The 62,111-nt window shown below is 43.6% G+C and overlaps 2 protein-coding genes across 4 annotated transcripts; both read right to left on the bottom strand.

Annotated features, from left to right (window-relative positions):
• Window positions 1-4,217: 4,217 nt before the first annotated feature.
• LOC121711329 lies at window positions 4,218-7,269 on the bottom strand. Its single transcript, XM_042094842.1, has 7 exons — window positions 7,190-7,269; window positions 6,447-6,773; window positions 5,957-6,268; window positions 5,747-5,782; window positions 5,207-5,291; window positions 5,072-5,094; window positions 4,218-4,926 (listed from the first exon to the last, which is right to left on the bottom strand). Exons 1-6 carry the CDS (start codon window positions 7,248-7,250, stop codon window positions 5,088-5,090), a joined length of 828 nt encoding a protein of 275 aa, XP_041950776.1. The 5' UTR covers window positions 7,251-7,269; the 3' UTR covers window positions 4,218-4,926; window positions 5,072-5,087.
• Window positions 7,270-12,381: 5,112 nt separating this feature from the next.
• Window positions 12,382-35,241, bottom strand: LOC121711310. 3 transcript variants are annotated; one of them, XM_042094789.1, is made up of 9 exons: window positions 35,173-35,241; window positions 34,430-34,744; window positions 17,139-17,441; window positions 16,830-16,970; window positions 16,485-16,511; window positions 16,070-16,159; window positions 15,960-15,988; window positions 14,154-14,228; window positions 12,382-13,637 (listed from the first exon to the last, which is right to left on the bottom strand). In XM_042094789.1, the coding sequence occupies exons 1-9, from the start codon at window positions 35,231-35,233 to the stop codon at window positions 13,506-13,508; spliced, it is 1,173 nt and encodes a 390-aa protein (XP_041950723.1). In that variant the 5' UTR covers window positions 35,234-35,241; the 3' UTR covers window positions 12,382-13,505. The 3 variants fall into 3 exon arrangements, with proteins under 3 accessions (XP_041950723.1, XP_041950724.1, XP_041950725.1); XM_042094790.1 differs by lacking the exon at window positions 16,485-16,511; XM_042094791.1 differs by lacking the exons at window positions 12,382-13,637; window positions 14,154-14,228 and adding an exon at window positions 14,860-15,812.
• Between the last annotated feature and the right edge of the window lie 26,870 nt (window positions 35,242-62,111).

The following is a 62,111-nucleotide window of genomic DNA, read 5'->3' as shown; positions in this document are numbered from 1 at the left end:
TTAAGTTTAATAAACTTTCTGGTGTGACTCAATTGTGGTCCTCTGGTCGTCTGTCTGAACCGTGACAGTTCTACTCAAACTACTTGTGCACGAAGGCTATGGAAGATTGGTCAAATCTAGCAAGTAGGAAAGTTTAAGTGAATGACGTGAAAGTGAAAGTAAGACATTCGAAAGGCCAAAGAAAGTAAAGGTTGCTTTTGGTAGTACAAATACTTTCACCACAAAAACTGGTGCTCTAAATAGCGATTCTGTTGTCTTTGAAAGGTTATCTTATTGATGCATTGAACTGCCATTTGGATTAACACCTGCTTTTACAAGGCGGAAGTATTTAGGTGCAGAATAGACGTGCACTTTCAGGAGCAGTCTTTGTACATACCGCGGAATACATAACTAGGCGCTCTTTACTCTTCCCCTCCCATCTTTTTACGCTAAACTCCAACTTTCGCCTGGATCCTCCCATGAATGCATATGCATGACATGACAAATGCAATCTGCCACTTTCAGCTCCCACGACAGGCAGTTTGCGCTTTTACATCATTGCGGCCTGTTTGTACATACCTCGCAATGATTTTACACGCACATTGCGAAACAAATACGCCTGAAGTAGGCGCAAAAGCGCCAGTACATCTGGCCCTCAGTCTCTCAGATCTGTTCTTGGCGTTTTCAGGTTTTATCTTCCCATGTCCAAACAATTCTACAGTAGGTCCAGTGCTGCTATAAAGCCATGTAGTAGAGGAGCAGTTTGGATCAAGCACATTAGCACAGGGTAGAGTAGCTGTCCCACCTGCACTGGAGAACACAGTGGGGCTGTTTCCTCCTTGAGCACCTAACGAATAGACAGACAGAGTTGACACTGATAAAGTAGTCATAGATATTCTATCTGTCTGATCTCATTTCTGTGCTTTAGGGACACAGGACTGAGAAATCTACACTTTCAGTCACATGCCTTTTCATTCATACTGTGTGATTCAGAATGACAACACACCATCACTCGTTCTCTCTCCCCACAAAACACACTGGTGTATTCTGACAATGATGCCACATTTTAAAACCACTGCAGAACCATCACTGATCAGTTTCACTGATTGCAGAACAGCTAAGGGGGGTTTTAGGCATTAAGCACAACTTCGCTGTTCTATAATCAGTGCAACCTACGGCCTCTTATTGCTTAAGTAACTCACCCATGTGGACCTGACTTGGGCAGATCAGCAACAGCAACAGAGCACAGGGGATGGACGCCATCTTCTTCTCCTTTATCCTCCCTTTTTCTCTCCTCTTCTCTTTCACTTTCCTCTCTTCTCCTTTCCTTTTTGTCTGAGTGTGTGTGTGTGGAGTGCGCCACTGAAGTAAATGCTCATAGTCCATCTCTCTCATTTACGTGCATGCTCTATTGTCCGATTTTAATAAACACGTTATGTCTTTATTTAGAAGAGTCTCTTGTTTGTGTCTTAGTTTCACACCTCTAAGCCAGATATACCAGCGGTGGTCAGTGAGGCTCAAAGGCCCTTATGAAAAGGATATGATATCACAGGATCAATTTGAGGCCAAGTCTTAAAATAACCAACATACAGTCAGAACAGGCCTCTCTCTGTGCACGTCTGACCATTTTAAAAGGCCACACATTGATGATTCCAATTATTGATAGAACATTGATACAGCCATACAACATATTACAGTAAACATAGAAAGGTAGCTCATACTGTATACATAAAAGCAGTCACGTGTATAGCATATTTGTTAACATTGTTGTTTTGTCAAAATTCTATTTGGGCAATGATGGCGAATAGTAACTAGCTCTGGATTTAATTTAGCAGTGTATGTTTTATAGCCTGTCGGGATGCAAATGTTTGAATCAAAATGGTATGAAAGGCTCTGACTGCAGATGCAAATGCAACACCCCTGCAGGCACTGGGCATCTGGACTACAGTTACTAGTGAACACATTTTGTAAAATAATACGTTTGCCTTGTTTAAGACTTTATTAGAGGAGGAGCCTGTGCCAGGGAAGCTGCATGTGTGAAGATCATTTTCTTTGACTTTTCAAGTGCTTTTAACACAATCCAGCCCTTCATACTGCGAGACAAATTAGAAGGCATGGGAGTGGATTGCTCCCTGACAACCTGGATTACACACTATGTCTGACCATTTTAAAGTTCACAAAAAAGGGATGATTCCAGTTATTGATACGACCACACAGCATATTACAGTAAACATAGAAAGGTAGCTTATAAGTACATGAAAGGAGTCATATGTATGTGCTTTAACATTGTTATGTAGCATGGAAATTAACATTATATATATATATATATATATATATATGAACAATGCTACAGACTTTTAAATGCACGCCACACACAACACAATTCCACTCTAATTGACGATGGTGAATAGTAACTCTGGATTTAATTTAGCAGTGTATGTTTTATAGCCTGTCTAGATGCAAATGTTTGACATTTTTAAAACAATTATGAGTAATAGCGTGTTAATGTGTATGTCTGACCATTTTAAAGGTCACTAAAGTGATGATTCCAGTTATTGATGCAGCACTGATACGGCCACACAGCATATTACAGTAAACATAGAAAGCTATTTCATATATAAGTACATGAAAGGAGTCATATGTATGTGCTTTAACATTGTCATCATATGCAGTATGGAAATAAACATATATGCTACAGATGTTTAAATGCACACACAGCACAATTCCACTCGAATTGACAATGGTGAACAGTAACTAGCTCTGGAATTAATTCAGCAGTGTATGTTTTATAGCCTGTCTCTAGATGCAAATGTTTGACATCTTTTTTAAAAAAATGAGTAATAGCGTGTTACATTCAGCACAGCAGATTCTCCTACAAACTACCCGAAAACACACACTCTGCAAAATGGTGTGAAAGCCTCTAACTGCAACTGCAACCGCAAATGCAACACCCATAGGCACTGGACATCTGAAGGGGAGAGGAGGGAGGAGTTTGGACCAACATGTGGCCAGTGGGGTTGGTGACGACAGTCTTGGTCAGTTTCTAATGAACACATTTTTTCACATTTCTAAAGTTTCCCATTTCTAAAAATTTTATAAGACTTTAGTTGAAACAGAGAGAGAGAGAGAGAGAGAGAGAGATGAGGAGAGTGGGTAAGGACAGCAGGCAATGCAGCCTGGATGCACGTTTAGAGGTGATGTAATAGTGAAAATGTAATAGTGACTTCTCCGGTGCTAAAGGTCCTACACATTGCACATACTACCAGCGTGGTTGGAATGAGAACCGTATTTAACTCCATAACATACTCACATTATCACTAGATTTGACACGAGTTGCAGATTTGTAATCTGTGGCATAGAGGACATCCGTAGCACCCTGCCATGCAAAGCCACTGTTAGGAATACACCTCATTGAAGAAAATACAGTGAAATGTTGTTCAGTATATACCTCACCCCAAAACACCTGTGATGTTTGAGTAGATCAGCATTAGTCATTAGTGCTACAGGACAGATAGGAGATTTGTTTACAGTGGAGAAGTGGACAGTATGTTAAGCACCCTCAGTCTGAAGAGTCGTAAAATGTCATAACACACTTCTTACATATGAAATACACATGTTGCATTAACTAGCATTCTTAGAACAAAAGAAGTGTTATACAAATATATCAAATATTGTGGTGGTCGTCATGATCCAATGATGCGCAGAATTACCACAAACTTTGGAGAATTAGATATTATAAAATATCTTAAATGATGTGCATTTGGCATGCCTTCATACTGGCATGTAAAATACTGGCTCAAAATGTCATTTTAATTATTTATATCATCTATTAAAATATATCTTCTCATATCAAATCCACTTCCTGCTCCTGACGCTTCTATGGTCATGGTCCCCATATAAAAAACAGTTCTCACTCCTGATGCTTCATGGTCCAACACGTGACGCGCATCACAACCTTCTGTGCAAGATTACATAAAGAGGTTTTGAGGAGCCATAGGCCACTCTTGTGGTTTATGGACCATTAACATGTGTTTTTTATTTTACAAATCTTTGCTCATCCAAAACCAAATCAGCAGGGTTTTTACTGTACTAAAGTCTTCCCTTGGGAACACACACAACCTCATAGGTTTACAATGTTTGACATTGAGCAGGACAGTGCATGCGTGTTAGAAGAATATGTGAGAGAGAAATAATATAGTTTATTATGAAATGGCTTTATTTCAAAATTGTTTAAAACAGTGAAACACAATGACTAATTGTTTACATGCATTGTATTCATTAGAGATCACGCTGATCTATACAAAAAGGACATCAAACTAGAAAGAGAGTTGAAAAGAGAGTTGAAGATTAAACTGAAAGAAACGTGTCTATGATATGCATGGGCATGGTGATCTACAGCACACATAGGATATGAGATGCAGCACATGAAGGATATGAGATGCAGCACATGGAGGATATTATATAAGTTACATGTAGGTTATTGTTTCAGTTTCATGCAGGATATGATATGCAGCACATACAATATCTTAACATCCTAATATCTTCACACTTGACAATATCACACCGTTAAACGAACATCTGGTAGGTCGTCTGTATATTTAAAGGCATGAATCTGTAAAGAGGAAGCCCTATCAGTGACACTGACACTTTGGGGAGCCCATTTTACCCCCTTAAAAAATGAGTGCTACCCAGAGTATGACCTTTGATACAGATTTCCCATTTCCATGCATATGTGTACACAGATCATTACAAGTAAACCTAAAGAATAGAATAGTATTTTTAATGGCGGACATTATCTAGGCTAACGAGTAATCCAGATGTAACGGCTGCATCCATTCTGTGCCTCAGATGGACATGAGTGATGCCAGTGTGTCATTATCTTACATTAGCTGAGGAGTTTGCTGCTGGAACAAACTGGAAAGCTGCGTCACTGGTCCTGCTTTGACTCTGTGGAAACAATGTGTCAGATTATCCATCACGTAGACCTGTGTCAAACATACAGGTACCTGCACATTTCTCACTGCACATTAAACCCAGTGCCATACAGAAGGACTATTTCTGTGGAACAACAGAATATGCATTGTTCACTCACTAAGGTGTGCTCTCCCTCAGCATCTGAAATAAACAAGATTAAAATGTTAGAGCCTGAGTGACACTACAGTATTCACAGTGGTCACTACAGTGGTAGCAGTGGTTTACAGCAGGCTATTGCCGGTGAAACACTCACTTTCTCTTGTGTATCAGCACAATTATAATCAGTGCTGCAGCCAACAGACTAACAAAGACACCAGCTCTAGTTATCAGCAGAACACCTGGACAGAAAAGCAGATGTGGGTTTAACACCTGTAGGACAAAACAGTGATGATACCACACACATGTTTAATTTACCTGAACCTTCTGTCTGAAGACAGATACAACACAGTTAGCAATTCACAGAGGTCTATTTTGTTATAAGGCACCAGTCAACATCCAGTTAGCCCACCATTTTATTTGTGACATACCATTATAGAAAATACCATACGTAGTGGAATGCTTGGTGCTTAATCGCCTGATTCGACTGGCGACGATTCGTATGATATGCATAATGCATAGGATAAAAATAGTTTTTATAAAAATAATATTTACATATTTACACAATGTTAATAAAGATGCCTTTGCATTGTAAGTATGTAAACGCAATAAAGATGTGCAGTTGCAAATAACAGTCCTAATTAGGCCTATGTGTATAGCCCATGATAACTAGTGTTAGCTGTAAGGCACGTCTTACCTGAGTTTGTGGAAGCAGTAGGCCTAGTGACTGTCTCTGGATTTGGGGACAAATAACAACACGAACACATGTTTTGCTAAGGGATCACCTTACCAATCAGGTTCAGTTCACCACACGCTAACTGCCAGTAGTCAATGTCAAGTTCATAGAGTACAGGATGCATTATTATTTTCTGTTGGGAAAAGAGTGTGTTACGAAAACATCTCTAACCTTTAATTCTGATGGTGTAGATTGCAGTTGTCTGAACCTTCCATTCTGCAGCCAGCTGGCATCTCCACTTCCTCGGTGTGGAAGTGGAGTTATTAACTCTGAGCTCTATCATCAGAGTGATGGAACAGGTAGATGTGGCTCTGATCTGGCGGTGGGTGATGTTGCTCAGCTTACTCTCTGTCTTATCCACCCAGCTGAGACAGACTCCCTTACCTCTCACCGATCCGGTACAGTTGTCGTGTGTGTGCAGGATGCAGTGGAGAGTCACATGACTGCCCGCCTCCATCTCAGTCTCTCTGGAGGAAGCAAAGACTGCAGGAGGAAATGACATCATCAGACTGCATCAGGAGTACTACACAGCAACAACCTACATTTAATCATTTCAGCTAATGGGAGCTTTGGTGATGTTTGACTTAAAAATGAAATCTTCAGAATCTTTCCTTAGATATTGCAACCTGTGCCTGTGTCTATATATTGACAAGAAACCTACCATGGAGAACAGTGAGATAAACTGGAGCACCATATTTAGATTGACGTCCACCCACTTCATACTGCTGACAGATGTAGAGTCCTGCGTCCTCAGTGGTGACATCGGTAATGTGGAGAGAACAGTTCTGGAACAGACTCAGTCTCTCAGCTCTGTTTTTGCCGTTTTCAGGTTTTATCTTCCCATGTCCAAACAATTCATCAGTAGGTCCAGTGCTGCTATAAAGCCATGTAGTAGAGGAGCAGTTTGGATCAAGCACATTAGCACAGGGTAGAGTAGCTGTCCCACCTGCACTGGAGAACACAGTGGGGCTGTTTCCTCCTTGAACACCTAAAGAATAGACAGACAGAGTTGTCAGTGATAAAGTAGTCATAGATATTCTGTCTGATCTCATTTCTGTGCTTTAGGGACACAGGACTGAGAAATCTACACTTTCAGTCACATGCTTTTATGACAACACACCATCACTCTTTCTCTCTCTCCCCACATAACACACTGGTGAATTCTGACGATGATGCCACATTTTAAAACTATTCCACTCAAGTCTTTTTTCTGCCATTTCAAAATGACATTTAATGATCCATTGACATGTTGTACTACTGTATGTCCGTACTACTGCAGAGTCATCACTAAGCAGTTACACTGATTATAGAGCAGTTAAGGGGGGTTTAGGCATAACGCGAAACTTAGCTGTTCTACTGTATAATCAGTGCAACCTACGGCTTCTTATTGCTTAAGTAACTCACCCATGTGGACCTGACTTGGGCAGATCAGCAACAGCAACAGAGCACAGGGGATGGACGCCATCTTCTTCTCCTTTATCCTCCCTTTTTCTCTCCTCTTCTCTTTCACTTTCCTCTCTTCTCCTTTCCTCTTTGTCTGAGTGCGTGTGTGTGGAGTGCGCCACTGAAGTAAATGCTCATAGTCCGTCTGTCTCCTTAGCGTTCGTGCTTTATATTGTCCGATTATAAGAAACGTGTTGCGTCTTTATTTAGAGGAGGTGCTTGTTTGTGAGTTAGTTTCACGCCTCCATGTCCGAGATACCAGCGGTGGTCAGTGAGGTTCAAAGGCCCTCACGAAAAGGATATGACATCACAGGGTCACTTTAACATTGTCATACAGTATCTATTAACCAGGACTGGAGACCAAGTCTTAAAATAACCAACATAGGGTCAGAACAGGCCTCTGTCTCTGTGTATGTCTGACCATTTTAAAGGTCACAAAAGTGATGATTCCAGTTATTGATGCAGCACTGATACGGCCACACAGCATATTACAGTAAACATAGAAAGCTATTTCATAAGTACATGAAAGGAGTCATATGTATGTGCTTTAACATTGTCATCATATGTAGTATGGAAATCCCGGTAAACATATATGCTACAGACGTTTAAATGCTCACACAGCACATTTCCACTCTAATTGACAATGGTGAATAGTAGCTCTGGAATTAATTCAGCAGTGTATGTTTTATAGCCTGTCTCTAGATGCAAATGTTTGACATCATTTAAAAAAAAATAGTAATAGCGTGTTGCATTCAGCATAGCAGATTGTCCTACAAACTCCCCCGAAAACACACACTCTGCAAAATGGTGTGAAAGGCTCTAACTGCAACTGCAAATGCAGCCGCAAATGCAACACCCCTACAGGCGCTGGACGTCAGGAGGGGAGAGGAGGGAAGATGGGGGACCAACATGTGGCCAGTGGGGTTGGTGATGTCTTTCTCTACTTGGTCAGTTTCTAATGAACACATGTTTTCACATTTCTAAAGTTCTATTTTATAAGACTTTGAGAGAGAGAGAAAGAGGGAGAGAGAGAGAGAGAGAGAGAGAGAGAGAGAGTGGGGAATGGGTAAGTATAGTAGTGGCAATGCAGCCTGGATGCACGTTTAGAGGTGATGTACTAGTGAAAATGAACGTGGGAGATTTTGTACTCCAGTGCTAAAGGTCCTACACATTGCACATACTACCAGTGTGGTTGGAATGACAACTGTATTTAACTCCATAACATACTCACATTATCAATAGATTTGACACGAGTTGCAGATTTGTCAGATCACAACCTTCTGTGCAAGATTACATGAAGAGGTTTCAAGGAGCCATAGGTCACTATATGGACTTGAGCCGTAGCCTACAGGCCAATGTAGGCTATTTGCTGTTGAAATTAATAAATGCATAAACTGATAAATTACACACTGTTGTGTCTTCGTTTAATGAAACCTAGTCTAGCGTAAAGTGTTAAATAAGTGTAGCCATATATTTTATGGCTTTGTTTACTTTATATGTTAATGTCAATTTTGTATTTTGTTATGCACCCTTGTGGATGTCTTGGGAATTATGGATATGCTGTTAAGAGATTGGTTCCTGGGAATGTATCTAGGGGGAAGATAATTAGGGGGAATGTTAAGTTCGAGTCAGAGCAGAGTTAGGAATGTGCTGGCTGGTTGTACGTGTCTTGTAAATAAAGCTTCTAAAAGTCAATCTTCACACCTGTAACCCATTTTCCTTCCACGCCTCAACGAGACTGGATAGTTAACCAGGTAGTACTCTAAAAATGAGGGTTACATAAGCAAACATGCCCCATGTCAAACAGTGCTTGGGGTAGCCTATAGGCCTGTATAGCCTAGACTGACGTCGATAGCAAAGCATTCTGCTTTGGGGAATTATTTGCTATGGTATGGCTTGGCCAATGGCCATGGTATTCAAATATACTGTAGATATGTTCAATATAGGCAGAAAGTTTTCCTTAACGTCCCATCTCCCAAAAATCGGCGAAGTTTTATTTATCAATCTCTAAAGTAATGAGTCAAAATCGCAAACAACTTCAGGCGGCGCTCTCGTCCACCATCTAGCCTGGCCCAGCTCATAGTTCAGTCCAACCACAAGCGCAAAAAAGGAAAATTAGAAAATTTTAATTTTTAACTTCTGAACAGAGAACCGTAACTGTGCTCAATTGAAAATCAAAATAAGCATCAATAACCCATTTACTGTGCCGTCCTAAAGAATGGATGGAATAGATTTTTAAGCCTTTTTTTATATTTTTTCATGTGAATTCTGGAAATAGAACACAGCACTGCAAAGCATTACACAGACCGTTCTGTAACGGTCAAATTCCTATCTTAAGTTAAGATAGGATTTTTTTCCTAAAGGCAGTTAGGAAGCATGCTTCTGTAATCAGTTAGGTTAGGACGTTTCTGCAATGAGGCCCGTTGCCTCACCTTGCAGTAGCAGCAGCACAGTCAGCAGTAGTCCCACTGTTGGGTTGTGCAGCTTTGCCATTTCCTCTGATCTCTGAGCTGGTGTGTCTCTGCTCTGAGCCTCACACAAAGGGGGATAAGGATTAATTTACCTGTCACACATACATCACTTCCTGATAAAATGGCTGTGTTCTGACCACTGAAACCAACAAAATGTAATTTTGACCTTCAGAGCATCGCCACGCAGCCTCAGCCGCCACAAGTTCCTTTCCTCACACTGCACTGCTGCCTGCTCTGCTTCTGAGAGGCTCAATACGTGTCTCTACTTCCCTCTCTGGATGCAGGAGTGAGTGCAATGTGCGGTCACTGATGGCTCACTCTTTTTTTGTGATTTTTATTGAAAGTTTCACAACATAAACAAAAATACACTAACACTCAAACACTGACCGTCACCGCAGTAAAAATAAAAGTCAAAACCCATGGAAACAGTTGTACACCACTTAATACAACTAACATAAAAGACAAAAGAAAAGATGCGCCCATAAAATTAGAAATGAAAACAAATAAACAACATTTTACAAACATATGTTATAGGTCTCTAAGGAGCACATTCAGTTCTACCACCACATATTCCCCGGTCTGATACAGTTTCGGGCTTTGCCCTGTTAAATCTGGCTGTTGAGTATTCCAGTGTTTCAGTAAATGTTTCTGTATTAAACCAATATTCTAGAATTGTTTTTTTTTTTCGCTGCTGTAAAGCCACAACATAGGATTGTCCAGAGTATTTTCCCCATAATGTCACACACATGAGTCCATAAAGTGTTCACTTTAGCACATACCAAAACACATGCAAAACTGTCCCCACTGAAGACGACATAAAGTACAATTAGGAGTTGACAGCAGACCCATTCTATAAAGTTTGTAAGGAGTGGCATACAATCTATGAATTACTTTAACTGATGGCTCACTCTTCAGGTGAACAGCAACACTTTGAAATACTTTTATGAATACTGATATTTTAAGATTTTTTTTTGTATTTTTCAACCTGTGGTCCTATTGTTAGAAGTTAGTGATATGTAAGTAAATTTATTTTATAAAGCACATTTACTGTAAACACATCATGAAGTGGATAACTAAAAAGACAAACAATACAGAAAACATAAATAAAAAGAAACATTCAATATCAGGGCACACAACACAGAAATACATAGGCTGAGCAGGAGTACAGGGGTAGGGAACAAGGAAGCCTGGGGTGTAAAGGTGGGTTTTTAGCCTGGATTTGAAGGCACAAATGGAGGGGACAGATCTAATATCCAGTGGGAGCTAATTCCACAGACGTGGAGCAGCAACTGCAAAAGCTCTATCACCCCTCTGTTTGAGCCATGAGCGGGGCACATGCAGAAGCCCTTTAGATAGATAGATAGGTAGATAGATAGATAGATAGATACAGTAGATAGATACTTTATTGTTCCCCAAGGGGAAATTCAAGTTTAAATTTATTTGAGGATCTCAGGGACCTTTGATCTGAGTAAGTTAGAAGCAGTGATGTAGTACTAGAGTCCGGTCTCGGACTCGAGACCGATTTCTGCTTTCTCGGTCTCGTCTCGGACTCGTTCCTTCAAAGACTCGGTCTTGACTCAGTCTCGGACCACAGTGGGAGGAGAAGGACTCGTAATTTCAGACCGAGTCCTCGAGACCAGCGCATTTTTTTATGTTCATATAAAATGGCAAGACAGAAAGTGCGTCCAAATTCACCCATTCTTCTCAGTTGAAATACTCGCAATCGCTAAGCCTACTCATCACACAGGACACATGTATCACATTACATGAAAGAGCTTTTTATCAGCTTTTAAACGATGTTAGCCGCTAATTGCTGTAGTGAACGGTTCGCGAGAAAAGTAAATAATATAATTAAATTTAATCATAACGTCTACATAAGGTGCTACACCCATCTTCCTACCCATTCATCTCGGTGGAATACTTCACGAATCCTTCGTTCAACACATGACAAACCATATATCAGAAGGTCTACTGTACATTCATGTCTCCAACTTTGGTCTTTAGGTTTCAAAATGTCTTTAAATCGTTCTTCATGATTTCATAACAGGCCAAATACAAAATAAATGTTACAAATATTGCCTAGATATAGGTAAATATTAAAATCAGAGGATATACAGCTCAGTAAGAGTTTGTGAAAGGAGTCTTAATGATCAAAAAATGCTAAGCATGCATCTAGGCTATTTGAGTTTCTTAAAGTATTAAATATAGCCTAGACATCTAAATATTAGATGATCAGATGATTTACAGTTCTATGTAATATGTCATGTTTCATGTTTTTGTAATGTTTCATACAGTGATGCAGGTCTACTGCTGTGAATAGGCTAAATACAACTTTGATTATTTTTATAGCCTACTACTGTATAGTGAACTTTGGCCTTGGTGCCCTGACATGTGGCCTTTGTGCCCCCTACCAAATATGCCCAACTGAAGGCCAAGTGGCCTTGCCCCTAAAATGCTGAAATTCCAAGCCTGGGCCTAACTGTTGATTATTAATTGGGGTGATATTAAATCATGAATATGAAAACTGACATGTTTTTATGGTCTTGGTCTCGACTCGGTCTCGACTTCTAAAGGACTCGGTCTTGACTCGGACTTGCTTCCTCAAAGACTCGGTCTTGACTCGGACTCAACTGTATTTGAAAACCAACTGACTCGGTCTCGACCCTTCAAAGACTTGGTCTTGTCTCGGACTCGGCATAGACGGTCTCGTCCCCATCACTAGTTAGAAGTACCTTCATTATTGTCCCTAATGAAAGTACCTTAAGACATCTGACAGTACAGCTCAGGTGGGAAAATGACAGAATTTCCCTTCTAGAGCAATCAGCCTTCATGTGAGCATTTGAGTTATGATGAAACATATGGTGAGTCTATTGTGGGTCTGTGGTTTCTGCAGGGTTGACACCAGACGCTGCATGTTTCTCTAGAGAAATTAAAATGAAACCACACAACTCATCCTGTTGTGGACGGCCATTCTGCTGTTGATGTTCTCATAGTCTAAAAATAGACACCTCTGCAAAGCATATCATGCAACCCAGTAGAAGAGGGTGTGTGTGTGTGTGTGTGTGTGTGTGTGTTTTTACACAATTTAGTAAATGTGGGGACATTTTTGTCAATTGAGTCCACAATGTAATTTAACATCTGCACAATTTACTTACTATGTGCCCACTAGAAAGTTATAGCACAGAAAACTATTTTGATCTTTGTGTGATGATCTTTTGTGTGCACATTTCATAAATTGTTTTTATAAATTCAGCTCACAATGTAGAGCTCACGGACTCACAGACTCATCATCTTGATCACTGTAAAGCTCTAATGCCTGGCTAATATCGCCTGACGGCTAAACAATACACCGTTATCACAGAAGTCTAATACATGCCTAATATTGTCTGATGGTTAAACAATACTACACAGTTACACAGAAGTCTAATGTCTGTTTTATATCTTCTGATGGCGAAACATGCTTCATAGTTACACAGAAGTCTAGTGCCTGTCTAATATTGTTTGATAGCTCCTGAATAAAACAGTGCCTGTCTAATTTCATTGGATAGGCATCTGTTACAGTAAGAGCCTTATCAGTGACACATGTCTACATGGGTTAGAGAGTAATGTTGACACTTGTGTTCATGTGTGTGCGCGTGTGTGCGTGTGTGTGTACTGTATGTGTGTGTGTGTGTGTATGTGTGTGTGCGTGTGTGTGTTTGCGTGTGTGTGCGTGCATGGGTATTTGTATGTGTGTACGTGTGTGTTTGCGTTTGTATGTGCGTGTGTGTGCGTGTGTGTGTATATGCAAATGCCATAGATCTGTGTTAATTCTTTATCTTGTCATTCTTATGAACAGTGGCATAAACAGCGTTGGGGTCCACAGGTCTGTTGCTCTGGTCCTCACCACCAGATAACTGCATGATGGTGCTGTAGGTCACAGTGTCCTCAGACTGCTTCTGTAAACAAACAAACAAACAAGCACATCACAACACAGTGAGGAGTGTAAATATAAACATATTCAAACACGATGGGCATTCATTTGAATATGCAGCGCACATTATGTACGATTACCATCCTGTGGAAACCACACAATGACAACAGACATGATGCCAATTTTATATAATTTATTGACGCATACAGTACATTGCACGGCGTAATCTAGCAGTAATCAGTTGAGTAATTTGTAGCATTTTTTTGAACATCTAGGGACAGAGATTGACTTTAAAATGAGAGTTATCACCTATGATTTTCAAACAGTGTTACCTAAAACTGATCCATGTGCTGAGAACTTCCTAATCTGTGGACCAACCCACCAGTGGTTGTACTGTATGTAGCATGGTGCTACGTGGATTACTAAAATGTTAAGCCCAATTCATTAATAGCATTAGTTTATGCATGTGGGTGGGTATTAATGCATTGCATTGTGATCATTGTGAGTCATACAAACTAGAGCCGGATGAGTAGTGACTCACTGCAGAAGTCCCAGTAGCTTGGGTTGGGTTGAGGGGCTGAAAGGATGCATAGTGCAGATCAGATCTTTCCTCATCCTGCACAAAAGACAGAGAGAGAGAGAGAGAGAGAGAGAGAGAGGGAGGGAGGGACTTTTTTGACTTTTAAAATCCCTTTTATTGAACCATACTATGAATCAATTACTCAATCCCCATTAATACACACGGCCAACCAGTGGTACAGAATGTTGTTTCACCATTTAAAAATCAGTCTTTCATCATCAGCAAAATGGATCAAGCCTTTACCCACACACCATTTACGTCCAAACCAACTAAGGTTATTTGTAACTTGGAAGAAGGCATATTCCACTCTGACCCTCGACTCCACTAGGCCTTTAACCATTTCCACTAAATTCACAGATATCCCCTCCTCCCCCAATCTATTATAATTTTGCTTGACCAAATAGAAAGTTCAGGCAGCCGCGGGAGGGAGAGAGAGAGAGGAAGAATCCTTGACTTTGATGAGGGTCTTGAATTGATTTGATTGAAAAATGATTAGTTAATTGTCAACATTGTATATTTATCTATGTTTATCCATGAAGTAACTGTTGAATTCAGCTCAGAATTCCGGTTGTAATGCCAGTGTTAGCAGAGCAATTTAGCGGTGGAACAGACTTCATGACTATGGCACAAATCTTTGTCTTGCTGATGGCTATGTGTCATATTAATGATTATGTATGGCACTGAAAATGTGCAAAGACTTTTATTTTGATATGGGTTCTAGCTGCATGGGTGAACCAAGGATTCAGCTAAACTCTGTGTCAGGTTAGATTTGGATGCCCCCTCATAACTACTGTAACCATTACATATGTATATAATCAATTCAATTAGGACTGCTGATTTAAAATGAATGTTGGAAGGACTGACAGGGACAGCAGAGGATAAACTGAATCCAATGCGTGAGCTCATCTATAAAGTGATCAACTGAATCCAATGCGTGAGCTCATCTATAAAGTGATCAACTGAATCCAATGAGTGAGCTCATCTATAAAGTGATCAACTGAATCAAATGCGTGAAGTCATCTATAAAGTGATCAACTGAATCCAATGAGTGAGCTCATCTATAAAGTGATCAACTGAATCAAATGCGTGAGGTCATCTAGAAATTTATCAACTGATCAAATGTGTGAGGTCATCTAGAAATTGATGAACTTAATGGGATACTTCACCAATTAGCATTAAGCTTTGTATCAGTAGAAACCTGGTAGTATTTTCAAATGACTGTTCTTCCCTCCCTCATGTCCCCCTGAGACGAGAGACATCTGTATTTTTTTTCTGGAAAAAAACCTCTGATGATGCAAAAAGCATAATTTTGTTTATGGCTAAATCAGGCGGCTTGTTATTAACTGCCACCAGCCAATTGTGTATTGTGGTGTTTCACAACCTGCTGTGTAATAGACAGGCTTGGTTTTCGATTGGCCTCTATGGCAGCACATGCTGTACAGTGGAGTACAGGGCCTTTACAGATCTCGGGTACAACATGCTACGTATGAGCAACTGCCACAAGCCAATTGTATGTTGTTATTGAATTTCGCATCATGTACAATGTGAAATAGGCTTGGTTGTTGATTGGCCACTATGGGGAATCTCCTACTTATAGCACAAGACATTTCCTGTGTATGTCTGAAAAGGAAATATATAGCAACACTTGAGTCATTTATAAACATATAACAAGACTTGAGTCATTTATAAACATATTCAGGTATAAAACTTCTACAGTGACTAAATAACATATTTCGGTGAGACAAAAGGAAATGGCTTTTTACTCACTGAGTTGAGTTTCGGTTCTCCTCCGGCTTCTGAAATATAAATAAGATTAAATAATAGAATGTAGTATACATGGTCACCACAAAGATGTCAGATGTGTGTGAAACACTCACTGGATTTTCTCTTGCGCATCACCACAATTATCATTAACACAGCAGCCAACAGACCAACAGAGACACCAACTCCAGCCATCAGAGGGACACCTGAAGAGATAAAATATGTGGGTGCAAAACGTATGTATAATTAAGGACTAATACTACACTTATTTGCTGAATATCATTCTTGAATTTTCTCTTATAACACTTATGCAAGTTATCTACCCACAGATGCCTTTAATATAAGACAGCAGTTGTTCTAAGCCAACAACTGTTTAACTTTTATTTATTTTTGTATTATTTATTACTATTTTTGAAGCTTTTGCCTTCATGGAGAAACAACAGTGAATATAGAGAGACATGAAATGGGTGGTAGAGAGCCACAGAATGACTGTTGCTCAGATACGAACAGGAAGACCCCAAAGGCACTTACTGTAAATGGGCTCTCTGATAACTACAGCTTTAGTGCAGAGACAAGAGAGAGATACAAGGAGAGAGGAGGGGGATAGAGGGAGAGGAGAGAGGGAGGGTAGAGAGAAAGAGAGAGAGAGATATGGATGTAAACTTTGGGCACTTAGACCTCTCTTAGAGGAGAGAGGGGGTAATATCAGTATAGTATTGTGGTGATGACACAGGCATATCTTTGGTGATGAATCAGGCATATCTTTGGCTATGTGCCATCTACTGTACTAGGACACATGCAGTAAAGTCCTATGTGAGGAGTGGGTGGGTGAACAGCTGTCTGATGAGCCTCCACTGGGGGGCGCTACTGTCTCACCTGAGGAGTGTGGAGGACCTGGAGACCATGTTGGTTTGATGGTGGAGGAGTGTGATGGATCTGGAGGCCGTGTTGGTTGGATAAGGGAGATGGTGGTAGGAGCTGGTGCTGGTGGAGGTTCTGGAGGTCTACTTGGATTCACTGCAAAGACGTGAGAAGATATCTAAGTTTACTTGAACCACCATTCTGATTTCCATACCAGGCCTATCATGTACAGTAGAACAGGGGTTCCCAAAGTGGGTGTCGCGACCCGGCGAGGGACCCCTGATGTAGAGAGATACGTGATAAGAGAATTACACAATCACTGACCTAGCACTTTGACGGTGTGGGAGACAGAAGTCTGAACCTGCCCTTCTGCAGTCAGCTGGCATTTACGTGTCCTCTGTGTGTGAACAGGGTTTGGAGCTCTAAGCTTCTCAGTCAGTGTGATGTAACAGGTAGATTCTCTTCTAATCTCGAGGCTGGTGGTGTTCTGCAGCTCAGCCCCTCCCTCATCCACCCAGCTCAGGACATTTTTAAGATGAACTAGTCTCTCACAGTCTCCATAGGTGGTCAGGGAGCAGTGGAGGCTCACATCACTGCCAGTCTCTCTCTCAATCACTTCTGGGTTAACTAGAAAACAGGTGAAAAGAAAAATAGACACACCTGTTACCACTACTGACACACTGCTGTGACACCTCTGACCCCAACACTAATGCTGTACCAGGTCCAGACAGCCAATGGGGATTCTAGCCTGAATGGTCAGACCACGCCCAGAAAGGACCAATCAAACACCAGAGTATGACATGGAAGCAGAGTCAGAGTGGAGGACCCTCTGATTAGGCTGATCTGATCAGTCTATCCTGTATGTGTGTGTGTATGTGTGTGAGAGAGAGAGGGGGGGGGGGGAGGTTAGAGTGTGTATAAGTCTGTGTTTGCGAATGAGTTTGTGTGTATGTGTGCCTGTATCTGTGTGTGTGCGTGTTTGAGAGAGAGAGAGGGGGGGGGGGGGTTAGAGTGTGTATAAGTCTGTGTTTGCGAATGAGTTTGTGTGTATGTGTGCCTGTATCTGTGTGTGTGCGTGTTTGAGAGAGAGAGAGAGAGAGAGAGAGAGTGTGGGTGGGTGTGTGTGTGTGTGAGAGAGAGTAAGTGTGGCAAACACTCTTCCCAGCCACATTCAGTCCTATTTGCTGATTGTTGCTGTGATGACAGGGTGAAATTTTTTTTAAACCAAGACAAGTCTTGAAACCCAAGTGTAAAGCTCTTCGAAGTAAGCAATCGAACTATCTAAGCAAGCAAATCCAAAAGAGTAAAGATAAAACAAATACAAACTAATGCAACACACCTAAAGAAAAGTGCGGTGGGTCACACACCAGACTTAACTAAACAGACATCGTTTTAATGGATTAGCATTGGATCGTCTGTTCTGTCCATGGGCCTTCTTGACAAGGAGAATGCTGATCTGCGGAGCTGCAAAGTTAAATTATGCCCGGTGCTTCTGTCACACGTCTGATAATAGCCTGATTCTGCACCCAATATAGACAACATACTGTATGACTGACAGAAAAAATATATGTTTGTTGTGTTTACAGTATTACTTTATCATGCTTGAGTGCGTGTACTCCATCACCAGCAGGTGGCACTGTAGTGATGTAACCGTTACATGGTATATATTGATACTGCACTATGATACGTGGTCCAGTGTGCCCTTGAGAGTTCCAGTAAAAAGTTGAACGATACTTACCGTCTCCTCATCATTTAAAGTTTCTACCTTTCCTCCTGTGAGCAACACCACAAATTGGCGACGAGGATGAGCGCATTGGTACCGAGTCCACCAGTTTTTCTTCCACAAGTGGGTGAGCCACCGATTCCGTTTGCTACATGGAGGAAAATGTTCGATAATTATATGCTAGCCATACATGCTACGGGAAACACATGGCCAGACTTACGAAAGCGTGCAGTACTGCTACAATGCCTGGGTCCGGAGGGACAACGCATTTTCTACGACTTACCAGATCAAGGTACGATATTTGATCAGGCCATGGCTGCTTTAGAAAAGCAATTCGTACCTAAAGTGAATGTGATAGCATGGAGGCACAAGTTCAGACACCGTTTGCAACGAGCTGATGAAACCGCTTCCCAGTATGTAGCAGCTTTGAGATCGCTAGCTTCACAATGCCAATTCGGCGCAATAGAGGGGGAAATGATTCGTGATCAGCTTATCTCTTGTGCTTACCTGAGTGCCGTGAAGGATAAATTACTGATGGAGGAAGATTTACATTTAGAGAAGGCACAAACACTTGCATCTCAAATTGAAGAAGCAGTTAAAAATTCGACGCTACTGTCTTCAGCTAAAAAACCGCCAACGGCATCAGTGCAAGCTATCAGGGCTACGAGTGCTCAGTTCCGCGGGAAAAGGGGAGCGCGCCCAGCTAAGCCCTCAGCTACAGACCGCCATTCACAGGCGAGTTCCGATCGCAAGTGTTACAGATGCAGGTCCAACAAACACTTAGCGAATGACAAGAACTGTCCAGCTGCCTTTGTGAAATGCAACAAATGCGGGAAAAAGGGACACTTTGCAAATGTATGCAAATCGTCAGTGAGTGAAGTGAGGGAAGTTACGGTGCCTGAGGTCGAGGTGCTTTGCGTGGATGAGACGAAGCCCGCGGCTGCGGCTGAAGAAAAGCTTACTTGTACTGTGAATGTCGAAGCACCACAAGGAAACTCTCACTCCCTGCAGCTCATTGTTGACACTGGCGCTTCTGTGTCTATCCTGCCTGAGTCCATGTACAAAAGTTACTTTGCAGATTGCTCACTCTGTGAACCAAAAATCAGATTAGTTACTTATGCAAAAGGTGAATTGCCTGTACTTGGATGCTTACCTGCTACAGTTTACATTGCAGATGACAAAAGAGTCTCCACTCACTTCTACATCGTGAAAGCTGGATCGCCACTGATGGGGCTTGACTTGATTAAAGCACTGAATGGGAACATCATGGGAGGCAAGGTGAATGCTGCTAGACTACATGCTCAAAATGTCACTGTGAATAACATTGATTCTACTTCACCCCAGCAGCTCGGTTGTGTGAAAGGTTTCATTCACACGGTCCAGGTGAACAGCACGGTGCAGCCAGTTCGCCAGAAGCCGAGACGGTTGCCGCTGAGCATACGAGAGGAGGTGTCGGAGGAGCTGAATCGCTTACTTCAGGCCTGCATCATTGAGCGTGTGGATGCATCTGAATGGGTGAGTCCTCTTGTTGTTGCACGAAAGCGTGGTGGAATACGGCTCTGTGTTGACCTCCGTGAGCCCAACAAAAGTGTCATCATGGACTGTTACCCACTTCCTCATATGGAGGATTTGTTCTCGTCAATAGCAGGCGCCACACACTACAGTCAGATTGACTTGAGCTCAGCTTATCACCAGTTACCACTGCACACTGAGAGTCGCAACCTCACTGCCTTCATTACACACGATGGTCTCTACCGATTCACACGAGTTCCATTCGGACTTGCGTCTGCTTCATCTGCATTCCAGAAAATGATGCAAACAATTCTAAAAGGCCTGCCTGGAGTACAGAACTATTTAGATGACATAATAGTCAGTGGAGAGTCCAAAGAGCAACATGATGAGCACTTGCAAGCAGTCCTGCAGCGCCTGAAAGATGCAAACCTTCAGATTAACTTTGAGAAAAGCTCATTTGGACAGACAAGCATTCCCTTTCTGGGACACGTCATCTCCAAAGAAGGGCTACGCCCAAGTCCCGAGCATCTCACTGCCATTGCCGATGCACCTGCCCCAAAAGACATGCCTGCGTGCCCTGCGTTCCTTCCTGGGGTTAACATCATGGTTCAGCAAATTCCTGCCAAATTATGCAACACTGGTCGAGCCACTGCGTCAGCTGCTCAGATCAAGTCCACAGTCTGAGCTACAGTGGGACAGTGACGCAGAGAAAAGTTTCACCAAGCTGAAAGCGATGCTGTTAGAGAGCCCTGTCCTGGCTGTCTTTGACCCGAAGCTACCTACCTTCGTCACAACAGATGCCTCTGATTATGGCCTAGGGGCCGTACTGACTCAGCTGCATCCTGGCAACCAAGAACGCATAGTGGCCTTCGCTTCACGCATGCTGTCTGCAGCCGAGAGGAAGTACTCCACTACAGAAAAGGAAGCCCTCGCCTGCGTGTGGGCTGTGGAAAGATGGCGCACCTACATGTGGGGACACAGATTCACACTACGAACTGATCACCAAGCACTGACCACTCTCCTCAACACCAAAGGCATGAACAGAGCCGGCATGAGGATCGCAAGATGGTCTGCTGAGCTGATGTGCTACCAATACGACATGCAGTATAGGCCAGGGAGTGAAAACGTCATGGCAGACTGCCTGTCCCGTCTTCCCCTCACTGACTCCAGCACAACTGCGGAAGCTGACGGAGACCTGAGCACAGAGATAGCGGAGATTACGATTCACAATGCACTGCCGCTTGCCGACTTCAAAGCTGAATGTGAAAATTGTCCCATACTTACACAGCTGCGACAGGTGATTCACACAGGGTGGCCCAAGGTGAAGAAAGCGCTACCAGCTGAACTACAGCCATTCTACTTAGTGCGACATGAACTTGCCGTTGAGGCTCCCCTGATCTTACGAGGTACACGTCTGCTGGTTCCCAAGCCTCTTCAGGAGAGAATCGTGCATCTGGCGCATGAAGGCCATCAAGGCGTGGTCCGCACAAAGCAACGCCTCAGAGAGCTCTACTGGTGGCCACACATGGACGATCTTGTCCATCAAGTCCTGCTGTCCTGCTCAATCTGCCAGTGACAAAACAGCTAGAGCTTCTCCAGCCCCATTACGGCCTGTTGACCTTCCCGGGGGCCCTTTTCAGCACGTGGCCATTGACATTGTACCCATTCAAGCGTGCGGCCTATGACTGCAGATTCGCCATTACTTTCATCGATTACTTCAGCAAGTGGCCGGAGGTGGCCTTCGCCTCAAATCCACAAGCCCTTCCATGTGGGAAATGGAGAGAGACGGTACACCGAACCCCTGACGGTGCGGAGGCGAACCGGCCCGAGCACCTTCGTCTTGAGTGATGGGAAGAGGTGGAACGCTGCGCGCCTGTCTCTCCACAGGGAGACGCCTCGGCGTGATGAAATGAAGAACAGTACCAGTCCAGCAGAGACATCGTGTAGACCAGCTGCACGTTACAGAAAAAGTCACTCACCAACCTGGATGAAGGATTACGTGATGAAGTGACAAAATATACAGTATGTACTGTACAGGGTGTAGGCGGATCGCTGCCCTATGAAAAAAAAGAGAAAAATTTAATACTGTTCAATACCTGATGAAATGACAAAAGAAATGTACAGGGTGTAGGCGGATCACTGCCCTATAAAAAAAAATAAAAAAAAGAATGTAATGCTGTTCAATGAGTTGATTTCTTACGGAGCCCTCCGGGTGACATGGGGGAAAAAAACATGGGTTAAAAAAAAAACATGAAGAAAAAAAAAACATGAAGAAAAAAAAAACGATGTACTTATGCGGGATCTCGCAAAACTTTTTTTCTACTTTTGGAACTTGCTGGGCTTCCTACTTGACCCCAATAGGCCCACAAACCACTACCGCCAGATGGCAATCATATCATGATACTATGATTGTGGGTTTTCTGGACACATTACATACAGTAGGCCTATGACACGGGAGGGAGGGGGAGACACCTGCGTGCAGACACACACACACACAAACACAGGCGCGTAGCAAGCGTGGGGGATGTGGGTGTTATAACTTACACAATTTTGCTGGAACACGATTCTATCCCCCACACTTTTTGTCAGATTAAATTGAAAGTAAAATATGGAAATAAACGCTCCCGTAAAGAGTTGGAACCGTATCTATAACTCACACACAGAGACACAAATAGGTCTGTTGATTTGATTGAACGGTCATCCAGCCAATCACATCAATTTAGGTGAAGAACCAGAGCCGCTCTGATCAAATTCAAAGTGTGCGTCTTTCAAGGCTATGCTGCTGCTTGGGTCTGCATTGTAACGTCTGCAGTGAGCAGATTTCAGATGGAATTGAAATGATAATTGTTACCGCATTATGCTAATTTAGTAAACCAAAATTCACTGTCTGACTGACAGTTTTTGTCACAATGCAGGGAGTCAAAGTGAAAGCGGGGTGCATGCACCAAGGCACCTGTTTCTGCAGGAAAACCTTTGGCTACTGTTCTCAGAGCATTATGCTTTCTCTGCCTATGATCTGCAGCTTTTCTCAAACTATGGGCCTCCTCAACAATTAACCTACTACTGCTCCACGTAGCCGCGAAATTAAGTTATGCCCGGTGCTTCACACGTCTGCTCATTTGCAGCATACTTATTCATTTGGTGTCATCAACTATATAGACATAGCCCAGTCAGCACACATACAGTACGTCTCCAAGACGCTTGGAAAGGAACAGCTCAATTACATCGCGTTCCATTTAGAACGTCTTATTTGATCTGATCTTACAAACGGCGGCATCAAGACACATTTGAGTTCTAGGCTACATCGGAGATAGAACGCTTATGATCGCTCATGCAATGTGTGCGTCCCTGCAGCAAGTGAAACTGGAGGTAACGTGGGCTAGAAGCAACAATAGTTTAAACAACAACGTGGCTTCCTGTAACGATCAATGGAAAAATGCATAGAAACTGTGACAAAGGGTCTGACATGAGTGCCAGATTGACATTTAGTAATAATAGAATCAGCCAATCAGAGAGCGCCTCCTCCCGTGCACGCATGTGAATGAAGCGTGTACAGTAATATTCCAGAAAGTTAGGGGAGAGGTCGCCATGTTTCACTGTTTAATCCACATGCTTAGTTTGTAGTTATTTCATGCATCTTGTGTCTTGTGTGCGTCCAGAACTGTAAGTACGATTCCTTATTGTTGTTTATATGTTTCATGGTGCACAATTAGGCAGGATTTATGTCTCAACTTTGCTTGATTTCAATCGTGGAGGTAAACTTTTACCGCGAATTATTTTGCGCGACTGAGGTTACAGTGCTTTATATTTATCTGCCGTCTTCTTATCTTGTATAATCATGCTTATGGTGTTGAGATATCTGTAAAATGGATGTTTGTAATCGTCATTTGGTATATTATGAGGGGAAACAGTACTGTTTTGACAAGCTATCTTCATAACTATTAATGGAGCATTTTGTGTTAGCTTATTGTAGGCCAGGCTATTTCATATTTGTATGTTGGCTAGGCTATGGATGCTAATTTCTTATAGCACTGTATTTAGGAGTAATTATTCTCCTTTGTCATTTCTGTTTCCCTTTCAGAAACCACACACACACACACACACACACACACACACACACACACACACACACCAATAGATACAATTATAATGTAATTACTGATTTATTATTTAATAAATACCCAAGACCCCCCTTGAACATCTTCAAGAGTGCATTCTTACCGATGCCCTTCAGTGGCCACAAAATTCCTTAAAGAACTTATCATTCATCATAACAAATTGGAGGCCCCAGCGAGGATAGTGTGGTCACCGAGGATTATTGAAGATGTTTCCAGTCCAGAGAAGGAGCCCGCCGCCTGCAGATGTGCGTCTCCGCCGTACAGTAAGGCAGCCAGCCTGGATGGAGGATTATGCTGTCTCCCTTCCAGCCCTACAGCGGTCCAACTACCCCCCTCATGATGCAGCTTACTTACCAGGGCAACAGCGCTATCATAGCATGGAGGGAGCTTCAGAGAGATTCGCCAGGATGATGCCTCTCACACCTCCAGCTCTGGATGAAGAGTGTGGCGCAGCACAGGCATCAAGAATACAGCACTCTGTCTACTTACCTGAACCAGCTGCCCCCCTTTACCAGAGCACACCTGCGGCGCCACAAAGTCAGCCCATCAATGAAGCTGTTCCTGACGTCATGACTTTCCTGCATAGAATAGTGGAGGATAACCAGCGAATGCAGCAACAGATGTTGGACCTGCACCGGCGCCTCGACGCCAGCGCTGCACTGCCGCACTTACTGCCTCAATGGCCATCTGCTCCTCCTCCTTCTCTTCAGTGGTCTGCCCCACATCCAACACTACGTCCTATTAAGCAGGAAAATGATTGGTCCCAGTCCTTTGGACCGCCACCACCACCGCCTGCTCAACCCAGTGCATATGTGTTGCCTCCAGGAGATGACGGTGACTGGCCCCTGCCTCCACCTCCGATAACAGAGGAAGCGGAGCAGCTAGCCCCTCCGGCAAAGGACTTAATTGAAGAGCTTACGACGCGCCTGAGGGAAATGCACCCCGTTCAGTCGCGTCCAGTGCTGCCTCAACCTCCACTGCCAGTACCCAGGGTACCAACCCCAGGGTATTGTCAACCATACACGCCATCAGAGTCAGAGTTTGGTGAACCAATATCTGCCCCCCAGAGGGAGACTGTGTACCGTGGGCCAAAGGCAAAAATCCCTCCATTCACTAAAGGTGACCCAAGGGAGTTCGCGAGGCTGAAGGATGCACTGGAGAATCTGCTGCCAAAGGACACAACGGAGCGTTTTAAGTTCCAGATACTGGTCGATCACTTAAAGCATGAAGACGCTCTGCTCATCGCCGATTCATACACCAACTCCCCTCAGCCTTACACGGATACCATGGACAGCCTAACAGAGCACTACGGACAGCCACACCAGCTGGCTCTCAGGCACATCGCGGACCTGATGGATGCCCAGAGCGTTGCACATGGCGACACCAAAGGCTTCAAGAGGTTCGCACTTCAAGTAAGATCACTGGTGGGCCTGTTGAATCAGCTTGGGACGAGCGGACAGACCGAACTCTGCTGTGGCTCACACGTATCCAGGCTTCTGTCTAAGTTGCCTCACGACATGAGGGCGGAGTTCAAGAGGTTCCTGTACCCACAGCGCATCACAATACCAACCCTCCTGCACTTCTCTGACTGGCTCAATTACGAGTTGAAGATGCAGCAGTCAATGTGTGAGCCTCGGGAGCATGAGGAGAAGGGCAAGGCAAAGTCCAGGACTGACCGTCGCCAAGACAGCAAGGGTGCCAAAGTCACTAGCATCTTACACACCACGGATCAGCCTGAGAATGCCCCAGCAGCAGCCACGCCAACCTCCAATGCCAAGCAGGCCGAGAAACCCGCCTATTGCCCCTACTGCAACAACAACCAGCACTTCCTTGACCATTTTGCTAACTTCAAGTTGCTCACGGTGGAGCAGAAGACGGCGTGGATCAAGACGAACAAAAGATGCTGGTGTTGCGGCAGACTGCACCAGGCCGCCCAGTGTCGTCTGAAGATGCTGTGTCACAAGTGCAAAGGCAAACACCTGCAGGCACTGCATGACGTGAACGCCAAGTCTGCCCCGCATGATGGGAATGCGAAGCCTGCCACAGAGAACCTAGCCTGCTTTGTAAGCACACCCACCGTCAACGACGTCTTGTACTTGGACAGGCGGTCAGGCTGCAATCAGGTACTCCTGAAAGTGAGCAGAGTGTTGCTGCGGAATGGCCCTCATGCCCTAGAGACGTATGCCATCCTAGATGATGGTTCGGAGAGGACCATTCTACTCCCAGCAGCTGCCCACAGCCTCAAGCTCGAAGGCCTGCCCGAGGACCTGGCCCTGCGGACAGTCCGTCAAGATCTCAGAGTCCTACATGGCACTGCTGTGTCGTTCTCCATCTCGCCAGTGGACCAGCCGAAGAAGTCCTTCAAGATACTGCGGGCTTTTACAGCCGAGCAGTTGAGTCTGGCCGAACACTCATACCCAGTGAAGGCGCTTCAAAGGAAGCACAAACACCTGAGAGGGATCCCGCTCAAGGATCTAGATGGCGTGCGCCCTCTGCTCTTGATTGGGTCTGACCACCCTCACCTCGTCACACCAGTGGAACCAGTGCGCCTGGGACCCCCCGGGACTCCAGCAGCGGTGAAGACGAGGTTAGGCTGGACACTACAAGGGCCAGTTGTGCAGAGGAAGCCACAGACCACTGAACAGAGTTGCATGCACCTGTCAACCTTCTCCCCGACTGCGGAGCTCCTGCAGAGTGTGGAGAGATTGTGGCAGCTGGATGTTCTCCCCTATAGGAGTGAGAAGCTGGTCACTCGTTCCAGGCAGGATCAGGATGCTATCCACCTGTTGGAAGAGAAGACCACACGCATCGACGTAGATGGTATCCAGCGATACGCTACTCCACTCCTACGGGTGAAGAATATGCCACAGCTGAATGCACCCAAAGAGGCTGTGTTGGCTAACCTCCGCAGCACAGAGAGACGCCTCTCCAAAGATCCAGAGCGCACAGTAGCGTACTGTGCAGAGATTAACAAGCTGGAGAAGGCTGGCTATGCAGTCAAGGTGCCAGAAGAGGAGCTCAAGAGTGCAGCAGAATCCTGGTATATCCCACACCACATGGTGTCCCACAATGGCAAGAACAGGATTGTCTTTAACTGCTCATTCATGTACAAAGGAGACAACCTGAACGAGCTGCTGCTGCCAAGCCCTACTCTGAGTTCCAGCCTCATCGGTGTCCTACTGCGCTTCAGAGAACATGCCGTTGCAGTAAGCAGCGATATCAAGGGCATGTTCCATCAGGTGAGGCTACTCCCCGAAGACAGGCCCTTGCTTCGCTTTCTGTGGCGCAACATGGAGACAGAGAAACCACCAAACACCTACGTCTGGCAGGTCTTGCCATTCGGCACAACATGTAGCCCCTGCTGTGCTACCTTCGCGCTACAGAAACACGTTGTTGACCACAGCCAGCAAGATGAGGATGTACGGGTGGCCATAGAGAGGTCGTTCTATGTCGATAACTGCCTCCAGAGTCTCTCCTCTGTGGACGAAGCTCGACGGTTCGTGGACAAGATCACCTTACTCCTGGCATCTGGAGGATTCGAGTTGCGTCAATGGGCCAGCAACATCCCTGACTCAATCAGCCATTTGCAAAAGGAAGCCAGGTCAGAGAGCAGCGAGCTATGGCTCAACGAGTCCAGTGCTGACCCACAGGAGCTAGCTCTAGGGCTCCGTTGGCTCTGCAACTCGGACACCTTGAGGTACAAGTACCGGATGCCAGACCATCCTATACCCACCATGAGGAACATTTACAGAGTCCTGGCCCGCTTGTACGATCCCTTGGGATTCATTGTCCCTTTCACGACCCGAGCCAAAGTCCTAGTGCAGCACTTGTGGGACAAGCGGAGAGAGTGGGATGATCCCTCACTTCCTGAGGATGTGCTGCAACCCTGGCTGGAATGGGAAGAGGAGCTGCAGCATCTCTCAGAGATCTCCCTACCCCGGTGCTACGTGAGCCATGAGCTGGACATCTCAAGCTGCAAGAGAGACCTGCACGTCTTTGCAGATGCGTCCGAAAAGGCTTACGGTTCCGTAGCCTACCTCAGAACTAAGAGTCCCGACAGCCGGGTAGAGGTGTCCTTCTTATCTGCAAGATCTCGAGTGGCCCCAAAGAAGCAGCTGTCAATGCCCAGGCTCGAGTTGTGCGCTGCACTGACAGGAGCCCAGCTGGCTTCCCTTCTGCAGCGAGAGCTCACCTTGCCCATCAGTGAAGTCATGCTGTGGACCGATTCCACCACAGTCCTTACCTGGCTCCGTTCTGACTCCTGCCGCTATAAAGTATTTGTCGGGACACGAGTCGCCGAGATCCAGGACCTGACTGATGTCCATGCGTGGAGGTACGTGGATTCGGCTAATAACCCAGCTGACGACATCACACGAGGCAAGACACTGCTAGAGTTGAGCCACGACAGTAGGTGGAACAAAGGCCCAGGGTTCCTGCAGCAATCACCAGAGTTCTGGCCTATGACACCTGCCACAGTGGAGCTGGAGGACACTGCTGAGCTGCGTAAACCTACAGTCTGCTGCCTCAACACGACTACTCAGAGCTCATCGTCTCCTACTGCTCACCAGTTCTCCTCCCTCAAAGACATGGTCGAAGCTGTTGTGCGATCCCGCCACGGGGCGGCCACCGACCAGGCCAGTGTCTCGGCCGAGGACTACAGGGATGCGGAGCGAGAAGTTCTGAGACAAGCCCAGCAGGAGAGCTTCCCGGAGGAGTTTGACCTGCTACGTGCCGGCAAGCCAGTGTCAACGACCAGCCGGCTACGTGCTCTAGCCCCAGAGTACGATGACACTGTGTGTCTTATCCGTGTTGGAGGGAGGCTTCGTCGCAGCGACCAACTGGACCTGGATGCCATCCACCCAGTGGTCCTGGACCCTCGACACAAAGTCACCCGGCTCATCATCCAGGATGTCGACGAGTGTCTACGCCACCCAGGGTCAGAGCGCCTGTTTGCGGAGCTGCGTCGCAAGTACTGGATCTTGCAAGGCCGTGAAGCTGTCAAGCGCCATCAGCATGCCTGCACAGATTGCCAGATGTGGAGAGCTATGCCTTCCGTGCCCAAAATGGCAGACCTCCCACCAGCAAGGCTACGGCTGATGAAGCCCCCATTCTTCTCAACGGGAATGGACTGCTTTGGCCCATTTACAGTGAAAGTGGGTCGTCGTCATGAAAAGCGGTGGGGCATCCTGTTTAAATGCCTCACAACCCGGGCAGTGCACCTGGACATTCTGTCCAGCCTCGACACAGACTCCTTCCTAATGGCCCTCCGCAGGTTCATTGCACGGAGAGGCAAACCTGCAGAGCTCCTATCGGATCAAGGAACTAACTTCCGTGGTGGTTCTAGAGAGCTGCAAGAAGCCTTCAAAGCCATGCATCCCACCCTCCAAGATCACCTCGTAAAGTACCAGATCCAATTCCAGTTCAACCCTCCAAGTGCTCCACATTTCGGGGGCGTGTGGGAGCGGGAAGTGAAATCTGTCAAGGCCGCACTGTACACCACTATTCAGACTCAGCCTGTCCCTGAAGAGGTCCTGAGGACAGTGCTGATAGAAGTGGAGGGGGTTTTAAACTCGAAACCTCTAGGCTACGTCTCCACAGATGTAGCTGATGTGGACCCCGTGACACCCAATCTGCTCCTCATGGGGCGGCTGGATCCCTCACTCCCTCAAGCCATCTACACAGAGTCTGATCTGCTGAGCCGCCGCCGCTGGAGGCATGCTCAGGTGTTAGCAGATCAGTTCTGGAGCCACTTCATCCAGCGCTACCTCCCGTCACTGCAGACCAGGTCCAAGTGGCACAAGGACCCATCGCAGCTGCAGCCGGGAGCCGTCGTGATGGTGGTGGACCCGCAACTGCCAAGGGCCCTCTGGCCTGTTGGTCGGGTCACCAGCGTCATCCCAGGGACCGACGGACGAGTCCGCACCGCTGTCATCAAGGTGAAGGAGAAGACCTACACCAGGCCCGTGGCACGCCTCGTCGCTCTTCCTGACCTTCCTGACACTTATCAGCCCCTCCGCAAGTGACAAATTTGATGGGACAAATTTGGGGGCGGCTGTGACAAAGGGTCTGACATGAGTGCCAGATTGACATTTAGTAATAATAGAATCAGCCAATCAGAGAGCGCCTCCTCCCGTGCACGCATGTGAATGAAGCGTGTACAGTAATATTCCAGAAAGTTAGGGGAGAGGTCGCCATGTTTCACTGTTTAATCCACATGCTTAGTTTGTAGTTATTTCATGCATCTTGTGTCTTGTGTGCGTCCAGAACTGTAAGTACGATTCCTTATTGTTGTTTATATGTTTCATGGTGCACATTTAGGCAGGATTTATGTCTCAACTTTGCTTGATTTCAATCGTGGAGGTAAACTTTTACCGCGAATTATTTTGCGCGACTGAGGTTACAGTGCTTTATATTTATCTGCCGTCTTCTTATCTTGTATAATCATGCTTATGGTGTTGAGATATCTGTAAAATGGATGTTTGTAATCGTCATTTGGTATATTATGAGGGGAAACAGTACTGTTTTGACAAGCTATCTTCATAACTATTAATGGAGCATTTTGTGTTAGCTTATTGTAGGCCAGGCTATTTCATATTTGTATGTTGGCTAGGCTATGGATGCTAATTTCTTATAGCACTGTATTTAGGAGTAATTATTCTCCTTTGTCATTTCTGTTTCCCTTTCAGAAACCACACACACACACACACACACACACACACACACACACACACACACACACACACCAATAGATACAATTATAATGTAATTACTGATTTATTATTTAATAAATACCCAAGACCCCCCCTTGAACATCTTCAAGAGTGCATTCTTACCGATGCCCTTCAGTGGCCACAAAATTCCTTAAAGAACTTATCATTCATCATAACAGAAACTGCTAATCATAATCTTTAAATTGACATTAATTAAGCTGGCTATATGCAACACAATTTATTTATATTCCCTTTGCATATGTTTGGGTAGACTTCAAACGTTTTTGAATTTGAGCTTACAGTTCTGTGTCCTTTACATTTATTTAATAGGTATTAGTGATACCTCGAAATTAGGCTGCTGTCTGTTAGGCAATTTATTGTAGCCTGCTAACCCATATGCACAAAACATAATTTCTGAAATTATTTCTTGATTTATAACATGAGATATGTCTCCATGTAGGGTAGTGTCAAATAATGAAGTGATAGCAGGTAGCATGTAGGCCTACATGTCACATGAGCCACACATATGACGGGCGCTGCTTCTTCTGTCCCTCCCAAACTGCATTAAAATGGTGTTTTTAGCAATCAGAATTTCCATTTTTTTTCGGGGGAGAAACTCCCGGACACCAATATAGTCCGCACCCCTCTTAGAAAATACTTACAACGTCCCTGTAGGGAGTTATTTATAATTTGGCCAGAGTGTTTCATTTTCCTATCCCACAACCCCCTCACTTAAAAAGCTTGATACGCCTCTGACACAGGGGCGGAGCCAGACATTGTAAACATTCGGGGCTTAGCCCATTTAATTTTTTTTTAAATAACCCCTTAAATAATGACTTCTAGTGAATTTTGTGTAAACTAATGGACACATTGAGACTTAAAAAATGTGAAACTAACATTCAACAGATTCAAGGTATCTGACTGGCACTACACTGTGTAAAATTATAGTTTTGGGTCTTTCAAGAGGCAATATCTGTTCATATCTATTTAGCATGTACTTAGTTAATTAAGCGTTTCTTATGGTTTGTATATTATAGTATTTGTTTATTTTCATTAGGCTATTGTTTGATATGACATTATTGTTTATTATTGCTATTCTCCTTCTTCCTCTTCCCTGATCTCATCTGTGTGACAAATAAATAGAATATCGTATAGGCCTACTATAATATACATAATATTATGATATAATTACAGTATGGCCAGTCATCATGATACAAGGGTATTTAAGAAGGAATGCATTATCATCTTGACATAGGCGTTTCTAAATTATATTAATTTTGTAATTTAGCAAGATTATTTATAGGTTTCATGTTTACATTTACACAGGTGCATAAAATCAAGCACCTAGATTATGAATGCAGACTGCATGGTGCTTGATTAACACACTTATGGAAAGGGCCCTTTCCTCTCAATATATAATTGTAATGTTTTTGTTTTTTTAGTTAATAATTAGTTAGGCAGCCAAAACAACATAACATGACTTTTATATTTATGTGGACTCTTGGATTATAAGATCTGTGGTGGTGGATAGGATATCAACAAGGTTTTAAGGTAGGCAACAGCCAAGTAGCCTAACGTTAGCCTGCCTAACTGACTGAAAGCTCTTAACGTGAAATCACCAACCTGAAACAACACCATCCGTCAGTTCACTGGGCGATGCTGTTGCTTGAACGGAGCTGAGTGGTCTTTTGAAAAACTTTCTAATATCCATAACGTTTCAACAACATGTATAAAAAGTGTTTTATCACAGACTGTAAAAGTGACAGACTTCTGACAGAGGCTTTTTGGAACACCGAGGCCATGACGTAGCGTTGTCAAGGCAGCATTTTCACTGGATCTAAACAAATCAATCTAACCATTGAAATCACCATAGCGGATAGCCCAGAGACCAAAGATTCTAGAACAGAGCTCTGTTCTAGAATCTTTGCCAGAGACCTGGCATAGATCGTGTAGCAAGTCAAATTATTTTTCAATATTGGGCTTTGAAAATAAGGGATATAATTCCTCAGTAATAGAGCATTTTGTGACATTTATAGAGAAACCGAGGGGAAGTTATATTGGAAATAAGAGTTGCCGGGAATTTAAAACACTAAAAAAAGATTCGGGGCTTAAGCCCCCTAAGCCACCCCCTAGCTCCGCCACTGCTCTGACACACACACACAACATACAGGAACATCACAATGCAACTAAGCTCGGCGCTACAATTATGATCAAAGGCCTATGCAATTATTGACAGAATTTAACGGACCTCTGTTCCTCCCGGTTCGCTCGTTCGGCCCTCTGATACAGTATGATTGCCATCTGGCGGTAGTGGTTTGTGGGCCTATTGGGGTCAAGTAGGAAGCCCAGTGAGTTCCAAAAGTAGAAAAAAACTTTTGCGAGATCTCCCAAACTTTTGCGAGATCCCGCAAAAGTACATCGTTTTTTTTTTCTTCTTCTTCGTGTTTTTTTCCCACATTACTTTTTTTTTTTTTCTCCCCATGTCACCCGGGGGGCTCCGTAATTTCTTGACAATGTAAAAAAAAAAAAAGAATGTAAAACAAATTCTATGTTTTTCAATATGTAGTTTAATCAGCCTTGTTTCAGTGATATACTTCTGATGCACTATAATACTTACCTGAGTTACTTCTGATGCACTATAATACTAACCTGAGTTATTTCTGATGCACTGACATAATACTTACCTGAATCCCTTGAAGAATCTAAGTTTACAATGTTATGCATTGTAGTTAACATTGATGTTGCCGGTTACATTTAGACACTTCTCTCGTGTTTCAACATGTTACTCATTTTTTAAAGCAATAGAATGAATGGATTATATGTACATATTTGGTTGAGTGAAATCTGATCTCAATTTCATATGGGTAAAGTAATCTTATGAGAAACAGGGGAGATGTTGTGTTTACAGTATTACTTTATCATGCTTGAGTATGTGTACTCCATCACCAGCAGGTAGCACTGTAGTGATGTAACCGTTACATGGTATTGATACTGCACTATGATACGTGGTCCAGTGTGCCCTTGAGAGTTCCAGTAAAAAGTTGAACGATACTTACCGTCTTCTCATCATTTAAAGTTTCTAGTTTCTACCTTTCCTCCTGTGAGCAACACCACAATGTTTACTTTACATGGCTTAGGGTGCGTTACACACTGTCTACCATCACATTAAAATCAATACAATGCAGCTTCGGACAGAAATAGAAAACCAGATTTCTGAATATTGAAGTGTGATGACGACGCCAATAGTTAGCTTACAAATATTGTGGATAATGAAACATAAGCACAGAGCCCATGTGGACCTAGGACTAGTAGCCTACTGCTACCACTGTTACCACATCAGAATAGAATACACACATGAATAGCCAAATATTAATAAAAATATCCAAATATTAACAGGAAATTACCGGTAATTGCTACAGTGTGTACATGTCTTATGGTTTTATCCTAGGCTTCTGATTCTGATACAACTAATGACCCATATATGCCGCTGGATATGAAATATGATGCTGAAGCAGACTTTTTCGGTGAGAGTATCTGATTTAGCACACTTACCTGAGAGAACAGAGAGATGAACTGGAGCTTCAAGTCCATATTGAGATCCTCCATTTGGGTACGGCTGACAGGTGTACTGTCCAGCATCCTTAGTGGTGACATCAGTAATATGGAGAGAACAGTTAGGGAGCAGACTCACAGCTCTGGGTGTGTTATCTGGTCTGTTCTCCCCAAAGGTGAATACATAATCCCCTCTGTACCCTTTGGAGGCCCATGTAGCTGATGAGCAGCTTTGGTAACGTTGGTAACTATGACATGGCAGAGTGGCAGCACCTCCAGCACTGGAAAACACCATGTTAGAGTCTCCTCTGGTACCTGGAAAGTGTAAACATTTAACATTTAAAAATATATACAGCTCTGGAAAAAATTAAGAGACTAATGCACATTTTTCAGATGTCATCCTAAGGTTAATGAGTGACTTTCGAATGAGTTGACAGTCACAAATTAAGAGACCACTGCAAATTTGAATATAACCGTCAACTCATTTGAATGTCACTCAACTGCAACTGTAGGATGACATCAGTACCTGGAAAGTGAACATTATTAACACCCACTGAATAGTAATGAAGCATAACATTGTATTAAACTATCTGTACATTGTAATTAGATTTGATTCTAAGTTTATCCAAATCCAAAGAAGTTCATCCAAATCACTGTCAAAGCCTGTGAAACCTGTTTTAAGAGTCTTTTTGAGGTACGAGACACATGTTCCATCCTCTAACGTGTGTCTGTCCTGGTCTCACCTTGCAGTAGCAGCAGCACAGTCAGCAGTAGTCCCACTGTTGGGTTGTGCAGCTTTGCCATTTCCTCTGATCTCTTCCTCTGAGTGTCTCTGCTCTGAGCCTCACACAAGGGGTGTTGAGAGTTTATCTGCTTGTCACACATACACACCACTTCCTCATAAGATGACATAGTGCTGCATATACTGACCTCTGTAACACAACTACTGCATCTATAGACAGCAGTTTTTTTTTCCTTTTTCCACCAGTTCTTCTACACTGTGATGTCTGCTCGGCTTATTATTAACTTATTAACTTATTAACTTATTAAAAGTGTTTCTGCTTTCTTCTCTGGAATCAGTCGACTTCAGAAGTGATGACGTACGACACTTCATAAAATTTATTTAACATACAGCCTACAAATGAATAGCAGTCAGACTTCATGCCATCGTCTAAGGCAGGGGTGTCAAACTCATATCAGGCAGTGGGCCAGATTTGTTGGAATGAGACCCTATGGGGGCCTTCGTTGTCATGGTCATTTTCATTTTTCTGCTTGGGTATCAGAGTGTTATTTGATGATATACTCCTTTACTGTACAAATCATGTACTGCTGTCATATACTGCTCTTTTTTTCGTGAAATTCCCTACTTCCATGTCAGTTTTGGTTGGCCTATTCCTTTCTGAGGATGGTTAATGCTAGGTTTAATCAGTTTATCATCATAGAGATCTTTCTTATTACCCATTGTTGAGGACAACTGGATGTGAAAGTCGTTATTTTCTCCTAATTTTCCCTTCCTTCTCCAAAACATCTGGGGGGCCATATGAAACCTGCTGGCGGGCCTGATCTGGCCCTGATCTGGCCCCCGGGCCTTATGTTTGACACCTGTGGTCTAAGGTATGATGAACCATATATGGGTTGTGTGGTAGACTGTTCCTCAGCTCTGCGCCTGATCTGTCCATGAGAGGCCAATTCTAAAGTAGGCCTAGAGCTGCTATTTAGCCATGTAGGAGTAGTTTGAAGAAACATACTTTACACACAGAAGCAGGGCATTTCCTCTGGACACTGGAGAACACAGCAAAGGTGTGTCCTTGGACTCCTGACTGATGAATAAAATCATATCAGTGAAATCACGCATATAGTATTGTGCTTATTCTATTCAGTTATAAAATCATATCAGTGAAATCATGCATATACAGTAGCAGAGGTGGACACAAATACATCAAAAACTATTTTTTTACAAACTACAAATACTGGCTCATGAAATGAAACCAAATAAAAAACAAAATGCTGATGTGAAAATGTATAAAATACAAGTAACTAGTAATTTGAAAATACAAAAATACCCACACAATAATCATGGTATACCAACTTGTAAAGAAAACTACAAGGCATATTGAAAACTTATCCCCAACAGACAAGAAAATTATATTCTGAATGGCTGGCAGGGGGATATTAATTCTGTACACTGGGGCTCCTATGAAGTATATGAAGTAAATCTGGTAAAAATGTTTAATCCCCGTCCCATATCAATGTAAAGGATGATTGAACTGACAGTGGAATCAACTGTAACAAGGGAAACTACCCACCATCAACATCAACAGGTCGTTCTCTTTTTAAACTGAAATACATTTCCCTTTTTGTGCTATAAATGCATGCATATTGCCTACATACATGACTGGCAACATGGGGGACAAAAGACCATGAAGCGACTATGATAAGCATCGCCTATTGTCATGGTTATAGGTAGTATATTGAACTGAGTGATGAAATTGATGAGGAAATAATTGACAGATTTAAGTATTTAAGTATTTGAAATACTCTAAATACAATCCCTCAAAGTATTTTGTTACAAACTACATTAGATTTTTTCCAATCCTGCAAAAAATACAAATGACAAAATACCCTAAAGTAATTGTATTCATATTTCAAATACATGTAAATAAAATACTGCCCATGTCTGCTATTGTGCATATTCTATTCAGTGGAGTGTTAAAGGGAGTGTGTGTCACAGTCATACAGTAACTTATTTTATTCCAGCATGTACCTTCAACATCACTAAAGACCAATGAGCTCTGGTGCTACAGGTGGGGTGCAACAACATCATCGGCTAATACACCGTTACAAACATCACACAGCACACTTTCTAGAGCTATCCTTCATTGTGTGTGTGTGTGTGTGTGTGTGTGTGTGTGTGTGTGTGCGTGTAAGAGAGAGAGAGCTAACTGAATGTGACTCAGGCAAGACCTTCTACAGCCTTCAGTGTGTGTTTCCTGTGAATGCAGCTACGTGCTGTTTGTGCGTGTGAGACGAGGTGAAAACCTTCCCAACCGTCCCGTGTGGTTTGTGGTTCTGAGAACTGATATCTCAGAATAGACACCTTTATATCAGCTAAAAGGTAACACCTTAACCACACACGCTATTACTGGTGACTCTGAGAACACAGCATGTCCAAGACCTGTCCACATGCTATTCTTGCTGACTGAGAACATACAGTAGCATGTCTAAGACCTGTCCACATGCTATTCTTGGTGACTCTGAGAACACAACATGTCCAAGACCACATGCTATTCTTGGTGACTCTGAGAACACAACATGTCCAAGACCACATGTTATTCTTTCTGACTCTGAGAACACAACATGTCCAAGACCACATGCTATTCTTGGTGACTCTGAGAACACAACATGTCCAAGACCACATGCTATTCTTGGTGACTGAGAACACAACATGTCCAAGACCTGTCCACACGCTATTCTTGATGACTGAGAGCACATGTCCAAGACCTGTCCACACGCTATTACTGGTGACTGAGAACACAACATGTCTAAGACCTGTCCACATGCTATTCTTGGTGACTGAGAACCAGGGTTGGGTCAGATTACTTTGAAATGTAATCCATTACTGACTATGTCATTTTTGTAACCAGTAAATTAATCAATGGGATTAACCAAAACATGTAACGCAACCTCTTTGAACAACCACAATGAGCTCACTATAGCATCTGACCACAAAAGAAGACCAACGGTCACAGATGCTTCTGTATTCACAGGTGGTCAGCTTGTGTCTCTACGCTCTTGTGGGTTCACCTTTAGGGAGAACACAGGTAAGCAACGGGTTTATGTTTTGCAGGCCTTGATCATCGATTTAAGAAACAGCTTATTATTGGGGCAAGGGTATATGCCCATTGATCAGAGGGATATGTTCAGTGGAACAGCTAAAGAGGTGTGCTAATGCTAACAGGACACTGGTGCTAAATGCATTTTAGCCTCTTTCATACGGCAGGTTTGTGATGTGTGAGTTTGGGGAAAAGCCACGGTCTGAGCTGGTGTGTCTCTGCGCTGAGCTTCAGAGGGGGTTATGAGAATGAATCTGCCTGTCACACACACATCACTTCTGCATAAGATGACATGGCACCACACACTGACCAATGTGACCAAACCACAGTATCTACAGTATTTAGACTGTCCTGTTTTTATATTTTATTTGTGCATCACTGTTAGTAGTTTATTTTTTCATGCTGTGCTTGTCCACTGTTGAGAGTTAAAAGTGTCCTTATATCAGGAGTCAAGCTGTTTATGCTCACTGATGGCAAGACTTCAGATGTAGGCCTACAGTAACCCTTGCTAATATTTATTCAATTATTAATTTAGACAGTTGCAGCAAGCAGTTTTCAAGTACAGTATTGAGTAGTAGGGAAACAGAAAACAGATTAAAAACGGTCTTCATGCTGATTTTAGATCCGTCTTGGGTGATTTTATCACAAGTGGACAGAGCTAAATAAAAGTGTAAACATCCACAAAGACACATTGTGCTGTGATCGCTCAAACCACTTGACGTTCCACTTCTGGTCAGGCATGTGACCACATATCTTTTGTACTATAAACACTAATGCGCTCTGATGCATCCCCGGCAATGGGAAGTCATATAGATGTGACGTAGCCTACTGTAGGCAGTCTTGGAATGTAAACACAAGTGGTTACTTAGCAATGTCTCTGACTGTACACCTTAAACTGTATGTGTAAAAATCAGTGTGTCTTTTGACCACTTCTGGTCAGATCTCCCAAGACACATTTTAAAATGTCCCAATGCCCCATTCTTCTGTAAAGCTCAGGTCGAAACATTTGGATGAAACATCATGCAAGTCATAAGAGGAGGAAGAGCAGAAATCTTGCTCTGTGTGTGTGTGTGTGTGTGTGTAAACATTTAAATACAACAGAGCTAAGAAGGGAGAGAGAGAGAGAGAGAGAGAGAGAGAACAGACTCTCTTAAGCCTCTTATGTATATTCATCCCAATTCAGAGTTTAGTCCTAGTGAAAAAGATTTGCAATTATTGGTTAAACGTACAACTAGTGAGCTTCAGCAGAGTACAGCATAGGCAGTCAGTAATGCAGTCCATCATGGTGAAGTATAGGCCTACTATCCACCAGGGTGAAGTACCATGTTGGAGTACCATATTCTGTCCACCAGGGTGAAGTACAATATTCTGTCGTTCATCATGTTGAAGTATCGTGTTCTGTCCACCAGGGTGAAGTACCATATTCTGTCCACCAGGGTGAAGTACCATATTCTGTCGTTCATCATGTTGAAGTATCGTGTTCTGTCCACCAGGGCAAGCTGTATGCAAGTGGTCCCTCTCCCAAAGCTGAAATCTTGCAGCAACACAAAGTAAGTGTGTATGTGTTTGTGTGTGTGTGAGAGAGAGAAAGAGAGAAAGACAGAGAGATGGTGTGTGTATCCAAGGCCCGTCACATCTAACTTAACCCACATCAGTCACCAGTAGAGGGACAAGGAGGAGAGATCAAGAGAAGACAAGAAGTATACTTTAATACCAGTATAATTTCAAACTAGTATACTTTAAAACCAGTACATCATTGCCATATGCCCCTATAAGAGGCCAGGACAGCACACACATCCGTGGTGGGCTAATTCAACACAAATAAACTGTACACATCTCAAATGCAGGATTAGCCCACTTCAGTATATTACCTGCACACTTGGAATATGGCTGTAAGTGCAGGAGGGAAATTATGGTGCTGAGTATTTGTTTCCACAATAAAACCACAACAGGATTTGAGTCCAAAAATGTTTATTCATACACATTCTATAAAAAATATAAAAAAAACAAGAAAAGACATACAGTATAGGTTTCTCACAGAACATTTCTCACACAAATGATGTCTTTTGGCATCTGTGCTTCTGTTGCACATGTGAGTAAGAGGGCTGTGTGTCTGTGTGTGTGTGTGTGTGTGTGTGTGTGTGTGTGTGGTGATGGTGGTGGATGAGTATGGAGTGGCCCAGTCATATTTCATAACAAGCAACACCTTCATATCTAACAAGAACTAAACAGGAGAGCAGAGGACCATTGCGGAGGTGCAAGACGAGTAAAGATATGGACGTGTGTGATCTGATATCTGTGTTAAAGACGCAAGCACTATTTAGAGATGTACTGTAGCATCCTGTCTCTCCACCCACCCCCACCTTCCCCTCAACCAGTCAGCACAGCTAGCTCTCTGGCCCTGTGGAGAAGAAACCTGCCTACACCTACAACACTGGCTTTAACTATGAAGAAATAACTTTTAACAAAAGAATAAACTTCACTTGAATGGTGACTGTGCACACACAATGGAAATAGGTGTGAGCTAGTCTTCTATGTTGTCTTTTCCTGCTTTAGGCCTTATGGGGGATGTTGACTCTTCCCTGGCGTCTCTTCCTGCTTTAGGCCTTGTGGTTGATGTTGATGGTGGCGTAGGTCACACTGTCTGCAGCCTGCACCAGAAAATCAAAGTGGGGCAGTTACTACACGGTTATTATATATGAAATATATCACCTGTGACCACAGGTAACTCACTCAGTCCACACTGCACACTCATGTTAGGAGGGAGGGCGTGTGTGCTTGATATTACTTCAAAATGAATCACATACTCACATCATCACCAGAGTTAGCAGGAGTAGCTGATATATTCACAGTGGAATAGAGGACATCACCTGCACCCTGAGTCTGAATAGAATGGAGTGTGTGAGAGGGTTTTAGGGTCTCATTTAAACAGCCATGATACACTCAAACACACTATGGACATCAGACACACAGTACGTATGAGTAAGTATAAGTATATATACTCTTTTGATCCTGTGAGGGAAATTTGGTCTCTGCATTTATCCCAATCCATGAATTAGTGAAACACACTCACACACAGTAAACACACACACAGTAAACACACAGTGAGGTGAAGCACACACTAATCCCGGCGCAGTGAACTGCCTGCTACAATAGCGGCGCTCGGGAAGCAGTGAGGGGTTAGGTGCCTTGCTCAAGGGCACTTCAGCCGTTCCTACTGGTCGGGGTTCGAACCGGCAACCCTCCGGTTACAAGTCCGAAGCGCTACCTAAATCAACTTCTAAGCCCATGAACATTTGTTAAGAGGCTTTCAAAACTCTGAGGTATAACACATGTTTATGAACCATCCTGTCTCACCTGGCCCATATGGTCTTACAGAACTAGAGAAATGCTCTCTCATGAACTCTACACGCTAGGTGAACTCTACATGGTAATAAGCCACACTGAACAAAGCACAGGGGTTGGGTTGGTTAGTGCACTATGAGGTCCCAGAACACGTCTCTGATATTTATAATAGAAAGAGTAAGAGTATTACTGTCAATGTCTGAGCTGAACAGGTGAAACAGGTGATGTGTGCATGTGAACTGCACTGGGTTGGGCTCTATATGACGGAGGAGAGAGGTGATGTGTGTCTGTGTTGGGATGTATTTAATGGAGGAGACAGGGAATGAGTGTAACTAGGGAGGCAGGTGATGTGTGTTTCTAGGTTGAGCTCTATGTGATGGAGAAGACAGTTGATGTGTGTCTGTGTTGGGATGTATTTAATAGAGAAGACAGGTGATGTGTGTTTGACTCACTGTGCCTGTTAGAATCAACTACATGATCAGATTTTTCTCAGTGTTATAAACTGCAATATCAGAGATGGATATTAGACACTCACATGCTCTTGTCCTCTTCAGCAGAAGTGCTGCTACACAAACAGCCACAACAGCCAGCAGCCCAGTAGTGATGAGACCAACAAGTAAGGCTGAGAGATGGAGGAGACAGCAGGAGTCAAATTACTACATTTAAAAATATAAATTTAATTATTAAAAGATAAATGATAAAAAATATATATATCAATTAATATACGGAGAAAGACATATGTTTTATAATACTAAATAAAACATATAAAGTATTAAAGGAGGAGAGAGATGGGGGGGTAAAGTAATACTCAGTAGTGTGTAAGAGAAATGAGATGATGAGGAGTTACATGGGACAGATGCTGCTACAGATTCAGAACATACAGATGCTGAGGGTGTTGGTGGTGTTTCTGGACAAATATACATATAATATACCGGTAACCATAACATACAACAGATATATTACATTGCATTGGAACCTACGCACTTGCCAGGCTGTGATGTCTTGGTGCAATACCCATTTCGGCTGTATTACTGTATACAAGATCAGATGGGTACCCTTCCAGACTTACCTAGATGAGATGGAGAACCTGCAGTTGGAGAAGGAGTGGGTGCTGTTTTGGGTGGAGTTGATGTAGGCTGTATTGGAGTTGCTTGAGATATAGGAGTTAGTGCCATTCTACACTTACCCAGGTGAGATGGAGAACCAGGAGTTGGAATTGGTGCTGGTTGTGGTGGTGCATGTCCTCTCGTCACCACTGGAGTTCTAGTTGGTTTCACTGCAAAGGTTGAAGAAGAGTGAAGTCTGGTGGATGTGGTGTTGGAGATTGTATTGAATGTGATGTTAGAGCACAACATGTGTCTCACATAAGAGAAGCACACAATCACTGACCTGCCACTCTGACTGTATGAGAGACAGAAGTCTGAACCCGCCCTTCTGCAGTCAGCTGGCATGTCCATGTCCCCTGAGAGTGAGTGGGGTTTGGATCTCTGAGCTTCTGAGTCAGTCTGATGTCACAGGAAGATAATCTTTTAATCTGGAGGCTGTTGGTGTTCTGAAGCTCAACTCCTTCCTCATCCAGCCAGCTCAGATGAACAGTTTTAAAACTAGCTAAACTCTTACAGTCTGTATAGGTGTGCAGGGAACATTCCAGCTTCACATCACTGCCAGCTTGTCTCTCGTGTGAGTAAACTACACAACAGGGGGAAAGAAAAACAGACACACCTGTTACTGCTACAGACACACCTGTTACACACCTGGTTCCGCCTCTGTGCCAGGTTTTGCTTATGTGTGCTTGTGTGTGTGTGTGTGTGTATTCACTTGTGAGTTTGTGTGTGTGTGGGGGGGGGGTGGTAATGGTACCCCTTCTCTGTGTGTGTGTGTGTGTGTGTGTGTGTGTGTGTGTGTGCTTGTGTGTGTTCATGCGTGCATCTGTGTGTGCATGCAAGCCTGTATGTATGTACATGCCTGTGTGTGTTTGTGCGTGTGTGTGTGTGCAACCCTTCACTCAACTCCACCATCTACAGGCCGATTGGTGGACAGTCACAGTTTCATTCACATTCAAAATGTATTTATTGTTTGGCCCCCCATGAACTGAATTCCACAAAACTCAGCATGCATTTAAAGGGGCGATTACAACGCCTCATTCTTGCTCATTCTTTTTCATTTTTCTCTTGGTGATGCTATACTGCAAATGAGTAGCTATGCGGTGGGGTTCAGAAGGCCCATCAAGACCAACATGCAAAACAATGTTGATATTCCAAAGCCCTTCGGTTCTTCGCTAGCATGGCAGTCATAATAAAATCAAAACAGGAACACACATCCCATGTGCACCTGGCACTACTGCTACCACTGTGACCACACCAGAATAAAATACAAATTACTAAGAATAACCAAATATTAACAGGAAATTAATTAAATAATGGATCACATCATCACAGCTTGCTACAGTGTGTAGCACGTGTCTTGTGCAGTGATGTTTTATGCATCTCCTCCAGTAATACAAGTAATGACCCATACGTGCAGTTGGATATGAAATATGATGCCAAAGCAGAAGCTAAAGCTTTTCAGTGAGAGTGTCTGATTTATCACACTGAGAGAACTGAGAGAGGAACTGGAGCATTAGGTCCATATCCTCCATTTGGGTACTGCTGACAGGAGTAGAGTCCAGCATCCGCAGTGGTGACATCAGTAATGTGGAGAGAGCAGTTAGGCAGTAGACTCAGTCTCTTCACTCTGGGTGTGTCTGGTTTGATTTTCCCAAGGGCGACTTCTGTAACAACATTATCTTTATCTCTGCTGTAGGTCCAAGTAGTTGATGAGCAGTTTGGGTAATGTGAGATCACATTGTTACAGGGCAGAGTGGCACCCCTTCCCTTACTGGAGATCACAGTGACATCAGGGTCTCCTCTGGTACCTGGAAAGTGTAAACACTGAAATGTTTACACTGTATTCATATTTTACAAAGGATTTTATTTCAGTCTACCTAAATCAACTTCTAAGCCCATGAACATTTGTTAAGAGGCTTTCAAAACTCTGAAGTATGACACATGTTTATGAACCATCCTGTCTCACCTTGCAGTAGCAGCAGCACAGTCAGCAGTAGTCCCACTGTTGGGTTGTGCAGCTTTGCCATTTCCTCTGATCTCTGAGCTGGTGTGTGTCTACTCTGAGCCTCACCAAGGTGGTGATGCAAACTTGTTTTGCCAATCACACATACATCACTTCCTGATGAGATGACATAGCGCTGCATACTGACCAATGAACAACTCGGCTGTTTTTTTATTCTTTTGCCATGAGTTCCTTTCTTCACACTGTGCTGTCTACTTCTGAGATGGTCATTATCAGTGTCTGTACTTCTGAGATGGTCATTATCAGTGTCTGTACTTCTGAGATGGTCATTATCAGTGTATGTACTTCTGAGATGGTCATTATCAGTGTCTGTACTTCTGATATGGTCATTATCAGTGTTTGTATTTTCCTCTCTGGACTCAGGAGTGAACATGTTTACACTCAGAGGTGATGTACAACAACACTTGTTAATATCTAGTTAACATGTGTCATACCTCAGAGTTTTGAAAGCCTCTTAACAAATGTTCATGGGCATCTCTAGCTCGGCCCTTACCTGGTTTGAATCCTACCTCACAGGGCACTCGTTCAACATGTTCTGGCCTGGACAGTTGTCCGTATCTCAGTACCCCACCACGGGAGTGTTGAGAGAATACATCAAAAAGCCTATACAGTAAGTAAGTAAGTAAGTAAATTTAATTTATAAAGCACATTTAAACACAGCATAAACTGACCAAAGTGCTGTACAGTGGATAACTAAAGATAAAGACTAAGACAAATAATACAGAAAAACACACTGGACCAATAAAAACATAAATAAAAAGAAACATTCAATATCAGGGCACACAACACAGAAATACGGAGGATGAGCAGGAGTACAGTTTAAGGAACAAGGGAGTAAAAGTGGGTTTTTAGCCTGGATTTGAAGGCAGAAATGGAGGGGGCAGATCTAATATCCAGGGAGAGCTGGTTCCACAGACGTGGAGCAGAAACTGCAAAAGCTCTATCACCCCTCTGTTTGAGCCATGAGTGCAGCACATGCAGAAGCCCTTTATTTCAGGATCTCAGGGACCTTTGAACTGAGTTGGGCTGTACAAGGTCGGTGATGTAGGTTGGGGCCTGCCCATTAAGTGCCTTAAAAACAAATAATAAAACTTTAAACTGAATCCTAAAAACAACTGGGAGCCAGTGCAAGGAGGCCAGAATAAGGCCGATATGTTCATGCCTCCTGGTGCCAGTTAAGGCCTATTCACACCAAGAACGATAACTATAACCATAACCATAACCATAACCATAACCATAAAAGCGTTCACACTGAACAACGATAAATAAAGTCTCTCCTTTTGTTAATGAATGTGAAGGTTAAAATTCGATGGGTTCTGATTGGCTATTAGCTTTTTATCGTTCTAAAAATCGCTCTGAAAGTCATCCCCAACGATATCGTTCTTCATGTCGTTATCGTATATAGTTTATGTGTGAACGTCGTCATTCATATTTACGAGAACAATATTTCTTTATAGTTATTGTTATCGGTATCGTTCTTGGTGTGAATGAGCCTTTAGAAGGCGCGCAGCTGCATTTTGGACCAGCTGCAAACGTCTAAGTGAGGATTGGGGGAGGCCAAGGTAAAGGGAATTGCAATAATCCAGCCGTGATGTAATAAAGGCATGGATAACTTTCTCAAGGTCATTATGAGATAAGAAAGATATGAGGTGGGATATTATTCTGAACTGATAAAAACTGATACAACATTGCCATATGTCCTTACAAGAGACCAGAAGAGCACACTCCGCCATTGTGGGCTAATTCAACATCACAAATAAACTGTACACATCTCAAATGCAGGATTAGCCCACTACACTATATTACCTGCATACTTGAAATATGGCTGTAAGTGCAGGGGGAAATGATGGTGCTGTATTTGTTTCCACAATAAAACCACAACAGGGTTTGAGCCCATACATGTTTATTCAACTATAAAAAAAGATAAGAAGTCAGAATAGCTAGGATGCAATTCATGAAAATTGGGCACTTCTGGATAAGTTTTTGATTTTTGGCAGGGTGTTAGGTATAGGCCTAAGGTTTTCAGAAATCCATGGATACAAGTTGGGGTGGCCCCCCTAGTGGCAGTTATCCATAAAATCCAAAATGGCCCCCACCGAAAAGAGAAAAGGTTATATCTCAGCTTCCTTTAGTCTTTAATTGTTGTATAATGTATTTTCTCTACTTTGTTTGATACAAGGAATCCAATTTTGATATGTTCTTCTTATTTTAAGTCCATTTCCATGTAGTATTATAGTCATATTTAGCTCATAAACTGTTAATATCTCTGAAAAATCACATTGAAATACTCAGGTCCCTAGACCCATATTTTTTACCTCCAAAGTATGCTTTTCTTTGTTGATTGGACAGGTCACTATCACTATAGTGTCAAAAATCACATGTTGTGACCAAAAGGACCATTGTTGAGGCCTTAAATAAACACAACTTCAAAACTATGCCACAGTGAAACGTAATATTAGGCTTTTCACCATGTTAAGGATCAATATTACATTTTAGTCAAATAACACAAAAAAACAATTCATACTTAAACATCATGTATTATTCAAAGATTTTTGGTTTCACTCTTCATCATTACAGCCTCCCTCACACTTGCACAATGTGGTACAGCAAAGTCCAGCTCAGTGGCACTTTCAGTTGCCCATACAGGCAACCACACAGCCACAGTTGAGGAGGAGTGAGCATCCCTTGCTGGCATCTTCCAGATCTGTCCAGTATGGCACCCAGACTTTGGTTCTGTCATTCCATTCCCAACCCAACTGACTGGGGTCTGGAATCTCTGGAGTTTTGGAGAGGACTCCGTCAGATCCGTCAACCTGACTACGCCAGATGGATTGCTTTGCATTTGCTCCGCATATCCATCTGGGAACTTTCCAGAATGTTTGGGGAAGGGGCGAAAATACTAGTTAGCTGAATGGATAAACCATCTGTCTATCACCACCTATGTTGGTCGGTCCAAATCAACCAATCAGATAAACGAAGCGTTCTTCTAATGCCATCTTTTAACATACAAGTTAGATAAGTAGCTAACGTTAACATTTTTAAACTTACTATTTGTATGTGACATGAACCTCATCAACGACAATCCCCCACCAATTTTCATGGTAGGCTACACGTCTGAAGAAAGCATATTCCTTCTTGTTAAGTAACTAAGATTCAGTGCTACCAAACACTAACTTGAATTGGCCGTGGAGGATGTCTGTGTCCTTCATTCCTCCCAGCTACATTGCAGAGACTCCTAACTTCCCCAGGAATACTAAAATATATTCAGATAAAACTTCAACGATAGCTATGCTCATCTCATCCGTGGAAGTCGCCATGTTGTTTAGATTGAACAGTAGCTTCTCGTTGCATCACTCCTAAACCTGCCTCAAAACCAACGCTGATTGGACGTTCGTTTGGCGAACTGCTCCAAATTTTCTTTATCGAAGAGATGCCAGACTGATCTGTGAGTGAAAATCTGAAACTCGCGAGATCAGGATGGTCTCACGAGGCTAGAGAGGGACTGCTTCCAGACAAAAGCTGCAGCGTGCAGGGCACGCTTTCCATGCTGGAATAAGCCATGATGGGTCGGGGGGATTGAATCCAGGGATTTGAGGCCATGAGTGAAAAGAAGCTTCTGGGTTTCATTGACTGACTCGACACCGCAGTTCTTACTGTATAGTCCAGCATTTGAGAACTTGCATGTGCACTGATTCCAATGTGAGGCTGGTTGGGTCTTGGGTAATCGGAATGAGGGTGCCAGTGACTTCTGGGTAAGCTGCCCACGCATTTCATGCTTTTTTTTGCCAATTCCATACATTGCTGATACAATGTTACATCATGTGAACGTGGAAGGGGGGCAGTGCTTGACATTTTTGAGGTCCTAGCATTTCTGAGATGTGGTGGATTGGATATCTTTATATGCCTTCCCTGATCCAAATCCAATCCACAGCTTTCGGAACGACACCCTTATTCTGATCACCAAGACCCAACTAGCCATACACTGGAATCAGTGCACGTTCTCAAATGCTGGACTGTACTCATGTATAGTAAGAACTGTGGTGTCGAGTCAGTCAATGAAACCCGGAAGCTTCTTTTAACTCATGGCCTTGAAGTCCCTGGATTCAATCCCTCTGACACATCATGTCTTATTCCAGCATGGAAAGCGTGCCCTGCACACTGCAGCTTTTGTCTGGAAGCAGTCCCTCTCCAAAACTCCAGAGATTCCAGACCCCAGTGAGTGGGGTTGGGAATGGAATGACAGAACCAAAGTCTGGGGGCCATATTGGACAGATCTGGAAGATGCCAGCAAGGGATGCTCACTCCTCCTCAACTGTGGCTGTGTGTATTTTGTAATATTGCTGTTACAAACTAAGCTCATGCATTTCTATGGAGGATTTTTTGAGTGCTGCTCATTAGAAAGTCTATGGTTAAAGAAAAGCCTAATATACTGTAACTTTTCACTGTGGCATAGTTCTGAATTTGTATTTATTTAAGGCCTCAACAATGATCCTTTTGGTCACAACATGTGATTTTTGACACTTCAGTGGCGCACCAGGCGCGTCGAGTGCCCAGCGTACGGCAAGACGTGCCAGAAATGCAGCCGTCAGAACCACCTCGACAAAGTCTGCCTGGGTGGCCGATCATCTAGGCCCGCACCGGAGGAGACTAATGGGGTGTGCGACGAACAGCAGACAGCCGCCTTCGACGAGCTGTGCACACTCACCAGCGCCGCCGACATGGTACGCACATTCCCCCTCGCTCACCACCTGTATGATGACGTGTGACAAGTGGATGAAGCGCCTGTCCGACTCACAGCCATACATCCACCTCACACTCACCAGTGAAAACGAGGATTACAAAGCACTGGGCCTCGACCTTCGGAAACGCACCCGTACCGCGACTCTGCCTGCCATTGCTGACACAGGGTGCCAAAGCTGCCTGATCAGCATCAAGGTCGCCCAACAGATGGGCCTGAGCACAGACAACCTCATTCCTGTATCCATGACCATGAAGGTCGTGAATAATGAAGGCATACGGATTCTTGGGGCCGCCGTCGTCAGGTTCGCCGGCAACAGCAGCGACGCCCGAAGATTGGAGACACGCCAGATCGCGTACGTGACTGACACCTCAGAGCGTATATTCCTATCTCGTACAGCCTGTGTGTCGTACAGCATGATCTCAGACAGGTTCCCAACACTCTGGGAGGTCAACCTCGCGACCGCAGACCCATGTGACTGACCCACGGCGTGCGGAACCTTTAACCAGGCCAACCACGCTCCCCATGCCGGCCACGGTGGCTAACAGGGAAGCTCTGCGGAAACACTTACTTGGACTATACGCTCAGAGCACATTCAATACATGCCCTCACCAGCCCTTTGCCGAGGATGTCTGGCAAAGTGAGGTGAAAGCCGGCCTTGACCAGGACGTTCGTCTTGGCGTGCTGGAAGAAGTGCCCATTGGCACGCCAGTGATGTGGTGTCACCGCATGGTGATATGTGTAAAAAAGAATGAATGGCAAGCCACGACGCACCGTCAACTTCCAAGCCCTGAACAAGCATGCGCTCCGTGAGACCCACCACACGCAATCCCCCTTCCACCAGGCGAGACAGGTGCCCAGTGGGAAGCGCTGTGAGACTGTATTCGACGCCTGGAATGGCTACCACAGCGTGAAGATGACCGCCACAAGACGACGTTCATCACCCCATGGGGGGCGCTACCGGTAGCTTTCAGCGCCACAAGGGTACATGGCGTCGGGAGACGGTTACTCACGACGCTATGATGAGGTGGTTGCGGACATCGGCAACAAGACCAAGTGTGTGGACGACACACTCCTGTGGGCTGATACAATTGAAGAGAGCTACTTCCAGGCGGCACAATGGCTGGACGTTTGTGGCAGAAACGGCATCATCCTCAACCCGGATAAATTCGCACCCACGGTGGACTTTGCGGGCTTCACGATCACCATGTCTGACGTACAGCCATGCAGCCATTACCTGGAGGCTATCGGAGACTTCCCACGACCGCGCAACGTCACCGACGTCAGGTCCTGGTTCGGACTGGTCAACCAGGTGGCCTACGCCTTCAGCATGGCCGAGCGCATGCAACCATTCCGGAAACTACTACTGCAAAGGAGAAGATCGTCCAGGAGATCGAGCGTGACGTCCGCATCTTTGACAAGTCCAAGCCAACATGCCTCGCCACGGACTGGTCAGGCGTCGGCTTCTGGCTGTTCCAGAAGCACTGTCAGTGCGCGCCGGTCAGGCCCTTCTGATGGATGGAAGGTGACCCTGGTTGGCAGTAAGTTCACACATGCGGCCGAGTCCAGATATGCGCCTGTAGAGGGCGAGGCGCTCGCAGTTGCTGATGCACTGATTAGACAAAGCACGCTACTTCGTGTTGGGCTGCAAGGACCTGATCGTGGCAGTCGACCACAAGCCATTGCTCAAACTCCTTGGCGACAGAGCACTCGACGACATACCCAACCCCCGTCTCAGGAACCTCAAGGAGAAGACCCTGCGCTATCGTTTCCGCATCATACATGTCCCCGGGATGAAGAACAGGGCTGCAGACGCCATGTCGCGCAGGCCGGTCGGCACGCCATGCCCGTCGTCCATGGATCTCCCAGACGACAATGCCGCCATGGTGACCCACCTCTCACCCAGCGCACACGCTGATGTGCTGTCCCTCATACGGCGGGCAGGGCCGGTGGACGATGACGTTGAGGAGGGCGACCTGGCCTGGTGCGCTGCGGGGCTTGAATCGCTGCAGTCCGTGACATGGGACCGCGTCAGGGAGGCCATGAGCAGCGACGACGATATGCGCGCGTTGGGGGAGATGGCAGCAGGCGGCTTCCCCGAATCAAGGGCTGGTATGCCGGTGGCGACTCGTGGCTTCCATCAGTACCGCGAGGACATCACATCAGCTGATGCGGTGGTCCTGTACAAGGATAGGCTAGTCATACCACCCTCACTCCGTGGCCAAGTACTGAGCGCCCTCCAAGGCGTTTCCATGATGACCGCCCGTGCAGAATCGTCTGTGTTCTGGCCGGTCATGTCGGCTGACATCTGCGCCACCTGGAACGACTGCGAGCACTGCCACCGGATGGCACCCTCTCAGCCCGCGGCGCCACCGACCCCACCTGTCATGGCCGTTTACCCCTTCCAGGCTGTGTGTTCAGACTTTTTCATGCACAGGGGTGTACACTACCTTGTGATAGTTGACCGCTACTCGAATTGGCCTATCATCTCGAGGTCAATGGGGGGCGCCGCAGACCTCATATGCCATTTGCCTTTGCCACATACGGGACGCCTGAAGAGCTTGCATCGGACGGGGGGCCAGAGTTCACCTCCGCTGAGACCAGGTCTTTCCTTCACAGATGGGGCGTACACCACGGTGGCCTTCCCCCACAGCAACTGCCGCGCAGAGGTCGGGGTGAAGACGAAGAAGCGGCTCATTACTGACAATAATGACTAAGACGCCATGCCTGCTCTACTCTGTGTATGTTTTAAGGCTGCTTGTAAATCAGACGACCCTGCTCTTCATGTACTCCTCTGTGGAGGCCTAAGTGTGCTTTAGTGAAGTGTGATAAAACAGACAGACCTCTCCTCACTATACTCCTCTATGCAAGTGTGTTTTAGTAGAGTACACTTTAAAACTCTTGCTGTACTCCTATGTGTAAGTATGTTTTAGTGGAGTACTGTACACTTTAAAACTACAAAACACAATTTGTGACCCCAGCAACTGACTGGGGCACCTACACCTTTTCGATTCCCACCCCGTGGTCCTTTCCGGATCCCACCACGACTCTCTCTCCCTCACTTCCTGTCATTCTCCACTATCCTGTCAATTAAAGGCATAAAAGCCCAAAAAAAAAAATAAATAAATAAATAAAATAAAAAAACACAATTTGTATTGGAGCCTTTTGGAAATCTGAAATGATATCCGGTCAGTTCAGCACCTGCAGTTCCATGGCTGGGGGGTCCTCTGTGGACAGACAGAGATGAAGGATACAATTTCAGAACGTCTGAAAACAGTCAGAAACTAGCACAGCTCTAATTATTAACTAATCTAACTAATGGACAGATCTTCACAGAAGAGGTGCTACATTCCTTGTGCTAAAGGATATCCCACAGCAGCCAATCAACAACCAAACCTATTTATCATCAACAACAAAAACACCAACAGAGCAGCCTTTGTGATTTATCAATCAGGCACCTTCCTTCATCTGTGTTTCATTGTGACGCCCTTGATAAGGGCACCAACAAATAACTTGTGTTATTGTGTTACTTATGAACTGGTCACATTTCCAATCGATCCCACAGCAATCCCCTCTAGCAGCAGTGTGTGTGTGTGTGTGTGTGTGTGTGTGTGTTTGTGTGTGTGTGTGTGTCACTCTCACCTCTACTTGTCTGCTTCCTCCTCCTCACTAAATGAACAGTTCCAATGAGTCCAGGTACAATCAGCACCAAGAAGAAGATGCTGAGTCTAATGGCAACTTCTGGGGTACCCAGAAATACACACAAACACACACACACACACACACACACACACACACACACACACGTCAACTTATAGCAGTCAACATGATTAAAGGCATCCTATGCAGGAAAACTGCAGGAAAACTACAAAACTCTCATCACCACTCTGATGGGCACAGAAAAACGCTTTGTCATCTCTGGGCCTCTCCCTACCTACAGAAAAGGTGCTGAGAGATGGTCCAGACTGTTCGATCTCCACACCTGGCTCAAACGCTACTGCGCTTCCCTAAGCATCCCCTATGTCAACAACTGGGGCTTGTTCTGGGAGAGGCCCAGTATGCTGAAGCGTGATGGTCTCCACCCAAACCAACATGGAGCCAGGCTACTCTCTGACAACATAGCGTCCACACTGAGACATTGACATTCTGTAGAAAATATTACAGATTCACGCCCCCCAGGTATTGATTCGAATGGCATTATACATGTGGATGAGTCTGAGAATGTTTTCTGCAGGGTAACATACAATACTACTACCATAGATCAAGCTGTGTCATGCAATAGCATGACTTATGCTCATAGTTCTATTCCAACGTTGATTTCTACCCAACGTATAGTAAAAAGAAAAGACAAATTTAAAACTAGAAACCTAACAAATATTCTTTCCATACCTCAGCATATTCCTCAAAAGCCAGAGGCATTTTCAGCTAACATGGGTTTACTAAATATAGGTGCACTTACTACCAAAACCTTTGCAATCAATGATTTTATTAGTGAAAAAAAATTGGATTTTCTGTTTCTTGTTGAAACCTGGCTGACTTCAGACAGCGAAGCTGTTCTTGTTGAGACTTGTCCCCCAAATTATAATTTCTTCCACTCAATTAGACAAGGCAAACGAGGTGGTGGAATTGCCTCCATTCTCTCAAACAAATATAGTTGCGCACGAGTCAACTTTGGCGAATTCGCTTCCTTTGAGTATATTGCCCTCACTCTGAAGGCTGACCCAGCTGTACTTCTATTAACCTTATACCGCCCTCCTAAACTATGGACTGGCTTTCTCGACCAGTTTTCTGAACTTATGTCGCTCATCATCACTAGCTATGATCGGATAATTGTAAATGGCGACTTCAATATTCATGTCAATAAGATAACTGATGCTAAAGCCAGTAAGTTCCTTAATGTGTTGGACAGTTTAGAGCTAAAGCAGCATGTTACAGGACCCACCCACAACCTTGGCAACACCCTCGATCTAGTCATTTCCAGAGGGATAGAAGTCACAGACTTATCAGTAAATGATATAAATATGTCTGATCATCATTGTGTATCTTTTAATATTGTACTACATACTCCAAAAATTCATCCCGAAATTGCAATCAAATCGCGACTCTTGGACATTAGAGCAGAACAGCAGTTCATAGCTCTTATAGACTCCATAAATTTAGATATTTTACATCATCCCATTGATCAAATGGTAGAGGCTCTCAATCGTGAATTAGGCGCTCTGCTTGACAGAGTGGCACCCTTAAAGACTAAAAAAAGGCCCTGTAGCAAACTGACACCTTGGATGAACGAAAATATCCATGATCTAAAAAGATCATGTAGGAAAGCTGAGAGAACATGGAGAAAAACTAAGTTACAGGTTCACCGTGCCATTCTAAAAGAAAAAATTGCAAATTATAATAGAGCTATTCGGAATGAGAGGAGGAACCACTTCTCTAAGGTAATTGCTGAAAACAGTGGAAACTCTAGGGTGTTGTTCTCTACCATTGATAGGCTATTGCATCAAACACCTTTTGATACACTCAGTCAGGCATCCTCTCTAAGATGCGCAGAATTTGCAGACTTCTTCAAAAACAAAGTCATTTCTATAAGGGAGGCTATTGGTAACACAAGTAATATGTTTGATAGTACACCCAAAAACAGCCCCCCAAAATTAAGGTCCTTTAGCACTATTACTCAATCTGAGCTTGATAAAATTATAACTCAAACCGGCTCCTCAACATGTGTTTTAGATCCAATCCCTACTACATTCCTCAAAAAAGTATATGATGGCTTAGCTCCCTTTTTTTTTTTTTTTTTTTTTTTTTTTTTTTTTTTTTTTTTCTCAAGGTAATAAATACCTCATTAGAAACAGGTATATTTCCAACTGCTTTTAAAACCGCTGTTGTGAAACCTTTACTTAAAAAGTCAAATCTTGACCATACCAATCTGAGCAACTACAGGCCTATATCAAATCTATCGTTTTTGAGCAAAGTACTTGAAAAAGTTGTTTGTAATCAGTTAAATACCTTCCTCAACGAAAACAGTATCCTTGAAAAATTCCAATCAGGTTTTAGATCAAATCATAGCACAGAAACGGCTCTAGTAAAAATAGTCAATGATCTCAGACTAGCTACCGACTCAAACAAAGTCTCAATCCTTATTCTTCTGGATTTGAGTGCGGCATTTGACACCATTGATCATAGCATCCTAATTCACCGCCTTGCGAAGTGGGTGGGTCTCTCTGATAATGCTCTAAACTGGTTTCAAACCTACATTACTGGCAGAGATTTTTATATCAGTCTAGGAGATCATGTATCTGAAAAACAAGACTTGCCTTTTGGTGTGGCCCAGGGGAGCTGCCTTGGTCCCCTGCTATTTTCTCTATATATGCTTCCATTGGGAAACGTCATAAGTCAACATAATGTAAACTTCCACAGCTACGCAGATGATACCCAATTGTATCTTTCTGTGGAGCCAACTAACCCAGATGGCCTTTGCTCCCTCACTGCATGCCTAACCTCCATTAATCAGTGGATGAGCAAAAACTTTTTGAAACTAAATGATGACAAAACAGAGGTACTTCTGGTTGGACCAAAACTAAAGCGAGATATTATTCTTAGTAATCTGGGGAACTTGGCACACCAGGTCAAACCAAAAGTAACAAGCCTCGGTGTCATCTTAGATGCAGAGTTAAGTTTTAAGCCCCATATCAGTAAAGTTACTCAGACAGCCTATTTCCACTTGAGAAACATTGCCAAAGTGCGGCCCTTTTTAACTCAACAAGATGCAGAAAAACTAATTCACGCCTTTATCACTAGCAGGTTAGACTACTGCAATGCACTTTTCACTGGTCTTCCCAAAAAACATCTAAAGAAATTGGCACTCATACAGAACTCTGCGGCTAGACTTTTAACTAAGACTAAGAAGAGAGAACACATCACCCCTGTGTTGGCTGAACTGCACTGGCTCCCTATTTCCTATAGAATTGATTTTAAGGTTATGTTAATTACTTACAAAGCTCTGAATGGCATAGCACCTTCATATATCTCTGAGCTTTTAATATCTTATCAACCACAAAGGAAACTTAGATCATCCAATTCTAATCTTTTAATCGTACCCAAAGTGCTCCACAAACAAAGTGGAGAAGCTGCGTTTATCCATTATGCCCCCAAACTATGGAACACCCTGCCTCTGTACATCAAGCAGGCGAGTTCAGTAAATATTTTTAAAAAAGATCTGAAAACATACCTGTACAGGAAAGCTTTTAGTTAACTCATCTTATCCTGTAGACTACATTTTCAGATTATTCTACATCTGCTACTATTGGAGGGCGCAGCCAGCCAAAAGCAGATGGGCTCCCCCTATTAAGTCAGGTTCTGCTCAAGGTTTCTTCCTGGAATATGGGAGTTTTTCCTTGCCACAGTTGCCATATGGCGTGCTTGTGGGGGGTAAGAGGGTTAAGGCTGCCAGTCTTATGACGTCATTTTCTATATTTTTGATATGTTGCTGAGTATATCATAAACAGCAAAGAAAAGTGATTGATAATGACTGACTATTATTGTGTTACATGCTTCAAATGTAAAGCACTTTGAGCTGCATTCTGTGTATGAAAGGTGCTATACAAATAAAGCTTTATTATTATTATTATTATTATTATTATTATTATTATTATTATTATTATTATTATTATTATTATTATATATTATGCAAGTTTTTTAGCCTAATATAACAGTTTGTGATTTGGACGCAGCAACTGAAAAGCCCCAATGTTACTTCCACAAAGTTGCACATCATGTACAGCCAACAGATACGTACCAAAGATCTGTGATTACTCCACTTTAACCCTCTCTGTACGTACTGCATATGTGTATCTTTGCATGAAAGTGTGCACCTTTGCATCAGCAGTATGTGGTGTGTGAGTTCTTTGATGACTGAACACTACATTGGAGCTTACGCACCCGTCAGGCTGTGATGTCTTGGTGCAATAGCCATTCCGCTGTATTATACAAGATAAGATGGGTACCATTCCAAACTTACCCAGATGAGATGGAGAACCTGCAGTTGGAGTAGCAGTGGGTGCTGTTTTGGATGGAGTTGATGGTGCAAGTCCTTTTGTCACTAATGGAGTTCTAGTTGGTTTCACTGCAAAGGTGGAAGAAGAGTGAAGGTGGATGTGGAGTTGAAAGTTCTAGTGAATGTGATGCTAAAGCACAACATGTGTCTTACATGAGAGAAGCACACAATCACTGACCTGCCACTCTGACTGTGTGAGAGACAGAAGTCTGAACCTGCCCTTTTACAGTCAGCTGGCATCTCCATGTCCTCTGAGTTTTTAGATTAGATTAGATTCAACTTTATTGTCATTGTGCAGAGTACAAGTACAAAGACAACAAAATGCAATTTGCGTCTAACCAGAAGTGCAAAAAAGCAAAAAAGTACAATGTGATAGTGCAGTGTAGTGCAGTGTAGACAGTAGTATACAGTTGGTTTACAGAAGGTGGTTTACATATATAAATATGGCTATGTAGTATGAACAACAGATATGTATAGTGTAGTAGCAGTAACATTATAAGAGTAGTAAGAATATAGATATATGCAGTGTATTAACAGAATATATTATAAGAAAAACAGAATAAATATGGATGAACCATGAGACAGATATGTACAGTATGTACAGCTGTGCAGTGTGGTAACAGTACCATTGTAGTGCAGAAACATGTCCTCTGAGTGTGAACAGGGTTTGGAGCTCTGAGCTGCACAGTCAGTGTGATGTGACAGGAAGATACTCTATTGATGTGGAGGCTGCTGGTGTTCTGCAGCTCAGCTCCTCCCTCATCCACCCAGCTCAGACGGACATTTTTAAGATTATTTAAATGATGACAGTCTCCATAGGTGTACAGGGAGCAGTCCAGGTTCATTTCACTGCCAGCTTTTTTCTCTTCTGGGTAAACTAAACAACAGGTGAAAAGAAAAACAGACACACCTGTTACTGCTACAGACACACCTGCTACTGCTACAGACACACCTGTTACTGCTACAGGCACACCTGCTACTGCTACAGGCACACCTGCTACAGACACACCTGTTACTGCTACAGACACACCTGCTACTGCTACAGGCACACCTGCTACAGACACACCTGTTACTGCTACAGACACACCTGTTACTGCTACAGACACACCTGCTACTGCTACAGGCACACCTGCTACAGACACACCTGTTACTGCTACAGACACACCTGCTACTGCTACAGACACACCTGGCTCCGCCTCTGTGCCAGGTTTTGCTTTTGTGTACATGTGCTTCTTATGAGCTTATGTGTGTGTGTGTGTGTGTGTCACATCAAATGTTGTGCAGTTCTAAACATGTCAGCCAATTTTTACCTGCCATTACAACGTCTCATTCTTGCTTTTTTCCTTTTTAACTTGGTGACTTTGCTATTATGCAAATGAGTGGCTATGGGGTGGGTTCAGAAGGCCCCTCAAGACCAACATGCAAAAAATATTTTGGTCTTTCAAGGCCCTGTTCCTTGCTAACATGGTGGTCATAATAAAATCAAAACAGGAACACAGGTCCCATGTGCACCTGGGACTAACTGCTACCACTGTGACCACACCAGAATAAAATACTAATTACTAAGAATAACCAAATATTAACGGGAAAGTAATTAAATAATGGATCACATCATCACAGCTTGCTACAGTGTGTAGCACGTGTCTTGTGCAGTGATGTTTTATGCATCTCCTCCAGTAATGCAAGTAATGACTCATACGTGCAGTTGGATATGAAATATGATGCCAAAGCAGAAGCTAAAGCTTTTCAGTGAGAGTGTCTGATTTATCACACTTACCTCTAAGAACAGAGAGACGAACTGGAGCATTAGGTCCATATTGAGATCCTCCATTTGGGTACTGCTGACAGGAGTAGAGTCCAGCATCCGCAGTGGTGACATCAGTAATGTGGAGAGAGCAGTTAGGCAGTAGACTCAGTCTCTTCACTCTAGGTGTGTCTGGTTTGATTTTCCCAAGGGCGACTTCTGTGACAACATGCTCTTCATTTCTGCTGTAGGTCCAAGTAGTTGATGAGCAGTTTGGGTAATGTGAGATCACATTGTTACAGGGCAGAGTGGCACCCCCTCCATTACTGGAGAACACACTTAAGTCTCCTTTGGTACCTGGAAAGTGTAAACATTTAAGAGACATTATAAAACATGAAATTGTATTTAAAATTGTGCACACTGTATTTACATTTTACAAATTAATTTATTTTAGTCTTTCTAAATCACCTTCAAAGCCCATGGAAGTTTTTTAAGGGGCTGTCAAAACCCTGAGGTATGAGACATGTTTATGAACCATCCTGTAAGGTGTCTGTCCTGGCCTCACCTTGCAGTAGCAGCAGCACAGTCAGCAGTAGTCCCACTGTTGGGTTGTTCAGCTTTGCCATTTCCTCTGATCTCTGAGCTGGTGTGTCTCTGCTCTGAGCCTCACACAGGTGGTGATGAAAACGTGTTTGCCAATCACATATACATCACTTCCTGATAAGATGACATAGCGCTGCATATTGACCAATGAACAACGCTGTTTTTTTAAATTATTTTTCCATTAGTTCCTTTTTTCACACTGTGCTGTCTGTTCTACTTCTGAGATGGTCATTATCAGTGTCTGTACTTCTGAGATTTTCAATATCAGTGTCTGTACTTCTGAGATGGTCATTATCAGTGTCTCTACTTTCCTCTCTGGACTCAGGAGTGAACATGTTTGCACTCAGAAGTGATGTACAACAACACTTGTTAATGTATAGTTAACATGCAGCCTACAAATGAATAGCAATCAGTCACGCCATCGTCTGGGCCTCTGAGGTGAAACATATATGGGTTGTCTGGGTCTGTGATTTTATGGGGCTTGTCACTCCCACATTGTGTGTGTGTTCAAGGTTTCTGTTGAGAACTGAAGCAGGCACGTGCAGAGAAGGGGGGCTACAGGGGCTCTAGCACCTGCCCTTTTGCCCCTTTGATGTCCAAGTGCCCTTTTGACAAGACCCGTTTTTTACTTTTTAAAATGTGTAATACTTCCGCTAGTTCCAACGTGAATATTTGCTAAAATGTCTCATTAATAGTTTGTGAAATTAGACATTTACAAAAATATCAATTTTCTGTGTTAATTGAAATGCCTTGCGGCCACCAATCCGTGACGTCATACATTCAGTGAACTCTCAGAAGGTGCACACAGGCACAGTGCTGCAGGAGACGTTTGGGAGCACGGTAAGGTCACTTGGCAGTTGCGTATCTGAACATGCAATAGTATTCAGCTTCAGAGATAGAGAATAAAATGTTTAAAGTTGTTTCATGTTTAATGAAGTAGGCTATCAAACCCGTTTTAACCATGTCATGGTCCATCCATTTCAATAGCCTGGCAGCTTCGAAAATCTAAGGCTGAACGTTCATAACATATTCTGTTTAGGTTATGTTATAGTAGCTTAGGTTAGTAGACCTAGTTCATAAAACAGAGTAGGCAACCCTTTTCTAAATCGTCATAAGCCGACGACATAGGCTACTGTAGCTGTTAACTAACCCAACTCCACACGTCGTTCTCTGTTTACAGTAGGCTACATTACGCGTCATTTCACTCAGTGGCCACACGCACAGCACGTGAATCTGCAAGACACCAGCTTGCTAATGGTGGTAGTTCACTGTGATAAACATTAAAATTATAGCCTGACAAGCCAGACTAGGCAATAACATATTTGCTGCCGCTAGGGTGCGTCTAGATTTCTAGGCTATTAAAATTAGCTTTGAATTTAATCAATAAGATGTAGCCTTATAGCCTATGATCTCTGTGTAGACAATAGCCTATGAAGACCTATCTGTCTGTGCCCTGGCTACAGTAGGCCTACAGTACATGCACTCCTATTGAATTTTCAGAACCAAGGAGAGAAATGAGGAAAATGTGTTACAGCTCGGTCTGCTATTTACACCCATTCTTCTTGATACATAATGAATAAATATGAAAATGTATAAAATGTTTATCAGTACATTAGACTACTTTGCAAATTGCTAAACCATATAATAGCCTGTCCCACCATCATCATTGAAATATCATCATGCTAGAATTTAAATGCAAAAAGTTCCAGTTTACCATTCAAATTGTGTGTATCTTTTCTAGCTTTCGTATGCATTATGTTCTATGAAACATGATATTATATTCTGCATTGCAAAGATGCCCACTAAAGACAGGAAGCGAAAGCAGAGGGAGAAAGAGCTGCGGGAGGCAGCAAAAGGCAGTGTTTAATTTTGATATAATTTGCATGTAGCCTATGTATTCTCTATTGGGTTGTAATCAAAACTAATTTTAGTGCGTGGGGTGTGTGTGTGTGTGTGTTTGTATGTATTTTCCAAATGAAGTGCAGTGCAGGAGCTGATGAAGATGCTGATAATCGAGAACAGCTGCATCACTGCGAGTCTTGGGGGGGTTTGCACTAGTGTTAATTTCGTCAGACGAGACGAGAGGAAATATGTTCGTCAACGACCTTTTTTTTCATGACTAAGACGAGACGATGACGAGACGGCAGTAATGTCCTAAAACACTGACTAAGACTATCTTAAGATGCATTATTGTTGACGAAAAAAGACGAGACTAAAATGTTTTGCATGAAATAAAA

The sequence above is a fragment of the Alosa sapidissima genome, chromosome 6 (genome assembly GCF_018492685.1).
Source record: "Alosa sapidissima isolate fAloSap1 chromosome 6, fAloSap1.pri, whole genome shotgun sequence".
NCBI classification, from domain to species: Eukaryota; Metazoa; Chordata; class Actinopteri; order Clupeiformes; family Clupeidae; genus Alosa; species Alosa sapidissima.
The sequence above is the reverse complement of the archived record's forward strand: the minus strand, read 5'-3'. Positions and strand labels throughout refer to the sequence as shown.

What these genes read in the sequence shown, in the direction of transcription:
- LOC121711329 (XM_042094842.1), bottom strand. Translation starts at nt 7,250, where the DNA reads ATGGCGTCCATCCCCTGTGCTCTGTTGCTGTTGCTGATCTGCCCAAGT. An exon ending in CCCAAGTCAGGTCCACATGG is followed by an intron (nt 6,774 to 7,189) that starts GTGAGTTACTTA and finishes TCTATTCTTTAG; the next exon opens with GTGTTCAAGGAGGAAACAGC. An exon ending in CTACACCATCAGAATTAAAG is followed by an intron (nt 5,783 to 5,956) that starts GTTAGAGATGTT and finishes CCCCAAATCCAG; the next exon opens with AGACAGTCACTAGGCCTACT.
- LOC121711310 (XM_042094789.1), bottom strand. Translation starts at nt 35,233, where the DNA reads ATGGCAAAGCTGCACAACCCAACAGTGGGACTACTGCTGACTGTGCTG. An exon ending in AGGTCCTCCACACTCCTCAG is followed by an intron (nt 16,512 to 16,829) that starts GTGAGACAGTAG and finishes TCTGCACTAAAG; the next exon opens with CTGTAGTTATCAGAGAGCCC. An exon ending in TATCAGAGAGCCCATTTACA is followed by an intron (nt 16,160 to 16,484) that starts GTAAGTGCCTTT and finishes TTATCTCTTCAG; the next exon opens with GTGTCCCTCTGATGGCTGGA.